The sequence below is a fragment of the Amphiura filiformis genome, chromosome 11 (genome assembly GCF_039555335.1).
Source record: "Amphiura filiformis chromosome 11, Afil_fr2py, whole genome shotgun sequence".
NCBI classification, from domain to species: Eukaryota; Metazoa; Echinodermata; class Ophiuroidea; order Amphilepidida; family Amphiuridae; genus Amphiura; species Amphiura filiformis.
The window spans coordinates 27,104,377-27,176,465 of record NC_092638.1 but is presented as its reverse complement, the minus strand read 5'-3'; the positions used below and the strand labels follow the sequence as shown (position 1 = coordinate 27,176,465).

Genomic DNA, 72,089 nt, shown 5'->3' with positions numbered 1-72,089 from the left:
ATATTTATGATTTACATTATAGAATGGATGGAATTATAACTGTCATTTTTGAGATTCGTGTCTCGCAGATCTACTCACAGAATGGTTTTTCTGAGATAAATGCGCGCGAAGCGCGCGGCAATTTGGCATTTTGATACTAAAAAATGGGGTTAATTTAGGGTCTAAATTAGACCAAAAGGAAGATGCAATCATAAGTTTTGTCACAATACATCTGTCGTCTGAGCAGGGGACGGTACTGACTTGCCACTCTGCCATACGGCTAATGTGCTGATGAACGAACAGTGGCGTAGATTTCTTTTTGACATGAGGTGGTTGGAAAAATTTCTTGAAGTATTATGTGAATCCAGCACCTTTTGGTGAGAGAATAAGTTTATGACACAAATGCGTGCGAAGCGCACAAAAATGTTGCCATATTGAAGCTAAACTCAAAATATGGTGCAGGAATAAATTCGCGCGAAGCGCGCAAAAATTGACATTTTTTTGGCTAAAATGGCCAAATATGAGGTAAAAATTGCAGTGAATCATAATCATAGTGAATAATTTAATATTAAATTTCACCTGACCCCCCTATCAGGAAATATAAAATCACATAACCCCCCTGTTTGTAAAAGTGAAAATCACATAGCCCCTCCTAAATTTTTCCCGGCCCCCCTCCCCTGTAAATAATGAGCGGTCCCTAATTGCAAGGTATCTTTTCGGAAGCTTTTACGGGATCCGAGGTCCGTTTTCTTTGCTTTTACTGCCCCATAGTAAAGTATCATATGACGGTCCTCTTTTTCTTGCACATTTATTTATAACATCCCACTTTCCCATCTATCCAGTCCTTGATATGTTTTCGCGTCTGCTCCCACGGGACCTGACGCTGTTTAGTGTTGGAATTGACTTAAACTGCCCAGTGGTCTCCTACGCAGCCAGTTTGGTTACGCTCCCTCCACACAAACATGTGTGGAGGGGGCGGAACCCAACTGGCTGCTGTGGAGATAACTGCCCAGTGGCACATTTCTAGATTGTATTTTATAATTTAAAACTATTTTTTTCCCTAAAAACCAACCAATGCTATAACACCACTCACGCTCCCAACAGAGTAATAAAATCTGTACATGTGGTAGCCCTGCCTTTTCTTTTTACAAGAACCATGATGTTACATGGACATGAATGAAGAAAGATTAAGGGCTGGGGTATTTTTATCATTTAACAGTCCTCGAAGTCCGAAAATTAATTTCCTTTTGCAGACAGGTAACACAGGTGATTAGGAAAAAATTCCAACCGGGTTTGCTAAAAATCCCCACTGCCGGTAGTAAATATGAATATTTTTTTTCCCGAGCAGCTTACAATTTTGATACCTTTTGGGAAACTTTATTTATACCTTCAATACGAATGGTCAAACTTTTCATATAATCGTCGGATATTCATCAGTGATAAATACACTTTAAGTACATAGCATTAGATTTATGAAGACTTACCTAGTTTTGGTAAAAAAAAAATTGACATGACATTCGGGCCGAATACAGCCGGAACACGATTTGTAAATATAACAGCTGAATGCTGAGATGTTTGCTCCCCGTCACTTTCACACCCAACCATTTACACATCCTGTCACACCCATTTCACAACTCATTACGGCAGCAAACACCGCTGTGGGTGGAATGCACATCAGGGGCCAAAAGTATCTCATAGCTGCTGCTCGCGTTTGTTTTGCTGTGCACATTTGTCTTTAAGAAATTGGCTAATTGTTGTTTTTGTTTTCTTTAGGCCTACAAAAATATTGGCAAAAGATGATGCTAAAAAGAACTTTGTTGGAACAACTATATTAAATAATAGGCCTATGCCTATGTTATAACAATTTAAATCAGTGACAATATTTCATTATGTAACATAGTATCTTCTCTGATATAATAATTATATTTATAGGACTATCAATAACATTAAAATAAGAAATCAGATTCAGAACTAATATCGACACATGCGTCACAGCAGAAAGGACCAAACCGTGCAAAAAACAAACAACTATTATCATAGTTGGCTCAGTGCATGATGTAGGTATCCTAGGTGAATTCAAATTTGCCATCAAATTGCATCGTTTTATATATCAAATTAAAGCCCTTGAGTAAACTAAGCCAAAACTGAAAACCTTTTTTTCATAGCACTTTCCGTAGCAAAGTTACATCTTGTCAAAGATTGACTTTCATCAAAAAGATTCAGCTAGCAAAATTCCCCAAAACGGCATTTCGGGGGTGTTTCTAGATCTTAGTCTCATGGCGATGGCAGCTTTTTTTAATGGAACTGCTATCAAAATACCTCTAAAATTCCATGTGCGACTTGATTATCACCATAAAAATCATATATTTGGGTCAAGTGAAGTATAGAAAACATATTTATGTAGGTTTCCTTCACCCACCTATTCTCGAAAAAAAATTCAAATTTCTATGTAAATATGCATTGTGTTGGGGCCCCGGTCTCGGCGAATTCGCTGACTAGTAAATGTGTTAACTAAGGTTTGCCTAGGTTACCTACATGATGGTCTCCCGTAGAACACCCATAGGCCCCAGACTAAAATTGTGTTGAAACTATAGGCATATTTTGCATTTTCACTCTACCTAGGTAGTGAACACTCTTTCAAGTGTACATTTCGCTATATTAGATATTAGGCTATGGGGCTGTAGACTTTAGTAGGGGCCTATATTGAACTAATTAAAAACATCTTGGTGTAGATTAGTCATATATATCATGATGAAGGTAAAGTTAAATCGAATTCTGGAAATAAAATTATTTGCAACTTACATGCGACAGTTGCGTCCGGTAACTCCGAACTTCATCAGGCATCTGATTGGTCACATGACAAACGACGGGGGAGCTTTTGCAAAGGGGGACTCCGCTTTCAACTGCCGCACGCCTCAGGGACCAAGCTTTGCCAAATCTTCCCCATCGTTTGTCACGTGACCAATCAGATGTCCGATGAAGTTCGGAGTTACCGGACGCAACTCTCGCATGTAAGTTACACATGTTATTTCCGGATTCGATTTAACTTTTCCTAATTTAAAATGTTTCCGGGGAAAGGGCCCTAATTTATAATTTAAAATCTATATTCATGAAAACATATCTGCAATTTCAAATTAAGTGCTGAAAGATGTTAACATAAATAAATACATAATGTTTTTATGGAACTGAAACGGGGTAATTTCCACATTATTATTTAGAAATGATCACTAACGCTTTAATTTCAGACATATTAATTATTTTTCATGAAAATGCAATGTGACATCAATGGTCTATGCAACGCATGTGTATTAAACTAACTGAAGTTATGTGCATCGTATCATTATATCCACCGCAGTTAGTCCGTGCACATCGTGCATTAGGCCTTTGGTTTATGAATATCAATTTTCTTCAGCCGAAACACATTCCAGGAGCACATTATAGGCCTACCGGACATATAATCAAACCGGAGAGCACCATCAGCATAATAGGCCTGCCACTTGTTTATTAGTACACACCTGGGACGGGTTTCAAGCAATCGATCATGCCGCTACCCGTGGTATAGAAAGGGGTGAAAAGTGCACAGGAGTGTGTAATTGAATGGGAGTGAAATTGCGAAGGTGCGAAATGTCCGCACGGTGTAAACTACGAGTTCCTTTTAGTAGCTAAAATAGAGCGTGTAGTCCAACGGGTTCACATCAAAAAACTTGGATTTATTAATTTATTTTATACTTTGAAACACCATATGCACTTTGTTGATAGTTAATATATTATTTACTGATATAATATGGTACTTCTATTTGATTTTGCATCGTACATTGCTGGATTTTCGATCCAATAGTATTAATCACTTTTGCTAAGATTATTTAAATTAAAACACTCGACAATCAGCATGTCGGTGTATAGTATAGTGGTTTAGATGCCAGCGTATTGACTTGCGAATCCTGGGTTCGATTCCCAACTGCCGCATTATTTTTCAATAACGAAAAAAAACCCAACTATACAGTGCAACAGAGCATAAATGCCCAAAACTGCAATTTTGGACAGATTGACACGTAATTTAAAATCTAGATTAAAGTGAAAGATGTCACTTACAACATTTTTTGATCAACCTCTAATCTTAAATTAGGTTGCAAAATTTGACACGTTTTCGTACATTTTCATATAATTAGCATAATAAAAAGAAATGTATGAAAAAAATGAATTTATTTTTTATCGTCAAAAATAAATATGTTATAAGAATTAAACTTACAAGAAATTTTGACTCTTGTCAAATCATACCATTCTGTCAGAGAATATCTGCATATTTGTATTAATTTTTTTAATAGATGGACATAATTGATTAATTAATAAATGTGTTTTTAATGATTTATCATAATTCCAAACATGTCAAGCAATATGTCAAATTAAAGCTAATGAAATGCTTTATAAATTGGTCAGAGCACATTTTGCAAAATGCTTTTAGTATTTTAGTAACAAAATTCCAAACATTCTATTCCATTTTTTTTGCTATACACGCACAGGGGCTGTACTTTTAAAATCCGCGCCTAATCAATAATGAGTCTTTCACTCCATTGTTAAAGTACTGTGCTCCCTGCAGCATTATGGAGTGACCAGGTCCTTGAGTGTGATGGTTTTGTAGCAGATGACAGTGTTCATTCAAGCCTATCAAGGTCAGTTATTAGCCACTTGCTGAATAGCTGGGTATTATCAGCTAACAAAGAGATGCCTTATGCAGCTACCAATCACAGTAAAGGTTTGATAACATTTTGTTAAAAACCAAAACGTGATACAAGGACAAAGCTATGCATGTTGGTACTTGATTGTTTGGATTCCTATATGTTGAAAATCCCTTATAGGAGTATTGTTTTATGTGTATTGTATATTGTTCATAAATTATATAGCTTTCAAATTTTGGGCATTTATGCTCTGTTGCACTGTAATGTAAATCAAGATGTGTGATTATTTATTAGCCCATTTTGCGTTCACTTTTAGTTTATACTCTTCTGTGGCTATTCCGTTTAAAGACAACCCTCGCATGTAAGTTACAAATGTTATTTCCAGATTCTATTTAACTTTACCTTATAATTTAAAATGTTTCCGGGGAAAGGGCCCTAATTTATAATTTAAAATCTATATTCATGAAAACATATCTGCAATTTTAAATTAAGTGCTGAAAGATTTTAACAAAAATAAATACATAATGTTTTTATGGAACTGAAACGGGGTAATTTCCACATTATTATTTAGAAATGATATCACTAACGCTTTAATTTCAGACATATTAATTATTTTGCATGAAAATGCAATGTGACATCAATGGTCTATGCAACGCATGTGTATTAAACTAGCTGAAGTTATGTGCATCGTATCATTATATCCACCGCAGTTAGTCCGTGCACATCATGCATTAGACCTTTGGTTTATGAATATCAATTTTCTTCAGTCGAAACACATTCCAGGAGCACATTATTATAGGCCTACCGGACATATAATCAAGCCGGAGAGCACCATCAGCATAATAGGCCTGCCACTTGTTTATTAGTACACACCTGGGACGGGTTTCAAGCAATCAATCATGCCGCTACCCGCGGTATAAAAAGGGGTGAAAAGTGCACAGGAGTGTGTAATTGAATGGGAGTGAAATTCTCGCTATTCGCAATAAGGGCGCCGCCAGCGGTTTGCGATGTAATCGTGATGTATCATGGGAAAATCGTGATGTATCATGGGAAAAGGTCGACATCAAGTCCGCGCAATACGAATATTACCATGCTATTACATAGGAACACGTGACAATATTTTTTAGTTTGTCAATATAACGGTATTACACGCAAATCGATAGAGAAAAAATTAATTGTGCACATTTCAAATCACATTATTAAGTATTATTGAGTATCGATTCGCGTGTAACACCTTTATTTTTGACAAACTAAAAAATATTGTCACGTGTTCCTATGTAATAGCATGGTAATATTCGTATTGCGCGGACTTGGATGTCGACCTTTTCCCATGATACATCACGATTACATCGCAAACCGCTGGCGGCGCCCTTATTGCGAATAGCGAGAATTGCGAAGGAGCCCCCCCCCCACACACACACCCCCCCGATCGATTGCAATTCTATACGAATCATTCTCCATTTTAAGCTATTTTACATCATTTTAGGTGTATAAGTTTTGTCATTTGATTGGAAGGTCAAAAATGCAACTTTAATTTACTGAATTATAAATAAGACTCACTAGTAGGCCGACTAAAATTAATATTTTATGTCAAACTTGTGTAGCCTGTAGGCAGGATGTCCAGACTCATCATGCAAATTTATAACATTCCATCAAAATAGATTTGTGTGTCTTTTTCCACAAGTTTTGTCAGATATGTACGTCCCCCTTTTAATTATGAGTTGAACAATAAGGTAAAATAATAATGTAGAACAATTTAAAACTGATTCACACAAGCAATAGTAAAATTTCACTTACGAGTGGAATTTTCGTGCCTCATCCGAGGTCACTTCTTCAGCACTGAGTTGGCGTAGTACTGGAAGACGTACCGCTACTCGGGACACGTGATCTGGGGAATGAACCCAAACCACTTGACCCGAGTAGCCTCTTGTAGGCGGCTGGTAGGGGGCGGCGTCCCTGATCTTTATTGAGGTCCGGTTCGGATGCTGCGATGTACACCGCTTCCTTAACCCCTCGCTGAAACCACCTGGAATCGCTGTCCAACACCTTGACCTCACCAGGGTCAAAGGGGTGTCTAGCAGATTTCATATGTCCTCCAACCGGCGAGGGCTCTCTTTTGTGTTCGGAAACCCTTTTTCCGAGAGCTCTTTCAGTCTCACCTATATATTGTGATGGACAGTCTTTACATTGGATTTGATAGATGGACCCCGTACGGTCCAGTGTCTTTACATTGTCCTTGGGCGACACCACCATGCTCCTGATGGTGTTCGAGGGTTTGACATGAACAGTTACACCAGCACTCCTGATTTTCCTGTTTATCGCTTCCGTCACACCTTGAACGTAGGGTAACGAGACGTGACCTTTGCAGGGGGTGTCACTCCTGCGAGGTTTGGGGTCCCGTTTCCTACTACTCGGCGCAGTCTAGGTCCATTTGGTGTATCCGCATATGGACAGTGACTTCTTGACATGATCTAGTTCTTTTTCAAGAAGAGTGCTGTCAGATGACAAAGTTTTTGCGCGGTGAGTCAGAGTTCTAATCACTTCTAGCTTGTGTTCCAATGGCTGGTGACTGGAGAAATTTAAGTACTGGTCGGTGTGGGTACTTTTGCGGTAGACACTGAAGACCAGCTTCCCGTCAGGAGCACGAGTGATGAGGGTGTCAAGCATCGCGAGTGCATTGTTCTTCAAGTTCAACCGTGAATTTGATGGATGGGTGTACAGAGTTCAGATGTTGAGTGAACGTATCTACCTCAGCTTTGTCCATAATCACCATAATGTCATCGACATAGCGTTTTATTTGGGGGGGGTTAGCACACGATTGAAGAGCTTTCTCTTCAAAGTTCTCCATGAAGAGATTCGCAATGATCGGGTTCACGGGGGAGCCCATCGCCGTACCCTCGCGTTGAACACAAAACTTGTCGTTGTAAACGAAGTAAGTGGTTTTAAGACAGGTGCTCAGTAACTTGCTGTGGGCTAAGATCAGTTCTGGACTCTAAGGTGGTGTCCGCTGTTAACAAGTCCTCAACAATCAATAAACATTCATCCACCGGAACGCACGTGAAGAGGGCTGTGACATCAAAGGACACAATGCATTCATCGGGACCGAGAGTGAATTTAGACATCTTGTTGACTAAGTCCTCACTGTTGACTAAGTCCTCACTGTTCTGCAGATGTCTTTCAGATTTACCAACAAGGGGGGACAGGATGTTGGCCACAAATTTAGCTGTGTCATACGTAATGGAACCGCGACTCGCCACTATCGACCTTAGGAAGGCCCTAGAACTTGGGTACAACAGCCGTGGTGGGGTACAGCTGTCTGTACAACTTAAAGTCAATCCACTCCTCGTCTTTGAGGACTTTGAGTTGATCCACCAAGAGATTTTTATACTTGGCAGTGGGGTCTTTCTTAATGAGTTCATACGTGTTCTTATCAGCTAAAAGTTCATTGGCTTTGTCTTGGTACGAGGTTTTGTTCATTACCACAGTAGCCCTCCCCTTGTCAGCAGGGAGGATCATGATATTATTGTCAGATTTCAAATCACGAAGCGCTGCTCTTTCCTCTTTGGAAATATTACTGTCAGGGACCTTCGCATGTTCTAGAATGTCCACACAAATGATCGAGTCTCAAACGCGACGCCTCGTCCGAATCGTGCCCTATCAATTTGGTCGCCGATTCAACACCGGTGATGAATTCGACTACCGGGATTTTGGATGGACTTACCGCGTAGTTGAGTCCCTTTTGAAGCACTGACAACTCGGATTCCGTTAGTTCTTTGTCTGACTTATTAATCACCCATCTATCTGTTACTTCCTTATGCTCCTGCTGGTTAACTGGGACAATCGGGCGGTTTTTATCGCGTGTTTTGGTTTGTTTATCACTCGATGACAAGCGAGCAAATTTGGTTTGTTGACGTGATCTGCACTTGTCCCATTCGGCTTTGTGCGCAAGGTAAAATAATGTCTTCACGTGTTATGAATATCGGCTATCATGGCTATGGTACATGTATGCCCTTGGCTAGTGTATTTGTCACATGCGCATTTGACTATTTTAAGGGGGTACTACACCCCTCGATAAATTTGTGTCTATTTTTGCATTTTTCTCAAAAACTAATAACACACTGGTAACAAAACTTACGTATAATATAGGGGCAAGGAATCCAATTACTACACTGGAATTTCAGTGACCCAAGACATGCGGTCTGTTATTTATGATAAGAAATAAGGTACCGCTAGGATGTACCTCATTTCCTATCATATACACTGAACCGCTTATCTTGAGTCACTGAAATTTCAGCGTAGTAATTGGATCCCTTGCCCCAATAATATACATAACTTTTGTTACCAGTGTGTTATTATTTTTTGAGAAAAATGCAAAAACAACCACAAATTTACCACAGGGGTGTAGTACCCCTTAATTTTGATCGTATGAATAAAGCGACGGGACACATTGTTTGTTAAAAATCACCGATTTTTTGACAAATACAGTACCTATAATAAAGGGTACCGTATAAATGTTATAAAGTACACACCGGGTAGGGTTAGGGTCTACTTAAAATCATAATTGGGTGTAAAATCATAATTAAAAAAGATACTGAGGAGGGCATCCTCAGCAAATAATGCATCATATTAATTACTTTAAGAAATTGTTGTCATTTGTGCACACACTTTCTTTTCGTAAATGTGATTTTTTTTCCTTCTGATTTAGTAAATTGAAGATGGAACCTTAAATAAGTAGTCAGGTGCAAGTCAAAGTCAGGGTTTATAATAAATGATTCAAGCAAGTGAAACCTAGACGTGGTAGCTTGATCCCATATGATCTCATATCACTTCATTTTATGGGACTAGAGTCTGAGACATGTGTACAGTGCAGGACCGCAAAAGTATACAAAAAGTCCCAAAATATCACAAATTGCGAGCATAGCGAGCAAAAAATTCAGGTTTTGTACACTTTTTGGTCACAAATGGTCCAAATTTTGGGAAGATAGTCCACTTCACAAAATTGCCCCCTTGGGAAAAAAGTCCACTTTTTCAAAATCAGCCCCCCCCCAAATTGTCCTGCGTACGGACCTGGCGCAGTGACTTCAAAGAACAAAAATCCATATTATCAGATTTGGAAGTAAACTTTTGTGTATTGTGCTTGATTGAAGCAAAATCATGGATCGAATACTTTCAATATCCAAAAATGCAAAATTACCATAAAACTTTTGTCAAGTTTTGGGCCCTTGCTACAAAAAATGTATTAAATTGCACTTTTCCCAGCAGATTATAGCCCGGATGTAGCTAACATGATACATTTATGGGACCTCTCTAAGGTAAGCTGACAATATTATTTATGCGTCCTACCCAGTCTTGTTAAGGCTTTTAGCGGGATCCTATTATATTGTCAGTCTACCTTACATGTAACTTGTTTAATTTTCAGATAAGAAGATTGAGCTCTCACATATTGCTATGGCTACTGGATTACTGCGTGTCTTGGAATGGGTGTTTTGCATCTACTTTGCAACTCATATCCCGATAACACTATTTCTTGATGGACAGCAGGGAAGTTCTGCACCTTGAGTTGACACTGCACCGGTCGAGAGGTCATCGGCAAGTTCCCTCCTAGTTTAGCCTTCAAGGCTGCTATTTTGGAGTAAAGACTGAAGACTGAACAGACTGAACGCAAAATCGGAATCAACTGAAAGTTTGGGAATAAGCTTTTTTCGTTGATATCTATTGAATAATGTCATAAAAAGAGGATGCTAGGATCACGAAATACTCCTTTAACTTCTCCCATTGGATTTGTATGCAAATCTGAATGTATGTATATCATGCGCGTTCAAGGTAATATTATGCAGATTAGGCCTCTATGTAAGTGTTTATTTCAAGCCTTTTGGCATCTTAAGCGTCTCCTCATTCAAAGCGTTTCTTCATTCAAATTGTATTTCATTTTGACTGTACAGAGATGAATAAAGGTGGGTATCTTTCTGCAGGTAGGCCTGTACCGGAGCTATAATATCTATGCAAACATTAAAAAATTATAGACATAATTTCTAGCTAGTTTCTTCTTGCTCTCCCAAAACCTGATTAGTGCTGCAGAATGGTGCCCAATACAAAAAAAATTGTTAAATTTTTGTGAAAAGTGTAAAAATTGGCACAGATGTCGGTGATCATATACTAAACATATCTTGATAGAGGGCCAAAATTATTTCGGCTTAGAATCCAAGATGGCCGCCAAAATTCAAAATGGCCGCTACAACCATAGAAATACTACATAAGTTCATGTTAACAACCTGTAGTGGTATTTTTCTGCATGTATGTAGCTGAAAACCAGCCCATGTCTGGTTGGTTATTAATTATTCAACTCAAAAAGAATCCAAAATGGCCGCTAAATTCAAAATGGCCGCCATTTCAGAGAAACAATACTTAATTTTTACGTTTACAATCTTAAATTGCGCTTAATTCTGCAAGTATATGCATCATTACTTTGAAATTGTTCATTGTTGATTCTTTGTTTATTGTCCATGTTATAGATACGATGTTGCATGTCGAAAGGGGGACTTTGTGGCAGAACACTTTTCAAGAAACTAGTGAAAATAAGCAGCAAAAAAGTAAAACAAATATAAGAATTTCCAACAGATTTTCTGTTATAAAACCTGATTGCCTTGACCAATTTCAATAAATAAGATGTCATTTAAAAGCTTATAAAATGCTCTAACAGATAAAATGATAATAATCAAAAATTAAAATCATCAGCAAACTTCCCTCCTTTTGGCAAATACCTTCCAATTGAACATAAGTTCCAGAATCCAGACAGTTGCCTGATCATCAATTTATTGGCGCTCGCAGTCCCCGTGACACGCGCAGTATGTTGTATATGCTAGTCCAGCTTTTTCACATTTGCAGCGACCAAGGCACCCTCTGTTTATGTTGCAACCACACTTGAGAAGTTCTTGGCAAGATTTGCAAGCTTCGGGTAGCGTTGTCCACAAAGATTGCCACACAGATGAATTCTTCTTTGTCCATCCCCAATCAGCCGGGTCTGGCAATTCTGGAGCTCGCAGTAACGTTTGTCCCCAGACATATGCAGCCTGATATGATGCTCTTTTAGCATGCTGGAAGAGTGCTGCTGAGGTGGGTGGAATTAATTCCATTGACCTTCCCTTCTCAGTGAAAAGTTCTCTACGACAATTGTCAACACTATCACAGCAGCTTGTTCTGTCGTACATGACAACAACGAATCGTTCAATTGTTGCCATATACTGCTTCAACTTCTGCTCTGTAGGAGGCACTCTACTAAGTGCTGCAAATGCATCTATTGCATCTGTGAAGACTTTGCTTGCTTCCCATGCTGTTTTCTTTCCTCTGTTTAGAAAATATGATGTCTGATCACACCCAGTAAAGGCATGGAACATCAGCAGAGACATAGCATTCTCTGGTCCCAATGTCTGGGCTATGGTATGAGCTGGTATGAGCCTGAGATGTTTACCGGTGCCAAATAATACCCACATTTGGGCAAATAAGGCTATGCACAAGACTATCACATCTGTGTCTACGGTAGGAACCATGACTCCCTGGTATCCAGAAACAGCAGCATCTACTGCATGTAATATCAGCCTAGTATCAGCTTCCTCATGTGTACACGGTGATAGGCGACTGATATTCTCTGCTTGGGAATTCAGCAAAACCGATTTGCCAAATGCAGAGATGACCTTCCCTTCTGTGTGAAATGTGATAGACTGTTGTGCCAGAAAAGCAAAGAGTTCCACCTTATTCTCACGGATTCTTAGGAAAGCCTGCCAGTTACCGGCTATCTTGGTGTTTGGCTGTACACGTCTCCTTGTTCCCTTTCCACGCTTCTTTCTTGTTGTTGCTTTAAGACTATCTAGAATGTATTCGTCCCAGACAATATCGTCTCTACTGGCTTTCATGAGCTGCGACCGAATATAGGGCAAGAATATGAGCGCTGAGTACTCGCTAAAAGTTTTGGCGGCAGCAGGCTTCAGTATGTTAATAACAGCAGCACCATCAAGGAGAATAGTATCAACCTCTGGGACATCTTGTGGTGGGGTGGCATATGTATCCTTGAAACATTCAACAAGATCTGCCTTTGTACCGGAGCGAAGCTCTCCAAAACGTGATAGTGACGGAGGATAACTCTGATTCTCATGACAGATAAACTCCTCAATGTTCCCATCACGAGCTTGACAAGACACGTACAACCTGGAGAACAGGGTGCATGTCTTCTTCAGGGATGCTATCTGCAGCTTCTCATTCGACTTCACTACAGATGCAAGGCAGCTGAACAGTGGACACTTGTTACGTCTCAATGTGTGAAACAGAGGCTTTGTTCTCTTGTTAAGGCGCTCTTTTACAAAGCAGGTATACTGTTCCTCTCCTAGCTTTTGGATGTTGCGAACTGTGGAGACTACTTCCTCTCCAACAATATCTCTGGTGTCAAGAACCAACAGATCATTGGAATGCTCTTCAAAGGGGTTACCCATCTCTTCTATGGTATGGCAGAGAGACTTCACTTGTTTGGCAAAGGTGACCTGCACTGACTTCGCTAGCTCATGGTGTTTGACATCAGGTCCCTTGATCTTCTTCTGCACAATACTCTCAACTGACTCTTCAAACTCACCAGCGACCATCCACCGCATTAGCTGTGATGTGTTTTCTGTGAGTCCGATAGCTCCACCGTCACCCTTTACAATACTGTTATTTATTTTGCTCATGAGCATGATCCAGAGCTATGGAAGAAAATGAATGATGGGTCTTCTTCATGACAAATTTGCCACTTCCAAATTGTTCTGCAACGGAAGGATGGACATTCTGAAGTGTCTTCATATCTCGCAGGTGTACGGGCAACCAACGGCTATAGTGCGGGTGGTCAAGGGCGAAAAACCATGGCATAAGCCGATCAAGAGCTTCAATGTAGAGCTGGAAGTTGGCTTCCCGAAGTGACCTCACAAAGCTGAAGATGACTAACTTCAATTCCAATGTGATCCACCAGTAATGGAATTGTGGGCTTTCTTGTATACGTCTGCTACGGCATGTATCAAATTCTTCTGGTATTCATCCGGTGATAAGCTTGCTGTATACTTTTTATATAATCTCTGCATTAGCATATACAAACTACAAGCTGTGACCTGGTGAGCATGTCTTGTTCTTGTCAAATGCGATGCTTTGAGGAAGGAGTCTGCTGTTCCTGGTGATGTTATATCAGATTCTACTAGTGCGCTTGTCCATCCACTTTCATCTAACCAGTCACCAGTGGTTCTAAATGCAGCCATCTCTATGTGAAGGCCTCCAAACATGATGACCATCTTGTCTTCACCGTGAGTTTCTGGCTGGTCTCCCTAGTACCTTTTAATTTTCAACTTAATGTCTCCTTTCTTAATCCTGATTTCTTCTTTCACGTTTTAGTAAGCGTTTCAATGTTATTTAAAGGCCTGTGGTCTTGTAAAGTCCATGATATGCAGGCATAAATGATAAGTTTATGTACTAAGTCTACACTTACTAATAAGCTAGGCCTAACATATTTAACCAAATTAAAAATTAAAAATACAATACAACTTGAGTATGATTACCTACACCATGTCATTGTATAAATTTAATATTCTTGTAACTCACCATTCTATCAATAGTCCATGCCAGTGCACTGCCATATAGAAACTTTGGCCTTGGCGCCTTTGCCAATACCATGTGCTTGAGGATGTTGTAAATACAGCCTGTACCCCAAAATAGCGCCACCAACAGTTCTTCAAATGACCATGGATACCCATAAGGGCCATAAAAATTATTGTTGACATGATTTTATATGACAACTTAATTAAATGATATGTTATTTGTTACTGTTTAAGTTTCATTGACTATTTTAGAATATTAACTGAAGTCAATTCATTTTATAGTGATAAATGATAGATTATCATTTTGATATGGATGTGTGACGTGGAGTATATGGGGTATGGGGTATGTGTATGGTGGGTGTAGGGGTTGTGTATGTGCATGTGGTTTATGATGGGCTGCATATGTGTTGGCATACAAATTAACATGCTACTTGTGCAAATTCCTGATATCTGATTTTTATGTATATTTCATGGTGAAAACTAGTCGATATGGCGGCCATTTTGAATAATGACAGCCATTTTAAATTAGTTAATCTGTGCATTAAATTGAAAATGTGTTACATACTACATTACCAATAAATATCTCACACATCAGACGAGAAATGGCTACTTTACCCAATTTCATGGTGATTTTTTTTATAGTTTTTGGCAATTTGGCCGCCATTTTGAAAATGGCGGCCATATTGGAAAAATATTTTTGGCCCTCCCCCTAGAATTGTTTACCAGACTAAATACTACATCTGAGCCAAATTTCACACTTTTCACAAAACTTTAAAGATGGTTTCACCATTCTGCAGCACTAGATATCTACGTCTTCCAGCTCCTATGCGTATCAACGTATGTGCCTCTTGACAAATGACGCTAGGTCTTTATCTCGACAAATATCAGCAAACATCTGAAGCCTGCGTGGAATATCTTGTTCACGGTATTTCCAACAGAGATATTCTATGCACTTCTTGGCAATGACTCCTTCGCCATACTTGCGAATCGCTTCTTTGAGGCAACCCGCAGCTTCCTGTACGAGTGCGTCGTTGGTATGCTGATTAGCAACGTCTAGCCGCAGCAGGTATGTATAAAACAGTTTTGTATAAGACCTTAAGGCTTGCTGGTCATCGTAATTGTTGATGGATAGTTTGTAGCATTCACTGGCTTCCGTATAATTACCCAGTACCAGACAACATTCTCCGCGCTTCCATTGAGTGACGGTACTGATAAATCCTGCTTCGATCTGTGTTGCGCGTGTGTAATACTCTAATGCTTTTTCTAAGCATTCCCGTTTGTTCTTCCCAACCGTACGCATGAGGATACCATCCGAGTGATCTGTCGACATAAACCGCCATATATTCCCCATCTGTCGACATTCTTCGGGTACAGCACGCATCTTGGTTGATACTTCATAATCATCATTAGCTTTAACTAGTAGATTCAGTTTCTCGGTATTATCTCTTCTTTTTGGGTAGTCGGTATGTACATACATGTTAACGTATGTGTCACCCCGCATCGAGAAAGCGTACTGATTCATCAACGAGCTATCGGCCTCAATGGAGTTGTCAAGAAGACTCAGTGCAGATACATAATCTGGTTGCGATTCAGTGAAGTCGATGTAAATCGGATGTTTGATAAACTTTGCCTTCAGAGTCAAAATCGGAGGATGGTTGGGTCTGAATTGTAGAGCCTTCTCATAGCAGGCAAGAGGTGGATTAGGTTGTGCGTAACAGGTGAGGAAGTCACGTTTATCCCTGATACATTCGGGAGGGTTGGCGTCTGCAGTTTGAGCGGCTTCACTTGCATTCCCTTCATACTTAGACCTCTTGGCAAAACAAAGAAATACCGACCCTAGCTTTACCCACACTTCTGCTTTCATGAAGTCATCTCCATGCTCTAAAACCATTTCAAAGCTTTCAATAAGTTGCTTCTCAAGATCAGGATCTATACTGGAAAAGTCCTTTATCTTTACATTTCTTTTCAATAATATAAGTTTAGCTCTCGCTGATCCTAGTTTCCAATCGGATTTTTCTTCAATTGCGACAAGTTTTTCCGCCATCTCTAGAGCATTGTCATACATCGTACTGATCGTAGACGCATTCGCGAACTCTGTCTCATACTTTTGAGCAACACCATTGCATATTGCATACCCCTGTTCAGTAAGGCATCGCGCTTTAATAACTTTAGCCTGCGGACTATCAACCGTATCCAACATTGGAATCAGTTTGTCTAATCTTTGTGTGATTTCATCCTGCCAAGTAACATTGCCGCTGCCCATGGCTGCATACACCAATTGTAAATTCGCGAGCGCGTTCACGTTATCCTCATCCTCCTCAAGCACTTTGCTCAAAATTTCAATCGCCGTTTCATATCGCTTCAACCTGGCATCGATAAATCCCATAAGATTTCTGATAGCATGGCGTTCAGGTCGATCTATCTTGTCTTGCAAATAGTTTTCAAGAACTTTATATGCGTATTTTGCTGCACCTTCAGTGTCGAAGTTTTCGGTGTTAACATCCAGGGGCAGATTTGCGAAGCCTGGTTCAACCGTTGTTGTAGTCATGATTGTCTTCTGAATGACCGTAAATTGCAGTATTGCTGTCAGAAAAGAAAAAATTGAGGAATCATAATTAGCGAACAAAATAATGATTGCCCAACTCCTTACTCTGTTACGGCCAAAATATATGATCGTGGTACGAGTGTCACGACAATACGGGTTGGTCAGTATGTAATAAGAGTGACTTGTGACGCCATATATGGATTGTTTTCATGGCATTTCTCAATGATCACATACACACTGTACTATTTAGAGAATAAAGGTATTGTTTTTAGCCCCTGGAGTGCATCTATCGTCGACGCGTCTCATATAACACGGGCGACATCATTATTTTAAGTAAAACAACGAGGCGAAGCCGAGTTGTTGTACGCCAAAAATAATGATGTCGCCCGTGTTATATGAGACGATAGATGCACGACAGCGGCTAAAAACAATACCTTTATTCTCATTCTTAAACACTTCAATTCAAATAAATATATCATACAAATTTTAATCAAATTAAACCTACATTTTGCAAGGAATTACCTAGGGCTTAGTTCAAGTTCAAGTTCAAGTTCAAGTTTATTTGTTTTCATCTCAATTTACAATAAAATTATACAAATGGAAATTAAAGATAAGGAAAACATAATGAGATAACTTATAGAAACACAATAAGAACATGAAAAGTGAAGAGATGTGGATGCCGCAAAGTGCCCCCCCTGACAAAAAATGAAAGAAAAAGTGCCCTCTGACAAAAAATGAAAGAGAAAATCAGGAGGGCAAAGGAAAAGAAAAAGGGCAAGGAGCCCCTTTTCTAGCAAAATTCAGGGCCAAAATAGTGTAAAATACAAATTTTTTCCGCGCTACGCGCGCACATTGTAACAATAAAGCCCTTTTTAGCCGGATAATGGGCGAAAATAGTGTAAAATACCATTTTTTTCGCGCTACGCGCACACATCATCCCAATAAGGCCCTTTTCCGGAAGCTCGAAGACATACAGTCTCTAAGTATTGTATGATGCAACTGCAATTTTTTTCGTCTGTGCCCCAAAATTTTTATTTTGCCCCCCCTGACCAAGAAAGCTGGCTACGCCCCTGCATGGGATGTGTGTGATTTCCACGACATGTCATCGTCTATTAGAATGCCAAGAAATTTAGTTACATTAACTTTCAATTAGCTTATCGTCAATGCAAATTTTAATAGTTGACGGGGAAAGGGGGGTATGTTTATTTTAAATAACATGAAATTGGTTTTTTTGATATTTAGAGAAAGTTTGTTTAGTTTAAACCAGTCAGATATAACATTAAGTTCTTTGTTCAACTTTGACTCCAGTGATTTTTGGTCTTTATCCGAATAAATTATATTAGTATCATCTGCAAACATGATAAAAAGGAGATTAGGGGCGCATTTAGGGAGGTCATTTATATACAAATCGATCAGTCTCGTTGTTGTTGTGCGCCTCCGATTGGTCCAAATAGCGAGTACGCGTATCGTGTTGGCGCACACGCGCTGACCCGTGTGATATCGTGTCATATCACACGGGTAAAGCTGGGTAAGAACCAATAAGATTGCAGGAACGTTCTCAAGTGTTTAAGAATGTCTTTCAAACAACACATGTAAAAATTAAATCACACGCATAGTTATGTAACAGCATTAGCATAAAATCAATGGTCTAGAGTCACCGGCTGAAAATGAGTCGGTTTTGTTAAGTGAAATAAGAGGCTGAAATGAGGTAGTGTTGTATATTTTATATTTTCTCGGGAATTAAAGTATGGAGAATGCTGTCTTTTGGAACAGTAATAGAACACAAACTTCCAGTTCATTAAACCATGTTTGTTGGGCTGCAAAGGTTTTAGTTTATTTAAAATGCGTGGTTAAATATGTTTTATTTTTGACAAAAACAAGGCTTTTCTTTCTATAAACATTTTGATATTGCCAACAATAGCAAACATGGAAATTTAAGTTTTTTGCCAGTTTTGTTGACTAATACCCAAACATTAAAACGGGAGTCTCCCTAGAAAATATTTGAAACCGTGATTAAAATATAACTGTTATTCTACTATTGTTACATTTATACAAAAAGTAGTGGTACAGAGAGAGAGAGAGAGAGAGAGAGGGGGGCCATCGTTTGAGTGAGAAATTTATTTGTAAAACTTTTCTGTTCATTTGAGGTTGAGATCATCCATAAAATTTCATATGAATATTAAAATTAAAATTTTCATAGCATTTTGTAATATTTTAGGCCCTATTTACATGGAATGTTGCCATTTTCGTGCATTTCCAGCATGTTGTATCGGTCATCCCCCCTACGCATGCACGGATTGCTGTTTGATTTGCACCAGTTATCATCAAACTGAGTACCAGCTCTCACACGTGAACAGTCATTATATTTTAATCTGTTTTATTTTGGAGATAATTAATGTCATTTGTAATAACTGGTTTTTTTTCCCATTTTTGCCATTTTTGTAGAATAATGTTCTATTAAAGCCCTAAAGTTGTTGAAGTTCCCAGACATCCCATTTCCACCCAAGTTTAATGGCAAGTCTCATATTTTACTGAAAGCAAACTGAGGACCTAGTGTTTATTCCTGCCCAAAACTAGCCATATGCACTTTGTACTTTTGCGGTTCTCGGACATTTTAAGCACGTGCCTTTGCTGTAATTTAAAAGGCCCGCCTTTTTGCGTGACTTGGCCGTGTCCGTAGTCTATTGATTGTATGCTTATGCTATTACGTAATCAAGTATACGGTATCATTTACAAATAATGTGGTTTGAAAGACAAAGGTACAGTCTTTATGTGATCATAAAGAAATAATCTCCAAATATTCAATATATGGGGTAAAAGGTCAACTCTTATTACATACTGACCCACCCCGGGGCCACTCCGGGTGGCTGGCGAGAAGGTGAATTTTGCCGCCCCTTCATTGTCAGCCCGAAAAGGTTGACCCAATAATTTTTTGATGGTTCGATAACAGTCGGCGCTAGCTAGCTTAAAACAAACAATTTTATGTATACAGCTCAACTGATCATACTTTTCCTACATTCGACATGATTCGACCTTGCATGATTTTTGAGTTGACACAGTCATGAAAATAACTATAGATACTTGACAGACCATTAGTAGCCCAGTTCTGAACCTTTTCATTGATCATTCATAACAATAGGTATCTGATGGATCAGTGAAGATAAGAAGGGATTATGATATATCCGTAACCTTGATATTATAGTACATCTCGAGGAAAAAGTGCAATGGACATGTTTTCATTTTTATGTTTCAAATATCCCGCGCATGAAAATTGAGTATTTAACCAAAAATGGAAAATGGAACAATTTATTGGAAATCTGTGTAACAGATTTTTTTGACATCTTTTTCTGCACTGTATTATACCTAAATTAAGAAATTTGATAAATATTCAAAGAAAATATAGGTCATCCAAAAAATGTTGATTTTTACACATTTTGGGGCAAAAAAGGAAAATAAGCAAAAATATCAAAATCTGTTTTAACAGCTTCATTCATCAAGTCATAACAAACGGCCTACATACTTAATTTCTAATAAAATATTGAAATTGTGAAAAATATAGGTATTTATTGATTTTCATGTTTTTTCTTGCAAATATGCTAATAATATGCAAATTATGAAATTGCAAAATAAAGTTTCTACATAGCATACATCTTTCAAGTGTGATGTTCAAAATGACAGACATCAAAAAGAGATTCGATGAAATGTAAAGGTGTAGTAACAATTTTGGCATGGACTGTCTGGTTAGGAAAAGTACGGTAAGTTGAGCTGTAGTTCCATTTGTTTCACAATTTTTAATCATTTTTGACAATTTTCCGCCTTTTTTTAAATTTAATAATTCAATTTGCCGCCCCTTCTTCATTTTTGTCGCCCCTGCTTTTACCCCGCGGGGGGGGGGGCGTGGCCCCAAAGCCCACTACATATACGCGCATGAATTGATCTGCTGATTGTCCTTTGGTAAGCATGTTTAACCATAGACTGCTATGATCTGACAAAACCACAAACCCATCCTCTGTCCCCTATAGTGGCAGGAATGTGCCTCGGTCATGTTAAGGTTTGTAGCTATTTTAAACCGTGTCTGATTTTATTTTTGTTATATTAAAACATCGTTGAACATCATTTCATACAACATACCGTTTATTCTTATATTTAAAGGCCCATTCAGTGATTTACTCATCCGGATGATCGTAAAAAATTTCAGATTTTGGTACCTTTTTCATTGTCATAGATATGTTAACATAGCCTCCTAGTGGTTCAGCCAAAAGCTGTGTATTTAAGACAAAATAATATTTACATGAATCTGTAATTAATATACTGACAGTATATAAATTAGCTACATGTATTTGAATGGGCTTCAACTTTTCTTGTTTTTGTTTTGTTCTTGATTTTTCCAAATTTTCATTTCAAAAATGACAATTTGAATGACTTATCTTTCACGTTTAAGCAATTTATATTTTCTTTACACTTGCGCTGGGATCACTGAATGGGTCTTTAATCATGCGAGATGTACAAAAATAATTATGGTGTAACTCAGTGCTGAACCTGATATCCCCCTATTAAAAAGTACTGTTTAAAACTGAAATATTGTATAATGCAAAAACGATGTAGTGTCATAAAACTGCCCCGCCCCGTGGATGATAATGCTGCGATGCAATACAATGATGACACTGAGTCACTATCATTTTTTTGTTCTTGAATCAACTTGATTGCATGAGAGGGGATTCCCATCTCTCATGCAATCTAGCTAGGAATGTTGTTGAATCATGAGAGATGATTCATGTCTCTCATGAAATAGGTTTGCATGTAAACAAAATTTAAAGAACCGATCAAATTAATTACGCAGGGCACATCTCAATTGTCATCAGATGATTTCAAATTATGACCAAATGGTATGATGTTTGTATTGAAATAGATAATTCTTGCCTAAATTAGCTTTTACATTGATGCTTTAAGAAAATGGATGTGCTTTTTTTTGGTTGTTATGCTCGCAAACATTTACATGAAATAAATCTGTAACGGGCTGTAAATGTCACATGACCCATGATAAAAGTCCGTGGTGGCACACCAACTTTTAAGGTGACACATACATAGGGCTGTAAGACCCCCTTTTCAGCATCGCTGTCACCCGAAGACCCCATGTGTTTTTAACACATGCTTTGCCACCCAAAGACGCCTTATTTTTCAGTTCCATCTCCACCCACAGAACCTTATTTTTCAATTGGAACAGCACATTCATTTTTATCACTAATTTTGTGTCAGCCCTACACCTATATTTATTTTATATTGAAGTGAGCCCCCAGACCTCGTTCGGGTTCCGATCAGGGTAATACCGTACTTAAAGCCCGATTGTTTGTACATGTACTTCATTATCCTGTAAAAAATGCCCCGACCAGCTATCTATTCACATTTCAGCTGTTATTTAGTGTTAATGCCTAGATATGCTTGACATTTAAGAAAATAAAATAAATAAACAAACAAACAAAGTAACAAACAAACAAACACACAAACAAAATATTCTTAAGTAAAAATAAAGCTATACTGACCTTGTCTCGATTGCCAATACAATTCCACGTATATGGTGCAGCAAACTATTCACAGCAGCACTGAGGATGAATACGACAGAAACAAGGAGGCGCAGCGGAAAACCCCGACGTCATTATGCCTTTCGCTGGTTTAGGTATACGATTTATTCCGTGTAAGAAAAGATACAGGGGACGATAATGACTAATATGGGCTGTTTTTCCGCTGCCAAATTTAGACATGCTCTAAGATGGAGATGAGCCCCGGAGATGAGCATAATAGGCGATTCGCGTTAAAGCCATAATGTACGATTTTATAATATGAAATTAGTTAATTTTTTCAAACCTGATTTTTTGGCATATTTGTAATGTATACACATGTCCTAACTTGCATCTAAATGGAATGATTTGCTTCACAGCGACGCCCTCAATTTGGGTTGAATTTGTACGTTTTGCATGATTGTAATGCCGGCCCAATCTTGAATTAAAATACCATGAAAGCCTAAACCTGAAATGCTTGAATTAAGGTAATACACTATTTTAAAGTGTTGCGATTTGGTAGTTCACAACATCTTGCGAATGGTAATGAGCTTTGGCAAAAATTACATTGCTCATTTCCTTGCGAGCGTGTAGAAGAATTCAAATATCACAGAAATAATTTTGTAGGTCCTGCGGTTCTTGAGTTATGTTGTAAAGAGGGCTGAAACAACAACACTTTTGTAAAATGTACATAACTCATTAACAACAATAAATTAAGCAAGTTTTCAAATTATATAGTTTGTAGAATGAACTTTTGCAAAACATCAATGTGTTATTTGCCAATAATTTATTGATCTAGAGACTGAAAATCGATTTTTATGGTTGCTTCGACCAACAACACCTCGTCTACCCTTACGTATTTATATTAAAACCGGTTTTCTTTGCTAAACCCTTACTATGACTATCCATACATCACACAACATACACACAACAAATATAGCATTTTGGTGTCGGTTTATTGCTGCCAAACGAGAAGCACACACTGTGCCATGCTATACAGAACTAGGATATCATGCCTACGCTAATACAATAGGGCAGCCTACCACAGGAATCAACGTGATAACTAGGGGGCTGCGCAACCTCAAAAAACTTGAACACAATTTTTATTTCTTATTTTTATTTTTGTTGAACAAGAAAAATCTGAGGGCATAGTACTTGGCTCCTGCCTAGGCTATCCCATGCCAACGTGGTGTTGATTCCTTCCTTCCCGCTATAAACAGTCTTAATCGACCAAAATCCCACCCGAGACTAAAACTGGCTTTAATAAAAATATTTACTAATGATTCTAAACAATCATGCTTCTGAGAAGAAGCAACTTGACACACACTACTTAAATTCAACTGCGCAACAGAATAGAACGTGTTGCCGTGATAGAAACCGAACCTGAAGTGAGGTTACTCACGCACTCTCCCACACAGGAATAGTCATACTATTACGTAACGCAAAGAACATCAATATATTCTTATTCGGGGGCACTCAACCGAATATATTTTCATTTATTTGTTAAACCCTTACTATGACTATCCATACATCACACAACATACACACAACAAATATAGCATTTTGGTGTCGGTTTATTGCTGCCAAACGAGAAGCACACACTGTGCCATGCTATGAAGTCCAAAGTCAGGGCTGCTGGCAAAAAATGTCATAATCGTGGAAGTCAAATCCACCGTGCATTCCAACAGTTGGAACCACATCAGAGTCGTCACTCTTTACTAAACTTTACATATGAGCCAAAAATGCCAATCTGGTTAGTCTCTTTGATTAATACTTAGATTAACCCAAATCAAATTTGTGAAAATGGAATGGGCCTATTATTAAATTAAGAAATGTCCATATTGCAATCCTCGAATCGCCATGCTTCACAGTAACATCTGCAAGTCTTCCGCACATACATATCTGCAAAAAAATACACAAATCTGTGAGAAACTTAATGTCGTAAATGCAAATTTTGCGACTTTGAGTCTACAATCCTTACCATGCAAAAAACACAACCCAACTCATGAATTATTGGGATGAGAACTCCTAATCCCTCCGAGTGATGAAGATAATAAAATCAAATTTCAAAATCTTCAGATCGGAATTGTCATGACTGAAATTATTGTCAGAAATAAGAAATTCAGCTCGATCAATCATACTACCTGATATGACACTATGACCAATATTATCTTGACAAACTATATAACACTGCGCCTTATTACTTGTCTATATGACACTTTGCCATAATACCACGTATACTGAATGAAGACCAGTCTTCTGCCTTATGTGGACCATATGCCATGCTAAGAGCTCAGAACTGACAAACCAAAAGTTTGCATAAGGGAACTTCTATTAAATATAGAAGATTCTTAACAAGAAATAATAAAACGACATATTAGCAATGTACACTATTAACGAACAGTTGTAGCTCTAATTGCAAAGTATGACAACTTCTAGGATATCAATTAATGACAATCCTGGATAATGACCCGATCTTAACATTTTTGACGAACCATATACCAACCTGCTTGAAATTTTGAAATGAATATCAATCTTTGCTCCTTAATCCTTTAAAAAAAGTCCTTTCTCTGACGCTATTATGCGCAAAACGTAACTCCCTTAGGCACTAAATCATTGACATAGACTACTGTATGACAACCAATCATATTACACGACTTATATAGCATTGATCCATTATATCATCTTGAATGAATTTATATGACAAGTGGGTCACAATACCTGCCTTATAAAGCACATTGTCATAATAACCCGTCATACTGTATGACTACCGGCCTCCTGCCTTATCTCGGACTAGATGCCACTAACAAGAGTAGGCCTACATGACAGGATCTATGTCTCTAACTTACCTTGCCATCTGAATGACGATTAGCCATATAGAGCTCGTCTTGATTGTGAACACACCATTATTGATATCAATATCTTAGCATAATAGAATTGAAGTCATAACCTTAATATTATCTGGACTACGACACTATAATAATCTCAGACAAGAATACCAAATGATCGAGAATCCATCTGCCTTACATGGCACTAGGCCTAAGCCACAACCATTAGTCTTTTCTGCCACTACAATATCTTGCTATATCGAATAACGACCAGCCAAAGAGCCACTCCTGTTTACCGTTAGGGCCTACCATTATTATGATCAATATCTTACCATAGTAACTGAGAAGTCATGGCCAGGATATCTGCACTGGGCCACTAATATCTTACCAAATGACCGCAATCTGCTTTAAATGAAAGTATAAGCCACTAGCATCTTATGATACTAAATAACAACCATTCATACCTGTCTAGTATTATAGCATTTAGCCATTAAAATAATGCCATATTAAAATCTATCTTTTCTGTCAGTTTAAACCATTATTAAATATCTTACCAAAGAAAAAGAAAAGAGCCGAAATATCGGACTTAATTGCACTATCCAAGGACAACCAGTCACAATATTGTTGCATAGGACTATATCACAATATCATTCAAAAATGTGTAAATCTATTTTACAAAATGACAACCCGTCCTAAATGACACTATGCTACTAATATAATGGCTTAATAGTCTGCACCACTATATAAACTCATATCAAGTGACCACCGGTCATAGAGCCCAACTGTTAATTTATTTTATAAGAATTTTGGTTACAGTAAAATTGCACTGTGTGTCTTCTTTGACAATTATGCTGAAAACCAACCCAAAAACGAGGATCAGAAGTCATACAATCAGTATAAACCGCTTATACTTCACATAGGCCTACCTGTTATTTCTGTTTTCTGATAACGACCTGCTGTCTGAGAGCATAGATATAATATGATTACTAAAAACTCATCAACTGATTGAGCTTATCTCGGTATCCAATAGTGATTGGATAACAACATCGGCTGTCTGACATGTCTGACAGCAATAATTTTGCCGAAAACCATGACAAAACACTGATCCAAACTGTTTGGGAAAATCTGCCGTCCGACATCATTACTATTGCCATTAGACCATGACAAAACACCCCGGCAAAACACTCATCCAAACTGTGTGGATAAACCTGCTGCCTAAGAACATTACTTTTGCCATTAGGCCATTACCAAACACCCTACCAAACTGGCTGTAAGGAAAACTTGCTGTCTGACAGCATTACTATTGCCATTATGCCATGACAAAATACTCGTCCAAACTGTTTGGGTAAACCTGCTGCTCGAGAGCATTTACACTTCCGCCTTTATACAATGACCAAACACCCTTCCAAACTGTTTGGGAAAATCTACCGTCCGACATCATTACTATTGCCATTAGACCATGACAAAACACCCCGGCAAAACACTCATCCAAACTGTGTGGATAAACCTGCTGCCTAAGAACATTACTTTTGCCATTAGGCCATTACCAAACACCCTACCAAACTGGCTGGAAGGAAAACTTGCTGTCTGACAGCATTACTATTGCCATTATGCCATGACAAAATACTCGTCCAAACTGTTTGGGTAAACCTGCTGCTCGAGAGCATTTACACTTCCGCCTTTATACAATGACCAAACACCCTTCCAAACTGTTTTGAAAAACTTGCTTTCTGACAGCATAGTAAAAAAACAACAACTTTACAGATCTACTCACCAGAAACAAGACAGCAATATTTATCATTATATTCGTGTCAATACATTATGTAGATTGTATGCCAGCTAATGTGGCTTACCTGTTAACACCGGGCTGTTAACTAATCCGAGGAATACACCTCTGCCTATTTCTTTGTTTTACAAATTTAGCATTGACCCTTCTACGAGGCTGAAACATAATTTCCAATGAAATATTGCATTTCCTGAATTACCAGGATTCCTGTAACTCTAGTATAATCACCGGGACATATTTAAGTCCATTTGGTACCGAATACCACTAGGGGCAAATCAAAGTCCCTGAACAACCAATTTTTATCGGATGGACTATCACCGTAGGAATTAAGCTTATTGGTGATGCTAACAATTTTTACTTTATTTGAATATGATGACCATCATGATCAAAAGAGAACACATCTATACCGTCTAAATCTAGAATCCAACTTAAAGGACCCAAGCGTGTCTCCACACAGATCGACCGTTAAAACAAACAAACAAACAAACAAAACTTGGAATTTTATTATAAAAACTAGGAACATGGTCTAAGGTATGCGATCCTTATTGAAAAAATGTTTGACTCATCAAAACACTAATTAGATTCTGAAACTCATCGCATTCTAGCACAAAATAATAAAAACAATATCTAACAGATCGGGTATAAAAAAACTACCGCCTACACTTCTAAAATCTACTACTGTGATATTTTTCGAAGTCCTAAAACAATCATTTCTTTGGTTAACTCACCTCTTAATATTGGATTCCACTTAGAATTTGATCAATCCAGATTAAAACGTATTTAATAAATTATTGATCTCTACAAGAGTGACTGAAATGATTGATGCAAAAACACATCAGTGATTATGTAAATTATAATCATTCACTTAACTTGCTCAGTCCCCGGAACATTGTTCCGTCTTTGCTTCGTTAGCTTCGTAATCAATACTCGGTGATAAAGATCACGCTGTTAATTCCACCATCTCATTCTTCATTGTGTACAAACGGCTATCTGTCGTCTTGTAAGTTGTATACTGTATGGAAGATAAAAACCAACAATCATGAATGAAAATCAGAACTCTTAAATGCATTATTGATGCTGATGTGAGACCTACCTGGCATCTCAGTGGTGAATGCGAATAGTACATGCAATTTTTCCCGAACAGCGCCGGGCAAACCTATATTATTACAGAATATTACCGACTTCTTATCCCTTCTCGCCTTATCTTGACTTTCTTGTTACTACACATCGCCTGTTATGTCGATTAACGTACAGATCATCATGCATCTTGTTTGTTAGCTTTTGTTAACCTATTTCTTGAGATTTTTGTAACTAATGATATATACCTACTCCTTGAAATCTGATCGAAAATAAACCTAAATTAACCATAGGAATGCAAGTAGTTGCTCCATAACAACTGCTCTCCAACTACTGTCAAGCCATAATAGCTCATAATAACGGTTTAAATAATACAGATACACCAGTAATTACTGCTATTAAAATAATTACAAAACTATGATCCCAATTTAATATACTGGGATATCGAACTACTTAACTTAATCACGTGGAATCGGAGCGTCTTCTTCCAGCCGCTTCTGAGTAGGCCTACACTGATGAACCAAGAAACTCATCGCAATGTTCAGGAAAAACACTATAAATATAGCGCTAGCTCTGTGGATGTACACCTTGCGTACTTGCAAAATACAGAAATGCTGCACATTTAATGAAATATACAGATGATATCGCCATAAAAACAGTCAACTATGGAAAACCTTTGTAGTGTAAATCAGCGGGAAAAACAACTGCGCAACAGAATAGAACGTGTTGCCGTGATAGAAACCGAACCTGAAGTGAGGTTACTCACGCACTCTCCCACACAGGAATAGTCATACTATTACGTAACGCAAAGAACATCAATATATTCTTATTCGGGGGCTCTCAACCGAATATATTTTCATTTATTCACAGTTCAACGATCGAGTGGTGGCTAAAAGCTGCTAAACACATCGCGTGTATTGGGGGGGTGCATGTGTATGTGTATTGAATCATCAGATCATTCAATCAGTAACGTATTATTAACTGAGTGCATGATCGGTAATCGATATTCGTCTTACGTCTTGGCGTATAAACTGTGTGCATGTCGCAGTTTTTTGCAGTACGTCTTACGTCTTGTTTGTTCGTCCTAGATGTGTCAAGTTACGCCAATATTTATGATAATAATACGATCGGCGAGCATTGTAAAGCGCTGGAATGAAATAGCAATTTTCTTCGTTTTAATATACCTCATTTGTTTAGCTCAAAAGTAAAAGGGGACAATGTGATCAGTGACAACTAACATTTAAATAGGAATCTATTCTTTATGCAAATCACACATTATGGCTTTAAACAGTACTTAGGTGCGCGCGTAGCATATTCATCCTGAAACCCATTCCGTTTCAGTACGTATTGTGTACAAGATGTGATGTGTAAAATATGATAATTGATCTTTTAATACAAATATTTAAAATATATATAAAAAAATCAACTCTTGAACACAAGTGTAACTGTAAGTTTTGAACTTTAACTCTTGAGGCATATTATAGTCAACCTGATTAGTACCCCGGGTGATTTAAGTCGGGTACTTTCAGGGGATGCTTATTCATGTATTACAATAGACTATGCCATAGTCCAGTTTTGATAAATAAAAATACGTTATTAATCATGATGAACGCATTCAGTTGAACTCGAAATTATACTGATATTTATTACATCAAAATACTAGTATAAAATGGTTATGAAAAGTTTATATAATTATATTTGTGACAGAAAAAGTAAAGTATACGTAGGCTTATATTATTGAATGCAACATATCATAATGGCATGGCATAACTATAATGGCACTTCAATACTGAACAATTCTAATTTTAGAATCTGCCCGTTTATTACGAGTTAAAAATGGACTATGGACTTGGGAAGCTAACAAACAGTGAGTACGGTGACTGAAAAGATGATCAGTTGTGAAAATCTATCAATTGTGCACATATTAATTAAATCGGAGTTTTAAAGCTTAAATGCAATATCCAGAGTATGCACAATCCCGGGGCACAATCATGACAATGGGTAAGTGGACTACGGAGTAGTCTAGTATTACAATGAAATGGAGGTCAAAATGGGGGAAGTAACACACATTATTTTATACCTAGGCTACTATATAAGAATTGCTCAGCTGCAATTCCATATTAAAGGGCATGAAATAAAGTACGCATTTCCAACATTGTGCTATATCACCATTCGCTAAAAACATGTTTTTGCTTATGACCACAAAACTTGATTGGGAATTACTGAAGCGACCACATACAGACTGGCATGTATGTTACAACATAATGCTCACGTTGCGTTGCCGAGAATGAGCTACGGCATGCTACGACATTATGCACGCTATGACTCACACTTGTTTCCATGACACAAAAATCTCTTTGCCATTTGACATTTGAAGACCTGAGCGCAAGAAGACCGTAAGTCCACTTGGCCCCTCAACATGTATACACTAAATTTGCGTATAGTGTCGTATAGTTTGGTAATGTTTTATACATGTTCAGGGGCCAAATCAAATCTTTCACAGCCTTTCATGATGTTTTCACCCTGGAACATGTATTAAACATTATAAAACCCTAAGAAAGTACACGTAACTTTAGTGTATACATGTTGAGGGTCCAAGTGGACTTACGGTCTTCTTGCGCTCAGGTCTTCATTTGGAGATATTGCTTTATGAATGTGAACGTTGTGAGCATAACGACCAAAAAGTAGAGCTGCATGTAAAAGCTAATTTAGGCAATAATTGTGTATTTAAATACAAACATCAATTTGCATCATACAATTTGGTCATAATTTGAAATCAATTGTGATGTGCCCTGAATAATTTAATTTGATCCTTAAGTTTGTTTGCATGCAAAGACATATTTCATGAGAGACGTGAATCATCTCTAATGATTCAAGAACAATTCAGCCAGCCAGATTGCATGAGGGATGGGAATCCTCTCTCATGCAATCAAGTTGATGCAAGAACAATTCTGATTTTGGGAAGTTCCCACATGACCCAATGTTATCATTGTTTTGCAACATTATCACCCCGATAGATAGGGTACAGGGCGTTAGTCCGACACGCCGCTAGTCCGACACGCCGCTAGTCCGACACGCCGCTAGTCCGACAACAGAAATTCCCTATACTTAGAGGTGCGTCAGTCCGAAAATGAAAAGCACGGCGCTAGTCCGAAAAAAAGCATGCGCTAGTCCGAAAATGAAAACCACTGCAACAGTCCGACACGCCGCTAGTCCGAAATTTAATTACGCCGCTAGTCCGACAAAAATTCGGACTAGCGGCGTGGTTTATAATTTTTAAAAACACGCCGCTAGTCCGAATCTGAAAAGCACTTTTTCAGTCCGACACGCCGCTAGTCCGAATCTGAAATACACTGCGCTAGTCCGAATCTGGAAAATACTCCTTCAGTCCGACACTGCGCTAGTCCGAATCTGAAAACACGGCTCTAGTCCGAAACTGAAAACCATAGCGCTAGTCCGAAACTGAAAAGCCATGCGCTAGTCCGAAATTGAAAACGACTGCGCTAGTCCGAATCTGTGGAACACTGCGCTGGTCCGAATATTCGGACTGCGCAGTGTTTCTGGTTCGACTAGCGCAGTGGTTTTCAATTTCGACTAGCGCAGTGTTTCACAAATTCGGACTAGCGCAGTGGTTTTCAATTTCGGACTAGCGCCGTGCTATTTAGACTTAAGCATATGATTAACTGTCTCTAAGCTTCAGTTTAATGCAGGTATTTGCATGCTTTTTTTAATGTATTTATTACTTAATTCGTTTTTATCTTTTAGGGTGGACAAACTATGGCACAAGTCAAGGTAGCACGAGTTACCATGTTTTTGCAAGCTAATGTAAAACTATGAGGGCAAATCTTTTTAACGTATATCAAAATATTTAAGATAAGGGGGGGGGGGGTGGGTGGGTGTTTGTCGAGAAATAAATTTTGCTGGTATATCATGACCGGGTTTACCCTTTGCTGGCCCCTGCGCAACATGATTGTCACCCATCTTCAGTGACGTACCGTGGCCGCTCCTACCCCGGGGTAGTCCGAGGTGCTCTGACGATAACACTCCGATCGCCAGGCAATCCACGTTATAACGTGGGACAACGCAACCGCTACGTGAACGAGCTAACCCCGGGGGGCTGAAGGAAATTCAATTTAGCCGCCCCTTCCTCAACAGCCCGAAAAGGTTGACCCAATTTTTTTTTCGGTGGAATTGAAAAAGTGAAGAGCAAAAAAAAGCAACACATTTTGATGTATAGTACCATTTTTTCAAAATATTTCAATTTTTTTCCGCCTTTTTTCTTTACTAATTCTTTTTGCCGCCCTTCTTCTTCCACCGCCTCTTCGTTTTGGCCGCCCCTGCTTTAACCCCGGGGGGCTCGTGCCCCCAAAGCCCCAAAAAAAATACGCGCATGCATCTTCGGATAGAAGACTTCCCTCCCCCACACTGTAATCCAAGCTGTCCTCAGAACTCCTTCACCAGAAAAACGCACAAAATTTTGATACAAATGTGCGAAAATGTGCTATTTCAGTGCTAAAATCAAAGAGGGATGTACCGGAGTCACCGAGCCAGTGGGCAAAGTTCCCTAATCATCCCACTCATCTGCTACTAAAAGAACATTACTGGGACAAATGCGCAAGTGCAATTTCGATGCTAAAATGAACACAATTGTCCTATATAATAATAATCTTTCTTTATTGAGGGTAATTCCACTTCAGTGTCAAGCACTGCTTTCCAAGCAGGCCCTCATACAATTATAAAATACTGTAATACATATTGATACATAGTAAATTTACATCTTACACATGGTAAATCAATAACATAATAAATAGTATTGAACTCATATGGCAAAGATTATACAAAATACAAGCTAAAGCTAAAATGTCCTTATAAAAAGGTATATCGCTCATGTATGACTTTGATGACTGTTACTTACGATAAATACAAGTTTGTACTTTTGTCTTTCAAAACAAATATGCATTAGCGATTTTGAATACTTGATTATGTAATGACATTAGCATAAACACAATGGCGTATGGACTGATTTATGGTTAAAAGTAGTCAAGAAAATCTCACGCCAAATTAGAGGTATTGTTACATAATTCAAAATATTTCGAGAATAAAAGTATGGAATCTGGCGCGATTTTACAACTTTGTAGACCTATAACATAGGGTTGATGCTATACTATTTTTAGACCTATACCATTTGTATTAACAATAAAGGAATCATGTTGAATATCTTCGATTTTGAGCAGGGTTTTTTCACCTGTTGTTCTTTACATAATAAGAGATAGCAAGATTAATCGAAGATCTTTCTATATGCTGGCTGCTCCGATTAAAGAATAAAATTTGTTCATCCTAACAACCACCTTAGTAAACGATCCCAAACGCTCTTGTAACATATATTAAATGCGCCCTCTGTTGTTGTATCTATGTCAGTTTTGAAACCAACAATACACAAATTTACAAATAGCACATTTGAGATAAGGTGAATATATTTTTGCTATCTTCACACTTTGGGGATCTGCCCAGAGGTGAACTACAGAAGTGAAAATCTATTCACGTCCCTAATAATCGTCTTCTTGAAAATCTATCTTGTGTTTGTGAGCTGCGAGTGGGCTTTGAAGCGCATGATCGAGGGACGGTCAATAAGTTTGTTGAACAAAGTACAAATTACTTGAATTAACACCCGCTAAATTCTTTGCATCTCACTTTACTTTTTAGCATGATCATTGCATAACTTAATGAACCTGTCCCTACTACACTCATAGAAATGACTTGTTCGCCTTGTTGGCGCAATTCAAAAGGAGTAAGTTTGGACAACTCAAAAATAGTGTAAAAGTTGTCAAAACAAAATTCATTTTAGTTATCCGAACTTAAAAAATGCTGAAAAAGCTCAAAAAGCTCCGTCAACTAATCAACTTTGTTGGCATTACTTAAAAAGTTGATGTAAGTCGTTGCGTCAACTTTTTAAGTAATGCCAACTTCTGAATTCAAGTTCAGGGAACTTAGAAAAAAAAACAATGTTCAAAGAACCAAGTAGTTGAGATATTGTAACTCAACATGTAAGTTGATGTAACTCCTTCATATTAAGTTACTGGTACTTATTGTTTTGAGTTATTCCAATTTGGTACTTTGTTACTTTTTCTGCACAATTAGCAGTATTCAAATGATTATTTTTGTAATCAGTGCAACATTTTGTATACTATCTTAGTTTCATTTTCTGAGTTGTAACAACTCAATAAAGTAAGTGCAAATGAGTGCGACCAACATAATGATATCGAGTCAGCGTTACTCAAAATTGTACGCGTTGGCATTACTCGGAAAGTTGACGCAACGACTTACATCAACTTAACTGAGTAATGCCAACAAACAATTTCTATGAGTGTACCCTTGAAAACTTGAGAACTTTCTGCCAGTAAACTGAGAGTTTGCTGATTGTTCCATAAGCAAATCTGCACTGTAAAGGCTCACCAACATCAACAATGATCACAATAAATTAAAAAATTAAGGGTAATGCATTATCCTTTACACTCAAATAATGTATCCGAGGCAGTAAATAAGGCGACGAAAAAAGAAAACCCTGTTCTACGGGCAGTGCCGCCGACAAGGAAGGATAACCGGGTGCGTTACCCCCGGGGCCCGGGGTCATAGGGGGCCCGTAAGAAGTGAAGAAAACATACTTTACTATGGGGCAGTAAAAGCAAAGAAAAGGGACCTCACGGCCCGTAAAAGGTAATGAAAAAATACCTTGTAATTAAAGCATATTTTCTTTGCTTTTTCTATACGGGCCAACAAAGGTCTCTTTTCTTGTTATTAGGCCTAAGGTATCTAGCTCTTCTTTGCTTTTTACGGGCCCTCCGAGGTCTCTTTTTTCTTTTTATGGGTCCATTAAGGTATCTTTCTTTGCTTATTAAGTTTTTTTACATACTCACTAAGGTCTCTTTCCTTTCCTTTACGGGCCTATGGTATCTTTTCTTTGCTCTTCACGGGCCCACTTCCATACTGTCTCTTTTCTTTGCCTTTACGGATCCATTATAAGGTGTGTTTTCTTTGCTCTTTTACGGCCCATAAAAAGCAAACAAAAGTAGCGGGCCCGTAAAAACAAAGAAAGGAGACGTGCATTTAAGAAAAACCAAGGTATCCTTTGAAGCACACACTCTAATAAGTAAGTTTCACTTGAATTTACTGTTTGCTTTTGCCAAAATGATCATCCTTGATATAATGAAATCTTCGAGAAATCGGAGGAGTGCAGCAGCTTAATCGTGGGAACACAAAATACAATTTTTCGCGCGCTTCGCGTGCATTGTGCCCTATTATTTGATCATTTACCTTAAAATGGGCAATTTTCCAGCGCTTCGCACGGAGTTTGTTTCAATAAGTTCAATATGGAAGCAAAAGTCGCTAATTCGAATTGCAAATTTTCACGCGCTTCGCACGTATTTGACCAGGTCAACGGTTCATACTTGGATCATTTTAGCTTCAAATTGGCTTAAAATTAGCAAATTTTTGTTTGCACTTTGCGTGGAAGTTATTAAGGGAGCAAAATGAAACTTTCAAATTGCAAATTTGTGCGCGCTTAACTCGCATTTGTGTCCTTCAATGTTCATACTTGATTATCACGATTATTGGCAGCTAAACATGCTTCTTTCGCTCCGCTTCAACATATGTTCAAGGATTTTACACCAACCTCCTTCCCCATGTCACAAAGAAATTTACACCAACCCACACGTTCAAATTGCAAATTCTTTACAGATGGTAAAAAAAGCCCGACCGACCCAACTTCAAAGGTCCCGTAGTTTTCGTCGCCTGATTTGGCGCACAGCCGAACCCATTATTTAAACGTATAATGCTGCACCATTTATTTCTATTCTATTAACACAAAATTGTGCGATTTAAAGAGAAAATATCACGTTTTGCCCAAATATTTGAAGCAAATAATATACTGCATCGCGCTTGGGGACATTCGGTGAGCGCAAAATGTACACCATATGGGGTCATTAGGTGAGAGACGGACCGTTTGGATCTAAATGGGGGGGGGCATTGGGTGAGAATAAATTATGACCTTTTTTAAAATGGGGTCTTTGGATGAGAGCCAAATGAAGCCTCGAAAATTGAATTTCTAGTTCTAAATGGCTTTGTTATATCCAAAGAAGTAACAAAATCAGTGATAGATGACTTGTTAATGTTCAAATGGAAATCTTTGGGTGACAGATCGAAAGGAAAAATATGGGGCCTTTGAGTGACAGAGCATGTTCTCATAAAGATATGGGGTCCTTGGGTTACAGCCCTACATACGCGTCACCTCCAAATTGGGAGTTCCCCTTGGTCCTTAAGAAGTCGAGAAACCAAAATACTCTCAAACAAACTGAGGACTAGTATAGTACATGTGAACTACTTCATGAGGTCATTTTGAGGTCCCCACTTTTATAAGGTCTTTTTCTCTCTCTCTCTCCTTGCCAAACCGTAGAAGTGGGGACATGGCCAAAATTCGGGTCCCCAGAACACGCTAACCATACGTCCTAGCATTATTTTGATGCCACTAGTCGATAGAGCGGCCCCTATTTCTGTTTGACATACGCCCACATAATTAATTCTGTGCATACGCCACTCTTACCCCCGATATATGCTTCCTTAAAAAGTGAGACACCAACAGGGGCTATTTTAACGTGCCTCCTGGCACGTTTGTGCAGTGAGATTAAAAAACTGTGCAGTGACAATTAAAAATCCGTGCTTAAAATATTCATATGCCATCAGAGATTTTATACTATGAGATAAGACACTCTTTACAAACTGCCTATACCATGCTATACCGCAGTTGAAGACAGGCAATTCGCAAGCGTCGTCGCCGGCCAAATCTTACTACGATCGTGTAATGAGAAGAGACCATAGAGTCCTACATAGAGGTCTGAGGAAGAGAGGGTCCGAATTCTAATTTATTAATTTATTAATTTATCGGAAAATCACATTTTTGTACCGCTCACAAAACAAAGAGTATAAGTCCGCCCACCGCTGTCAATCATTAATAAAACAAGCTCTGGCAATGACATAATCTTAATTATAAATGCGGAAATCACAATTGTACATGTACTGTCTGCTGTACTCCTGTCTTCCAACAAGTGCCGGAGTGTCGCGGTCCTGATGCCATTCGAAAAACTCATTTTTTTGCTATAGCCCTTATCATATGATCACTTTCAGGTGAAAAATGCGCGCTGCGCGCACTTAACACTTCATCACCCCTTTTCTCATGTTTCTTGAAATACTGAGACAAAATCAGGGTTTTTGCCTTTCCTCAATAGGGGATCTAAGGCGGATCACTTGACCACTCTCGTTTGAGCTCGCAACATTGATCATGCCAGTCAGTAAAAATAGTCTTTATACCTATAATAAGTGAACAAAGCGCCTGAATGCAGTTTTATTTGTGGGGGGATTCAATTTCAGGGTTAATTTTAAATGAAAGTGGGAGATTTTGTGTACTCATTTTGTCGGTGATTTTTTTTCTATGTTGTGTTGATTCAAGTACAAGGGCTTGAATCAAGGCTACCATTTCTCCGTGAGCATGTCGTGAATTTATTGTGAAATGAAATTTTAAACTTCTCTCTTCGCCTTCATTGTGAAAATCTTATTCTGTTATGATATGTTGATGCTGATAGATTCAAATCATTCTTCATCAAATTTCTAAATTAACAATTTGTATATATCAGTGTGTTCTTTGTGTATGTGGAGGGGGTGTATGGGAGTTTACTCCCCCATGAAAAATGCATTCCCTAACACCCTATATTGTAGGGCTATTTTACCTTAATTTAGGGCTAAATTAGATTGAAATAATTGAAAAAATTATCACAATAGCACAGGACCAAAATGATGCCTAACAGGGTTTTTTCCCCACAGACAACTGACCATAATATGCCACTGAACATGTAAAATACTTGGATCCCCAAAAGAACTTTTACGTGACCGCATTGTGGATTTATGTGTAATATGCCTAACTGTTTCACTGTAGTGTATTTATTATAGGCTATTTGTAGGTTTATTATGTTAAATTTGGTGTCAAAATAATTGAACGAGTTTTCTCAATGCAAAGATAATGTGTTTCCGGTAGGTAGAACCAGAATCTGCCGGTTACCAAGAAAGCAATGTTGAGCAAATTGTGTTATTGAGGGGATTTTTAATTTGAAAGTGCTTTCATAAAGTTATAAAATATCTTGCTTATATTGTTCGACTGGTTCCAAGGAATAAAATGGGGAAATGGCCACGTTTCTATAGGATACCTAATTAATGAGGTATAGGTCAAAGGATACAATGAAATTGTCAAGGGTCAAAAATGATGGTCCATATCAAATAAAAATAAAAATCAATTTATTCGTCATCTAATTCTAGAAACATATTGGCGTAGATCCCGGTGGATTACCAATATAGCAACTACCAATAGGGGGATGGTCCATACAATCATCCTATACCCATGGGCGTCAATCCCGGGGGGACAGGGAAACGTGTGCCACCCTCTCCGCCCACCTTTCGGCAATATGACCCATTTTTTGTTTTTTCAGCCACTTTTTAACTATTTTGTCCGGTTGTCCCCCCACATTTCAAGCCGGATTGGCGCTAATTATCCAACCCTATGTTGGCACCTGTATGTGGGTTTCTGACCAAATTAATCTCATATTTGTCCATTTTAACCTAAAAGGTGCAGCGTCTTATTTTGTCGCCAAAAAGTCCAGGATTCACTACACTTTAAGAATTCTTTTACAACCCCATCCCCTCCCATGTCCTAAATAAATATACGCCACTGTTCAACAACCTTACATTATATAGTTATTAGGTGAGGTTTGATACAGATTATAACTAGTAGAGTAGTTTGTATCTGATACGGACCCGGACTCCGAAACTAGGTGTAATCCGTATCACCCGAAACCGAACCTAATAACAGCTTTATCATACCGTTCAAATAATCTCACACAACGAGGAAAACTATTCACGGATGTATTTCTTGGCCTTAACACATGAACCCATGCCCCTCTCTGTTAGACTTGCTAATGTCATTTTGGCATTTTCGGCCCATTTAGTATATTAATGATCCCTTTTTTGCATATGAATGGGTCCTTTTTTAATAATTTCTTAATTTTAGGAGCGGATTATAGGTACTATTTGAAATTTTTGCCCCTCCCCCGTCCCCAAACTGGCTGGTCCACCTATGCCTCCAATGATTAAAATAAGTCTACATGAGGTCACAAATGTGGCACCAAAATGAGTGATTTGAACGTGTGGTAAAATCTCAGAAACTTAAGAGGCCAATTGATCACACCCCACCCACCCACCTACTTCGATGCCCACTGCGACAAAAGTAAACGTGCAGTGACTTTTTTCTTCTAAAATAGCCCCTGGAGACCAAAATGCTCTCACAAAAACTGGGGACTATATAGTGCTTTTGACCCACATAATGGGGTCATTTTGGGGGGTCCCCACTTTTTAAAAATCCCTCTCAACTCCACTTGGGCTAGCAACAATCCTGATTAGGAAAAAACATGTTCAGATGTTATGTCTCAAAGCCCATGGCAGTTGGAAAAACGAATGCGAAATGAGGTGTGTTTTTTTTCAGATTTTTATTTTCTAAGAACTTTTATATAAACTAAATTTTCAATTCAGATACCATTTTCGAGTGTTCAAAAGTACACAGCATAAAATTGCGGTTGATTTACACAATACAAATATCAATTGTGTTAAACCTAAAGACCAATTCAGTGATCCCATCAGCGCATGTGTAAAAAAATAAAATTGTTTATAAATTGCTTAAAAGTGAAGGATAAGTCATTTGGTATTTTTGAAATGACAAATTTGGCAAAAAACGATAAAAAACAGCAGTACTGACGAAGTTGAAGCCCCATTTAAATACATGTAGCTAATTTAGATACCGTCAGTATCTTACAGATTCGTTAAATACACAGCTTGCGGCTGAACCACTCGCAGGCTATGTTAGCACATCTATGACAATGACAAAGATACCAAAAATCTGAATTTTAATGATTTTTGCGATCGTCCGGATGAGCAAATCACTGAATGGGCCTTTAACAGTGCGAGTATCGAGCCAAATAACTTTTTTTCATGTCCGCTGCGCCGGTCACGTCACCAACATTACTAACATCGTTTGCGACTGAGTGTTGAGACTAGTGGATGTCCCTGAATTATGATACTGTCACGTGACTCGGCACGTCAAGGGTACATAACACAAAATAGCTATTTTTAGGTCTTAAAAAGTATTTTGTTATCTTTTTCACTATATTTTGAATTAATTTAAAGAAATTTTGATTTATTTCCTTTTATACAGGATGTCGATTTCAAACACAAGCATGATATATAGCCGACAATTGCCATTCGTCATTTTGATGCACATGAACGCATAATGGTTGCTGATTTGCCATTTTCATGAAGATATTAATTGATGTTAAGAGTAAACGTTTTTTGAACATCTTTTACAAGTGCAGAACTTCAAAATTGAAACATTCTCAGTACGTGCAGAATATTTAAAAAAAAGACGAGAAATGTCAATTACCGTTCAGTTATGTTCTATGCCGTTTTGTCCAAAAAGCAAACGAATGGTTATTTGAAATTAAATATTAATATAAATTAAACTTTGAATGTTATATCAATTTACAATACTGAACAGTGGTATAAATAAATAAAGCAAACTAGAAACTTAAAAATAACTTAAATCTAATTATTTTTATGCAATTTTATTAAAATTGAAGGTCCAAACTTGAAAAAAATTAGTTAAAAAAGAACAATGAAATTGAAAGGTTTCAAACTTGTATCAAAATCGGAACTTTTATTAGCTCCAAAAATCAGAAATCTGCTCTTGTATGCATTGTATGAATTTAACTCTGTGTGGTGTGTGGCTCAATCAATTCATTCAGTCATTCATTCATCTTTATTTCATTCAAATATAAAATATAACAGCACAACAATTAAACACATACACTGAATGAGGAGGTTCTCGGAAGGCCGGATGGCCTGTATTAAGAACCCCCTGTCCTAACAACAACAAAAAGTTTCAAAATAACAACAACAACAAAATATACCGCAAAATGTCAATACACAACCCACCCCCTCATTTACCCTAACAAAAACCAAAAAAAAAAAAGCCTGTTTTGTTATCAAGAATATGCAAAAAAAAAATTACCGTTATAAATTCAATACTACATTAAATATATTACAGATAATACGATACACAATTAAATTACTTTAAGCCGTACAAGGAAATTAGATAAAATACTAAATGTAATTAAGAATAATATTATCTTTCACTTTGGTTTTGAAATGCTTGATCGTCTTTATATTCTTTATAATTATGTTTCTCAAGTGAATTCCACTTAATTGGGCCCGCTGTTTTTAAGGTTTTATGAGCGAAATTCGTTTTAGATTTAGGAACCTGGTAATCTTCATTATTTCTCGTGTGGTACTTGTGCAGAGTACTCTGCCTTACAAAATACTTTTGAAATGCTTCTGGAAGTTGATTTGTAAAATGTTTATACATAAAAGTACTTAATTCGAGATCATAGGTATCGTAGACATCATTAAGTACTTATAGTTCTGAAAGAGAGGAGCGGAATGACTTAGGTAATGACTATATATACAATTCGAAGTGCCCTCTTTTGCAGCTTGAAAAGTTTATCTAAGTATGTTTTACAAGTGCTGCCCATGCTATAATACCGTAATTAACATAAGGAAGTATCAGTGTACAATATAATGAATATAGAATATGCTCAGGTACGAAATGTTTAATTTTGTTAATGATTCCTATACCCTTAGACATGTTTTTTGCAATGTTATCGATATGATTTTTCCATGTCAGGTTCTCGTCAATAGTTACTCCAAGAAATTTTGTATTTTTAACTCTTTCCAAATTCGTGTTATCCAATTCTATAGATACAATTCGCTACTTGCACGGTTCCGCCATTATGCACTATGTGCGGGGAGAGCCTCGAACTGGCAGCATACATGAAAGGAAGAATTATGTAACCTTACACAGAACGTTATGACTAGTTCAATTCCCATTCATGTATGCTGCCAGTTCGAGGCTCTCCCCGCACATAGTGCATAATGGCGGAACCGTGCAAGTAGCGAATGAGAGAGTGCAAGCTTCAATTATCCTGGATTATGACTCTTTTCATTAAATGGAATGGAAGATATCTCTAGAGGTGAATTTTATTAATTCAGTTTATTTTTGATCCAGCGCCTGATCATGCTGATGGTGCGTTTACATTTCCATGTGATTTCGTCTGTACAAATGTAATTATTGACCTCGTGATGATGCTGTGCCCCCCCCCCCACAAAAAAGAAATCATGCGTACTGGCCTGGTTTCATATATCTTGCCTGTTGTTAAAGCCATAATGTATGATTTGCTTCACAGCGACGCCCTCAATTTTACTCGGATTTCCACTTTTTGCACACTGCAAAAACAAGTGTTTTTATTTAAACACCATATTGTGTTTATTAGAGCAACACTTAATAAACACATAATTCATGTTAATGGTTCTAACACTAATGTTAATGGTTCTAACACTAATGGTTCTAACACTAATGTTCATAAATTAACACTTGGTGTTATATTACAAACACTAATGTTTTATAGTTATAATGCCCAGTGGTGTACTAAAATACCACGTAAAAGACTATATCCTGAAGTGCTTTAATAACAATAAAATTTAACTATTTAGATTAAAACCGGGGAGACCCGGTTTTATTCAGAGTTCACCGATCGAGTGCTTGCTAACATGTCCCGTGGATGTCACGTCAGCTTATATGTACATACGTCGAGCGCGATGCTCCGTGCAGTATTACATGTAGTACATGCAAATTTTGTAGGCGCTGGAATGAAATCTCAATTTTCTTCGTATACCTCATTTGTTTGGCTTGAAATTAAAAGGGGATAATGTGATCAGTGAAAACAAAAATTTAATTAGGGATTCAATCATGTTTCACCGTTGTTCATCACCGTTTAACAACGATGCGGCCGCGTCGTCTGCGTGGTTTACTTCGCGAGGGCAGCTTTAGCTGCCCGAGCGAAGCTAACCACGCAGACGCGCTGACGCGAGTTGTTAAACGGTGATGAACAACGGTGAAACATGATTGAATCCTTTCAACAACGAAAAGAAGCTAAAGATCGTATAATTCACGATTATTTCACGAGGAAATGTCAGTTAATCATTGTCACTAAGCCTTACAAAAACTTCGATGATTTCTCTGTTAATATCATCAATAAAACTACAGAATAAAACGGCAAAATGTAGCCGCTATCTGAAAATACTGAATTCAACTTGTAAGCTTGCATACGCACAAATGTTCCAGGCATGACGAATTTTACGCGCTCTCGCGTAACGCGTAGTCTCGCTCGCGTTCGCGTATACGCTACAGTAAAAGTGTGGATTCATCACGGATTAACAACGGTTGGCTCCTGTACAAAGGTATAGGAGGAGTTGTTGAAATAGGAATCTATTCTTTATGCTTATTATTACTTTAAATCTTGTTTGAAACAAATACCATGTGTTTGTTGATTTTTCACCAAGTAAAATGTACTGTAGGCCAGTGATTTGTATATGTTTTGAGACTAGTAAAAAAAATCTTAGTCCGAATTTGAAAAGCACTTCGCTAGTCCGAATCTGAAAAGCACTTCGCTAGTCCGAATTTAAAAAACACTGCGCTAGTCCGAATCTGAGAAACACTGCGCTAGTCCGAATTTCGGACTAGCGCAGTGTTTTTCATATTCGGACTAGCGCAGTGTTTTTTTTTAATTCGGACTAGCGCAGTGTCGGACTGAAGGAGTGTTTTCCCGATTCGGACTAGCGCCGTGTTTTTCAGTTTCGGACTAGCGCAGTGTTTTTCATATTCGGACTAGCGGAGTGTCGGACTGAAAAAGTGTTTTTCAGATTCGGACTAGCGGTGTGTCGGACTAGCGCATTGCATTTCACATTCGGACTAGCGGCGTGTCGGACTGGCAGAGTGTATTTTAAATTCGGACTAGCGGAGTGTCGGACTAAAAAGTGTTTTCAGATTCGGACTAGCGGCGTGTCGGACTAGCGGCGTGTCGGACTAGCGGCGTGTCGGACTGAGCGGTGCACCCCGATAGATAATGCCCGATTTAGGGACAAACACCTGTTTTTATATTATCATCCAAATTCCTCAATTTTTAAAGTATGGAAAAGAAACAATAAGAATATTTCAAGATAACGGTGAATGCAAAAATGTTATGGGCAAATATAAATGGAAATCATCTAGTTAACTTCAAATATAGAACATTTGTCGGAATAATGAAAATAATTCTTACTATTTTTTAACACGGTTAATAAAATGCATACGAAATAAAAATTCAATAGAAAACACAAATACGTAGGAAATAGGTCATTCAATGGAATACATTAAAAATATGTAATTCAGTAGAATACATAAGAAATTAAAAATTTAGCAAAGTGATGAAAACAGTCCTCATTAATTTCCTAATTTTTAATGGAATACATAAGAAATAGGTTATTCAATAGAATACATAAGAAATTGAAAACTTAGCAAAGTGATGAAAACGATCCTCATTAATTTTCTAATTTTTTAATGAAAGTTTTTAATGGAATACATAAGAAATAGGTTATTCGATAGAAAACATAATAAATAGTTTATTCAATAGAATACATAAGAAATTGAAAATTTAGCAAAGTGATAAAAACTAACCTCGTAAATTTCCCATTTTTAAAATCTAAAATCTAAAGTTAGTTACTTGTCTAATCAAATACAAAAGAAATTAGGTTATTCAATATAATACATAAGGAACTTAAAATTTAGGAAAGTGATGAAAAAGATACTCTTTAATTTCTTAATTTCTTAAGGGATCTAAAATGAGCGTTTATTGCGTTTCGACAGTATTTTTGTGGGACATGAGAGCACCTCAGACCTATCGAATTGCATTCTGAATACGAAGCATGTCTTTCTGATATCAAATAATTTTCATTTTTGAAAATCACAATATAATACAAATTTTATGACAAATTATAAAAATTTGATATTTTTCAAATTTTGATATATAACAGTCCTCGAAGTAAATTATATAAATCTAATGACATATTCTTAAAGTGTATGTAGCAAGGAGGAAAAGCCGACGGTCAATTGAAAATTTTGATCTTTCATATTGAAGATATGGATTTTTTCCCAAAAGACCTAATTTTTTTGGTGTTTTGGAAAAAAATCCATATCTTCAATACGAAAGGTCAAAATTTTCAATTGATCGTCGGCTTTTCATCCCACCTACATACTTTAAGTATAAATCATCAGATTTATAAAGTTTACTTCAAGTACTGTTAAATATCAAAATATCAATTTTAATGATTTGCCATAAAATGTGTATTAAATTGCGAATTTCAAAAAATCAAAATTATTTGATATCAGAATGACATTCTTCGTATTCAGAATGCAATTTGATATGTCTGATGTGCTCTAATGTCCCACAATAAATACTGTCCAAACGTTCATACCCCAGCCCTTAATACAATACAAAAGAAATAGGTTATTAAATAGAATACATAAGAAATTAAAATTTACCAAAGTAATGAAAACGATCTTCATTAATTTCCTAATTTTTTATACAATACAAAAGAAATAGGTTATTCAATTAAATACATAAGAAATTTACAATTTTAGCAAAGTGATGAAAAAGATCCTCTTTAATTTCCTATTTTTAAATATAATACAAAAGAAATTAGGTTATTCAATAGAAAACATAAGAAATAAGTTATTCAATAGAATACATAAGAAAAGCAAAGTGATGAAAACTAACATCGTAAATGTCCTACTTTTTAAATACAATACAAAAGAAATAGGTTATTCAATAGAAAACATATGAAATGGGTAATTCAAAAGAATATATAAGAAATTGAAAATTTAGCAAAGTGATGAAAACGATCCTGATGAGATATGAATATCTTATATCTGAGAACTTTGGTTAAAACATGCTTTTTTCATGATTTTTATATATTCTTTTGCCAAAAATGCCCTTTTTAACGCTATTTTTTTAATTGAAAATTTACTTATTTGACAAGAAATGTATGTCAATGTAAATGAGCTGGATATTTGAATTGAAAAAGTCAGTGACACTGAAACTGCCAGTGGATTATTTCTTTGACCCAGTTTTTGACTTACGCCTTCCAGAAAACCATAGGCCATTTTAGCATGAAATACATATTATTTGGATTTTCCCAATTTTATACATGTAAATGCATAGGTCTACAGCAGGAAGGCCGCTAACTCCTATTAATTAAGAGTTAGAGAGGCCACATAGTGATTTTGAAGTTTTCATCCAATATTTTTGGACTAAGCTTCTTATGGTGTTAAAGTGTATCTACACACTCTGATTTTTTCACTTTACCTGGGTGGCATTTCTGAAATGTGATGTGGGATAAGATATTTTGGTTGAAAAATGCAGTTTTTGTGATTTTTTACCTTTTTTACCATGACAACAAGTTGCAATAGAACGAGTGACAAACTCTAATGAGCTGTGACATCATCACCCAATTTACATCTCGCCGTGATTTAATAGTGCATTTACTATGCAAATAACCACTTTCCTTGCTCCACAGTGTATCGGGAACTAACCCTTTATTATGCTAAATAGCTTTCCAAATTTTACGTGTTGAAGGCCACACTCTCTATACTGCAGTAAACATCAAAAGAGAAGTTACATATTATCCGTGTCAAAAATTACACCGAATTTCTAGCGCACTCGTGTATAATATTTGTGTAATGGTTTGCCAAATATGGACATTATACTAGTGGTAGGCCAATATTGCATGGTACGTGAATACACGGGTAAATGGGAAATGTCCTCCAACTTTTTCTAATGCTAAAAATGTCAATTATTAAAATAATAACTTTGAAAGTAAATAAAGTATGAACTTCATATTTAATGTGGACAATACATGTCACATGTGTATTCAATATTTGTTAACAAAAAAATTACATCTTTATATTTTGACAAAATATTTGAGGGAAAATGCATTATTTCCGTGATTTTGTTTAATTTTAACATAAAAAAGGTAAATTTTACATGGTAAAGCATGGGATAAAATTTAAAGTTTAACATATTTGAAATAAAATGTATTGATATGAATGTGTACATCAAAAAAAGTGAATCATGGTAACAATAATAAATAATAAATAAGCATTTATAATGCGCCATTTATCTAGAAAATTAAATCTAATCCAAGGCGCAAAACAAGAAACACATACAAGTAAACATGAAAACAGAGTTAACAAAAAAAAGTATAGATGATTAAAACAAATCAGCTATCCAAATTGTTAGCTCAATACAATTTCATACAAAATACAATCAACATGAAACCAAAGAATCCTTAATACGTGTAAAACAAAAATATAGAGAGCAGTATAAAAGCATGATGAATCAAACACTGACATTATACGCAGCATTGAATAAGAAAGTCTTGAGACCAGATTTGAACTGATCAACAGAAATTGATTGTCTCAGATTATAGGGAAGCGAGTTCCAAAGTTTTGGTGCAACAGTAGAAAAAGCACGGTCTCCCAGAGAATAATTAGATCGTGGAATTTTTAATAGACATTTGTCTGACGATCTAAGAGTGTGTATGGAACAAGAAGTAACTTCCAAAAAGCAAAGGTTTTTGACCTATGACTTCTTGAAAATCAAAGCTCAGTATAAAATGCTTGTTTTTGGCTCAAACATGGTAATTTTTAGGCAAAAATGCTCATTTTAAAAAGTTTTTATTGCAACTAATGTTATTTATATGAACTAGTACCACAATTTTAGGATAGTTGCAGCAGCCACAGGTTGGTCAGTTACCATAACAACCACATTTCCCGCCATTTTCCAGAAGATTTTGATGGCAAAACTGCCAAAAACGATCATTTTATGTTGACCTTCGATTTCATAAGAGGTCATAGGTCAAAAACCTTTGGTTTCAGGAAGTTGTCATTTTTTGATGTGCCCATTCATATCAATGCATTGGTATACTTTTTATTTCAAAACATATTTTTTTAATTCCATTTTTTTTACCATGCAAAAATTAACTTTTTTTGGTTCATACTACATTTTCTTTCAAAGTTATCTGTTTTAATAATTGGCATTTTTGGTAAAAAATGGGACAAAATCACAAAAACTGCATTTTTCAACCCAAATATCTTAGCTCACGTCATTTTCAGGAATGCCAGCCGGGTAAATAAGAAAGATGAGACTCTTATGATTAATTTTAACCTGGCTGGCACCTTTGTCTAAAAATGATGCACGAAAATCTGAACTAGAGCAGATAGACCGATGTGGCCTCTCTACTAATAGGAGGTACGACAAGTATAGTGCTATCAACATGATTAAGAGTAGTAAGAAGCGAATAATGACCACTGTACAATGACGAATAAAGGTGGGCATCTTTCTGCAGGTATACCGGAGCTATAATAGGGTATGCAAACATTAAAAAAATTATAGACATAATTTCTAGCTAGTTTCTTCTCGCTCTCCCAAAACCTGATATCTACATCTTCCAGCTCCTATGCGTATCAACGTATGTGCCTCTTGACAAATGACGCTAGGTTGACCTCTCCTTTATCTCGACAAATATCAGCAAACATCTGAAGCCTGTGTGAAATGCTTCGGTCACGGTATTTCCAACAGAGATATTCTATGCACTTCTTTGCAATGACTCCTTCGCCTAACTTGCGAATCGCTTCTTTGAGGCAACCAGCAGCTTCCTGTACGAGTGCTTCGTTGGCATGCTGATTAACAACGTCTAGTCGCAGCAGGTATGTATAAATCAGTCTTGAATAAGATTGCAAGATATACTGGGAGTCAGGATTGACATGAGTAATGTATAATTTGTAGCATTCAGCGGCCTCTGCGTAATTATTCAGTACCAGACAGCATTCTCCGCGCTTCCATTGAGTGAAGATGTTGACAAATCCTGATGACGACTCGATCTGGGTTGCCATCGTGTAGTACTCTAATGCTTTTTCCAAGCATTCCCGTTTGTTCTTCCCAACCGTATCCATGAGGATACGATCTGAGTGATCTGTCGACATAAACCGCCATATATTCCCCATCTGGCGATATTCTTCGGGTACAGCATGCATATTGGTGGATACTTCATAATCATCATTAGCTTTAACTAGAAGATTCAGTTTCTCGGCATTATCTCTTCTTTTTCGGTAGTCGGTATGTACATACATGTTAACGTATGTGTCACCCCGCATCGAGAAAGCATACCGATTCGTCAACGAGCTATCGGCCTCAATGGAGTTGTCAAGAAGACTCAGTGCATATTCATAACCTGGTGGCGATTCAGTGAAGTCGATGTAAATCGGATGTTTGATATACTTTGCCTTACTAGTCAAAAATGGAGGATGGTTGGGTCTGAAATGTAGCGCCTTCTCATAGCAGGCAACAAGTGGATTAGGCTGTGCGTAACAGGTGAGGAAGTCACGTTTATCCCTGATACATTCGGGAGGATTGGCGTCTGCAGTTTGAGTGGCTTTACTTGCATTCCCTTCATACTTAAACCTTTTGGCAAAGTACAGAAACATTGACCCTAGCTGACCCCACACTTCTGCTTTCATGATGTCATCTCCATGCTCTAGAATCATTTCAAAGCTTTCAATAAGTTGCTTCTCAAGATCAGGATCTATACTGGAAAAATCATGTTTCTTTACCTTTGTGAACAATAGTTTATGTTTAACTCTCGTTGATCCTAGTTTCCAATCGGCTTTCTCTTCGATTGAGACCAGATCTCCCGCCATCCTTAGAGCCGTGTCGTACATCGTAGACGCTTTTAAGTATTGTGCGTCATACTCGTGAGTAACACCCATGAACACTGCATACCCCTGTTCAGTAAGGCACCGCGCATTTATAACTTTAGCCTGCGGACTATCAACCGTATCCAACATTGGTCTCAGGTCAGCTAATCTTTGCGCGATTTCATCCTGCCGAGTAACATTACCGCTACCCATGACTGCATACACCCACTGCAAATTTGCGAGCGAGTTCACGTTATCCTCATCCTCCTGAAGCACTTCGCTCAAAATTTCAATCGCCTTTTCATATCGCTTCAACCTGGCATCGATAAATCCCATAAGATTTCTGATTGCGTGGCGTTCAGGTCGATCTATCTTGTCTTTCAGATAGTTTTCAAGGACTTTATATGCGTATTTTGCTACATCTTCAGTGTCGAAATTTTCGGTGTTAACATCCAGGGGCAGATTTGCGAAGCCTGGTTCAATCGTTGTTGTAGTCATGATTGTCTTCTGAATTACCGTATTGCTGTCAGAAAAGGAAAAAACGGAGAAGTTATAATTAGCAAAGCATTTGGGGAATTCACTCCCTACGAATATTTATTGCCCAACTCCTTATGTTCTGTTATACGACCAAATATGATCGTGGCACGAGTGTCACGACAATATTATACAGTGACGTAGCCAGCCGATACCAGGTGGTTGGTGTTGGCACAAATTTGCAAATATACCTGGGATACAAGTATTTTTATGTTTTAATTTCTATGGAATTTTGGGTAAAAATCATCAGCTAAATTTCTGCAAACGGTCAAATTTGTTCATTATCGGTTGTAGAATTATAAATTCATTTTGGTTATAATGCTCTTTAAAGGCACAAAATAGGTTTGTCTGAGACCCTAAACGCAAGGCAACATGAGATTCACCTGATGTGTAGATAATGTGCATTTCAAGTTGTTAACCATTGTCTACAAATGTTTTATGGACTCAACAACATCTCCATCATTCATCACTGAACTCATTCAGCATTACATTCCCAGTAGAAGTGGATTACGCTCTGCCCAGGACACCAGGCTTCTCATTGTTCCGCATACACGCACTCTAACTGGTGATAAAGCATTCTTTGTAGCAGGACCTTTTCTTTGGAACAAACTCCCTCGCCATATCCGCCACTCTCCAACGCTGGCAAGCTTCCGGTCTAATCTAAAGACTCATTTATTTGGTATTTGATTTGTTGTTTGTTCTTGTATGTTTTTTTTTCTTCTTTATTTTCTTTTGTAAAGCGCTGTGATACATGGTTTTCTTTGTAAGAGCGCTATTTAAGTGCATGCAGAGTATAGTATAGTATAGTATAGTATAGTATAGTATAGTATAGTATAGTATAGTATAATGTGACACAAGGTCATTAAACAGTATTTCAAGCAAGATGAATATCATCAAATTTGATGGGTAACCATTATTTGGATAAAGCCTGTATATCAGGCCTTCCCAAACTTTTTCCCGTGATCCAAATTTCATGAGAAAAGCATAATAAAAATGCTGTTCCCCAAAAGTTATATTTCCAAGGGTCGCAATTACCAAATCGCCCTGTTGACTTTACCGTGTCAAATGTGCGCGAAGCGCGCCATATGTTGCAATTTTAATTCTAAAATGGGTCAAAATATGGTTACACGACCAATACGATGGCACTGTAATGCACGGAGATGGGTTTTTTTCAGCATTCCTTTTTGAAGAGGCCAAGACCCCCAAAAGTGTCGCGACCCATAGTTTGGAAACTGCTGCTGTATATGCATGAACACTAGAGGTGACATTGTATTTTTAGTAAACAATATACGGTATACAGAGAAAATGGTAAGGTGAAATATTAACTGAAGAAGGGGAGCAACGAAATTTTAATCGAGTTTGATTCGAGCCGGCGACCTCTGGATTACGAGTTCAGTGATCTGACACATTGTATGCGCTAGACTCACAATCCAGAAGTCACTGGTTCAAATCCAGCTTCAGCCAAATTTTCTTGACCCCTAGAAATGTTGAAATTTCAGTTCATCAAGCCCATATTCTGCTCGAAAATCAGTTCTTAGTTCCCGAAGTTCGGCGCTCCGCGCTGCACACCCCTACCAAAATTTAATTTTAAGTTGAGTCCCCACTGCACTTGCTCTCTTGTACGTTTTAGTAATCCAGTTTGATAAAGTCATTGGTGATATATGTCATTGTATATGGAATCGTCCACAATCCATTTGGTGTCACTTTGACTTTATCACAATACCGTAGAAACCCGTCTACAAGGAATAGTAGCGACTGTGATGATAGTAAATTTCACGCTAGCGCCCTCCACAATATTATATCATTATGGAATTTGAGCAAATCATTTACCGACACAAGCAGGTATACAATGTATTATTTTATCTTTATTTCGCATCTCACGAGCATAGCTCACTTGGCAAGGCATAAGACTTTGGTTCTTTAGATCGGAAGATGGTGAGTTCGAGCCTCATCACGGTCACACAAACTTTTATAAACAAAATATTGTTCAAACTTTTCATTTATATTTTCTTGCATTTTCTAAAGACTCCTTTCGTGATCATTTTTTTTTTCATATTTAGTTTAATTTATTCTATTGTTTTTCTTTTATTGTTTCTTTTCTTTGTCTTTTTTTTCTTGTTTAATTTTATTTTTTCTTTATTTTTCTTTGATTCATATAATATTGGCAGGATAAGGAGAGGAGGGAACTAAAGACCCATTCAGTGATTTGCTCATCCGGACGATCGTAAAAATCATCAAAATTCACCTTTGTCATTGTCATAGATGTGGTAACATAGCCTGCTAGTGGTTCAGCAGAAAACCGTGTGACACATAATATACATTCGGCTACATTTTATTATACGATAAATACGAATTTATTAAACATGGTAACAAATATTCTCTAGCAGATCGGTTATACGATGGAACTGGTAGGCATAGGCAATTATTCCATGGCATAGGCCTATTATAAATTCGGGATATTAAATATCTTCCTGACGAGACAGATCTGCGCATGTGGTCAAAGACGATTCCTTACTAGCCACAGACGGTCCGCTGGAATAGTTGAACATGAACCATTCGCTATAATGGCTGTTGGTCGGACCTCTCATCTCTCCACATCGATTGTGACCTATAATCCCCGACATTGCCCTTATGAACTCACATCCTCCTGTTTTATTCAATACGCTGGCGAAGTTACGTAATAATCGGATTAACTACCATAGCAATAGGTGAAAACGATTTTTGAATATACCTCGTTACACTGATACGTTCAGGCGGTACCTCTTCATTGAACCATATCATGCTGCACCTGTAAGATTAGTATCTTTGAAAAGACCAGTATTGTATTCAATCTATGATTGCAGACATACACAGTACAGGTGATGAGTGTAACCTGCTTGTAGCGCAGCGCGATATGTTCAAAATTGTTTTCACCAATTGCTATGGTAATTAATCCGATTAATTACGTAACTTCACCAGCGTATAATGGCCGAATAAATTCTGACCATAACTTGGCTTGTTGTATTCGTCTATACTACAATTCGCTGTCGAAGTGACGTAATAATCGCAATAACTACCATCAAGCAGATTGCACTAATCACCCGCGTATGTCACCAAACATAGATTGAATACCACTCTTTTCATAAATACTAATCTTACATGGCGAGTGATTAGCATTTCTTTGACAACTATGGTTCAATGCATAGGTGCCACGTGAACGATGAAGTGCAGGGCTATATATTCGAAATTGTATTCATCAATTGCTATGGTAGTTAATCCGATTAATTACGTCACATCGACAGCGAATAGCCTATGAGTATGGGTTCAAGTGGAACAAAAAGTAGTGTATGCTAGCTATGGTAATTAATCATGTTAGTGTTTACATCACTACTTCGGTAGAGAAGTGTGCCTTCTCTACCAACGCCTGTGATATAACAGGTGCAAGCGAAACAAAATTGAATGACCAGAATAGTTTCCTTTGTCAGATGAATTGATTGAAGTTTTTGAAGACACTCTATTCTTGATGGGACAATAGATTCAAATATGGAATAATTATTATTCCTCATCTATTTTTTTTTATTGAAAAAACTGCAATTGTGGCAACAGACCAATATTTATTTTGATTTCATCACAAATCTTTCATTCTGGCGAGGGGTAGAAGATGCATATATTAAGTTCGTAAAAAGGACCAAGAGTATTAACTAAATTGAACACCCCTGCAGTAAGTTGGAACAGGTTCTTGTATACAACATTAAAATGCTTAGATTAGATTTGCTTCATATATTTTCCAGCACGATGAAAGTGTTCTTGTGCGGGCTTCTTGCGGTCGGAATGCGTCATTATGGCAACAGCGGGCTAGTCGTAGGGAAGGTACAACCCCACGATGAGAACGCAGTTGCCATTGTCGACCGTTCTGGCCGCAAGAAAGCTAGTCTAAAAAAGAAACGCGGCCACGGTGGTGGCCGGTCTTTTTGATGACACACTTATACACATAAGTAGAAACAAAATCGTGCTTAAGCCAAAAACGCACCTACCTACCATTCCTCAAGAATTGGGATGGCACAAAGGTGCAACATAGGTTTTATTGCAAAGACGAGGACAGACAAGTAGTTACAACACATCTGTCTAACCGTGGGTTTCGCTATTATTTTATTTTACTAGTTTCTATAAGAAAAAATTACTAAAAAAACTATAAAAAAAACTAAAAAAAAAAAACACCAAAAAAAAAAAAAACACCAAAAAAAAAACACCTAAAATTAAAAGTAGAAAGGTAGATTTGAAGAAATGTATTTTCTTACGAGTGATGTGGCTTTGTGATGCGATTTGATTAACAATATCGCATTGATTCGTTTCGGTTTATTCAAGCGTATCATTTAGGATACTCGGTGAAGGTGGTTTTATGCTCTCACTTTCACGCTTAACGCTCAGCGAGGTGTACCAGTAGATCTCCTATATGAATGTTGTGTTGTGTATTATGTTTAAGCATGCAGCGGCAGCGCGTAATAAAATATTTTATTCGCGTTTAAGCGAAGCGCATTTAGCGAATAAAGATAAAAAGAACATGTCAAAAAGTTAAAAATTAAACGAGAATGAAAAAACGGAACCGGTGCCCGGACCATGCTCTCTTCAGTTCCAAAGTCTGACGCTCTATCAATTGAGCTATACGATCCTGATATACGAAACAGTCGTTATTATGTCAATACAATTGATTGGTGTTACAACATACTTAGATGGAATGCATAGCCACCCAGTGCCAGTATATATTTGCTCAAACTCCAAATACAAAAAGCAACCAATTTTATTGAGGGCGTTTCTTAGGTATATCCTTGTAGACAGGGGGGGTGGGACGTTGAGTTTTCGATACTAGATTTGGGATTTTGAGGTTGCAAATGGCGCGAAACTTTGTGTTAAAACCAATGATGACATATCCGCTAAGATCGATTACGATGCCCAATTTCCGTCATCAATATCATTTAAACTACCGAACGCACCTCCACAAGTTTTGGAATATAGCTAGAAAACGTTATTTTAAGCAACTTTTTTTTTTCACCTCAGAGGTGGAGCGAAGAAATTTTGAGATAAAAGCATTTGAAATTTGAGATTTCGCGGGGTTTTGGGGGATTTTTAGTTTAAAATTTGCCGTTACATTAATCTCTTCAACAGACTCAAAAGCAGTCGGTTGTGTGGGAAGAGGTTATAGTAGCGTACTGGATGCACTGTTTCATAGATGGACAAGTACATTGTAGCTCGTCGCCACTCGCCGGTTATTTCCTGGTGATACGAAGCAGCAGCATGGAGAAGTCAGCTCTTCTGTTTACAAACAAACTAATAGCTCTGTTTACAAACGTGATGACAACCTGAGCATAATATACTTGATGGTGAGTGTGCGGAGTATTAAATTGGAATAGTAATTTCACTGAGTCGCTTTCTCGAGCTCACTGTTTTCGTAGGGTCACGGACACTGCCACTGGCTGCACTGATGCAGAAAGCTTATAATTATTGCGAGCGAGCACACTGATCAGTGCATGATGTCCCGCATGATGTACGTGTCTCTAGTCCACAATAATTATCCATCTCATGATCTATTATAATTTATAAACTGTCACTGTAAACTGTGTAACCCTGACCATGCTGACCCTGGCCATGGTAATTGCCGTAATTGTAATTTCACTAAACTTTTAACCCTTCGTAACTCATTACCGTTCGACGCGTTCACGTTCGTAAAGTTACGAATACCCAATACTAGATGTAACTTAAGGGTACTGTTCGTAAGTAAGTTTAGTGAAATGGAACTTACGACTCGTCACAAGTTACGAATAATTTTGAGACTTACGAAAGCTTTGTATAAAAGCTTAGTCAAGTTAATGAAATGGACACCTTGGTCAAACTGTAAACCCAGGGGTTGGGGCGGCGCTGGGGGCACTTAACACAAATGACCATACAAGTATGTTCCCCCGGAAAGACCCCCTATTTTGGATTTTGCAGCTCTGAAAGACCCCTATAAGTGACCAAACTAGAGCTCCAAAAGACCCTTGATTTTGATAATTTCAGCTCTAGAAGGTTTTGTCAGGCAATTTTCAGCCAGAAAGCCGGACCCTTGATTTTGACTGTTCGCAGCTCCAAAAGTGCCCATTTTGCTTGTTTGCAGCTCCAAAAGACCCCCCTTTTACCGGGGCAGCTCCCAAAGACCCACCACTTCAAAATTCCAGGGAACATACCCACCAAATTTTGTTGATGTGCCCCCCGGCCGTAACCCTGCCTATCCCTACTACCCCTGCTAACTAGTGACGTACTTGACGCTTTAATGTTTTTTGTAATTGTAGTAGGCCTACAGCTTTTAAATGCATGTATGTAAACACGGCAGTAATTTGAGCCAACTCATCCGATTTAAATTTGAATAAACATTACTGGAGTTTGCACAGATCACTCTCTCGAGGAAGTCAAATGGACTATTATGCCTCGCCGACTTCGGGGGGGGCATTTTTGAATGCCGAGCCCTGACCATGTCTCGGCCCCATACAACATGGAATTTCCCCAATCGCTTTCCATGGACTTCCAACATGTGATCGTCTTGGTGCCTAGCAGGAAGTTGCAGAATTGCCTGGCTGTCCTGCCTACTGCCAATATGAACTATATGAGATAACTGATTATCTCAGAATAATTGATTATCTCAGATTCTCAGGATAATTTATTATCTCAATTTATATTGCAAATAGGGACATTGACAGGACAGGACTTGAGATAATTGTTGAGATAATTTGAGAAAATACATTATCTCAAGATGTTTTATCTGGAGATGATAAATTATCTTGATAGTAAATTATAAATTATCTTGAGATCATTATCTTGAGATAATCAATTATCTTCAGATGATCAATTACCCTGAGATAATAAATTACCTTGAGACAATTATCTCAAGATAAATATATGGAAATAATAAATTATCTCAAGATAAATATCTCCATAATCTTTTTGTCCAGAGATAAATCCCGGGAAGATAAATATCTTGAGATAATAAATAATCTTGTCATGATAATAAATTATCGTGAAAAAATACATTATCTCAAGATGTTATTTATCTGGAGATCATAATCTTGATTAGTAAATTATCTTGATAATCTCTAGATGATTAATTTACCCTGAGATAATCAATTATCCTGAGATAATTAATCATTCTGAGATAATCCATTAACCTGAGACAATTATCTTTAGATAAATGGAAATAATGAATTGCTGTATCTCAAGATAAATATCTCCATAAAAACCTCTCTCTATATATCTTTTTGTCCAGAGATAAATATCTCATGATGATAAATTATCTTGAGATAATTGATAAGTCACTCAAAAAATACATTATCTCTAAATCTTTTTATCTGGAGATTAATATGTTGAGATAATCTTGAGATAAATTATCTTGAAATAATAAGTTATAAGATGACTTATCTCAAAGTAATTTATTATTTCAAGACTCTAATTTGTTATCTTTTATAGATAAGTGTCTCAAGAAATTATCTTGAGATAAGTTTTATTAATAAATCTCAAGATAACAAATTATCTCAAGAGAATACATCATCTCAAAACATTTTTTCTGGAACTAATAAATTATATAAAATCATCTCAAGATAAATATATGGTGATGATAAATAGCTCTTATGATAAATTATCTCAATATATATTTTTGAAGTTAAATATATGGAGATAATAGTAATAATGTCAAGATGATAATGTATTATCTCAACAATTGATCATCCAGAGGCTATTTAAAGCAAGTACATGTAAAAAGCTTTTCTTTTTAATTTAAAATTATTGTTATTATTGTCTTCTGTTTTTTACAGGAAGCATGCATGATGGTTTGGAAAATGGACCTTGTGATGGCTATACCATGGACATAGGAAACCATTGATTTTTGAATCAACAGCAGGAACTATTCTTGGTGGTTATTCAATGGAGCTCAATGGATTTTCCAACCTACGGATTTGGCGCAAACTTCTCACATAGCACTATAACATGATTAGTCGTTTGGATTTAAGTACCAGCATTCAGCAGTTGGGGAAAAAATCAGCATAGTTGAATGAAATACTTAATTGTTAGTAGTTAATGGCATTATGTCAAAGTCTGGCTAACTTTGCGACTAATTTATGAGACATTGCCAGGGACATTGCACTGTTTCACTGTTTGATGAACTCCAATAATAAACAAAAGGTTAGATCTGCACAATAATTATTTGTGAACAAAAATATTTACGGAAATGATTGTGCTCCTGGAGAACAAAACTATGGTAAAGAGCTCCAGAATTACTCCAATAATTACATAAGCAACTGAATAATGCACCAACTGCCTGCCAAGATTATAATACAGGACATTGATATGATACAGGGTCTTTGAAAGAGCTGTGCAGTCAGAAAATTTAATATATAATGGCACAACAAATATGATCAGAATAGAGTATGATGTTGCGTGGTATTAAGGGGGTACTACACCCCTCGATAAATTTGTGTCTATTTTGCATTTTTCTCACAAACTAATAACACAGTGATAACAAAAGTTATGTATATTATAGGGCAAGGTATCCAATTACTACACTGGAATTTCAGTGACCCAAGACAAGCGGTTTGTTATTTATGATAAGAAATAAGGTACCACTAGGATGTACCTCGTTTCCTATCATATACTAAACCGCTTGTCCTGAGTCACTGAAATTTCAGTGTAGTAATTGGATTCCTTGCCCCAATAATATACATAACTTTTGTTACCAGTGTGTTATTATTTTTGAGAAAAATGCGAAAATAGTCACAAATTACCACATGGGTGTAGTACCCCTTAAAGCATCTGCCAAATTTTTTTTTTAATTTTGAAAATTGACCCACATGGTCTGGATAACAATTTGAAAATTGCACCTCAATAGGTGTATAGTGTATAGTTTCTTGCATTCACAGCAGTTATAAAGCTATAAAATTTACCATTCTGAAATTAAAGAGGAAACCCAGCCAGAGCAGTCCTTCTGGGATGAACCAAACCTGCCTGGTTATCAAATTAGTTAGTGACAATTTACAAGTGACTTAACTAATGCATATTTATACTATGCCAGGGTCATTTGTTTGGCAATATTTTCTTAACATGATCAAAGACATTTCACTCCCTGGAGGTTTGATTCACCCCGGAAGAACTACTCTGGCTGGGCTTCCTCTTTAAGGTGGTACGTACTACACCCCTGATAAATTTTGTGACTAATTTTGCATTTTTCTCAAAAATAACTACACACTGGTAATAAAAGTTATGTATATTATAGAGGCAAGGAATCCAATTACTTCACTGCAATTTCAGTGATTCAAGACAGGTGGTTCATTATATAAATGGGGTACATTCTAGCGGTACCTCTTTTCTTATCATAAATAACGTACCACTTGTCTTGAGTCACTGAAATTCAGTATAGTATCTGGATTCCTTGCCCTATAATATACATAACTTTTGTTACCAGTGTATTATTATTTATAGTCACAAATTTATCAAGGGGTGTAGAACCACCTGCAAAAATAAAAACCTAGTAAAAATTTCCAGCTATGCAGTAATGGTGATGGTGCTCTTGGAGCATATGATCACAGTGAATCCATGTTGCAACCATGTAGCATCATAGGGCACGGGGGCACATGCCCCCCCCCCCCATCGATTGCAAAGTTTAGAAAATCCAATTGGAAAATTGCCGGAAAATGGATTGTGCCCCCTCAATCACTATCAGACACAGATGCTTTAATTACCCCCCAATATGATGACCTATGCTATGCCACTGATTACTTCTATTTGATCATTGATGGTGCGTAACATTTAACCTTGGTCCTTTTGGCTCAAACACATAAAACTGGAATGAAAGCCCCAAGTAGGTCAAATTATGCATCTCTTGACTGGAATTTTCAAATTTCGCAAGGTTGTCAACCATTAATGATTTTTTGGTAGGCAAATCCAGTAAAATAGTACTCACTTTCTGAGCTTTCGATGACCGGTTATGTCATCTTGATCACAGATGTCCAGGCTCCAAACCTGGACATCTGTGATCAAGATGACATAACCGGTCATCGAAAGCTCAGAAAGTGAGTACTATTTTACTGGATTTGCCTACCAAAAAATCATTAATCGTTTGAAACAATCCTACAAATGAAACTCTTTAATGTTGTCAACCAACCATACTTCCATACAGCAATAATCAGCAAAGAAAAAATGGCAAACCATCTTCTCTGCAACTGAACTATGCGGAGTCTGATACCATTGTTTATATGATATTTACCCATCTTACATGTATTTCTATTCCTACTCACATGCAACACTGAAATAAATTCAAGCAAAGCAAATGATTATGCTTTTTAATTTATTATTCTTTTCATTTTTACACATACAAAGTCATGATTGTTAACATCATCTGCCAGTGATTGTGTTAAAAGTTACCAAATTTGCCTTCAATAATGTAAAGTAAATCTTCAGATACCATGTAAAGAGGTTTAATAAAATGTTATTTTTATATGGCATGGTTCTACTAAGTCTTGAGATTGTAGTCATTCTTCTCTCATCTTTAATGTCCATTTGCATTTTTCCCCATTTTTTTGGCAATAGCTTGTGTTCATGGTGATCATAATTCAAAATCTTCATTTCATGAAGAACTAGCTCAGTTTGCTGATAGCAAGGCCATATATTGCCACATGACTGAGTTAGCTGGGAGTGTTTCAAAATACTTGCATTTCCTTGACAATAATGATATAAAATTGGATGGTTTGAACCCAATACGCAAATTTATTGGTCGAGCTATGAGTTTTAAAATATTGGAGGAGACGAAGTCAAGTCCAATATTTTTTAACTCATAGCGAGACCAATAAATTTTGTATTGGGTGAAAAAATATCCAATGTTATCATTATGTTTTCAGAATCTTTTTGGTCAAAACATGACTTTTGGTAAAAAATGTGGTTTTTGGTCAAAATGTGATTTTTGGTCAAAATGTGATTTTTGGTCAAAAATGAGTTTTGGTCAAAAAATTGTGGAAAACAATTTTGGGGGGAAAAGTGAGCCTATCCAACACAGTCCAAGTTTTGAGTCCAAGTGTTGATTATATTGGACTCTTTAACTCTGTACAAAGTATAGGAAGGAAGATTCTGAGAACATAATAGAAATAAATTGAGTGTATGGGCAGAATGGGGTTAGTTGCACCTTTGAGTCAAAAGAGTTCAGTGTGGGGCACTAATTGGGGGATGGAGGACTACTTAGGTTAAATCATGATATGACTGCTCTTGTGTTTTTTAACCAAGAACAAATTTGTTTATTTCCCAGGGGTCACTCCCATTGTGGCATGTACACCATCCGCGATAATAAAAATGCGTAAGGGTAGTTTTTTGTGGGTAGGCACGATACGTGTGTATCGTGTTTAAGGTGTTAAAAACATGAAAAATTGGAAAAAAGGGTAGCAAAATTGTAAGTATATGTTTAGGGTGTGAAAACAGGCGTGTGATATCTGTTTAGGGTATCGTTTTAGCCAAGGGTTAAATCCTTGTTTAGGGTGCATTTCAAAAGTTGATTATTGCGGGAGGTGTACAGGCCACAATGGGAGTGACCCCCGGCAGGTTTATTTTAATAACCAGTCGGTCCGGGCAGACGCAAGCTCGGGCCCTGATAGGGCCAGGCTCAAACAAAAGGCTCAACCCAAAGCCTAAAAGCTTACAATGATGTTCTCAGCTGTCTATCCAATCTATCACTACAAGATTCCTATTTTGGCCATCTGCAGACTGGTACACACAAAGTACCTACACAGTACCAATTATGCCACTGCACAGGATCCACCAGCAGTGGTACTGCACTGGTTCTAAACTGGTACTCACCTGGTACTGCACCGTACCAGCCAAGTACATGTACCTCCGACTAATTCAGCGATGGTGTACCTGTGCAGGCAGCCCAATATGAATCAGGTAGTGTAACTGAGCTTCATAATATTAATCCTAAAACACTTGTTGTCACAGTCCACTGCTTAGATTTAATTTCTAAATTGGAATGTAAAATCTAAAAGTTACTTGTCGATTGCTTGTTGCCACAAATGGCACTGTAGTACACCACTACACAGACTCGCAGAGGACTGATTATTGCAACTTTTCGATCTCAAATATGGTTCCTGACTACCAGTTGCCTGAGTTATCAGTTTCCAGGGCTTGGTCAATCTTTTGCCTTACCACACACACCAACCTATAAATTTAAAAAGAAATAGAATAAAATATTGTTTCACATCGAACAAGTTTTTACTGCAAATTGAAAATGATACGTGGGATACAATGATATTCTGGGAGACAAATTACTGCTGGTGGCAAACATTAGCAAAATGGTGCAAGTGATTATGAAAATGCCACTGTTAGCAACAACATTTCAAATTCATTTCAAAGCAGTTTGAGGTACCGGTACTCACGCTTTCTTACATGTAGCTCCAACTTCCACTGACATTCTCCGCACAAGGTGTGAGGCGTACACCACAGCCACAAGAGGTCACACAGAAAAAATAAATTATCAACAAATTCACAACTACTTTCCTCACATGAAGTTAAATTAAAGAAATCTTTTTTTCTTACATCAGTGTAAATTTTGAGCACATTTGAAGGTGTAAGGTGACCAAAACTGTGACTGAAACTATAGTCTCTTCCCGGAGACTGGCTTAATCACAAATGAATGAGCAAGGGTTTGCCGTAATAAATACAATGTACATTTGCCTACCACATCACAGTTACTTGGCATGGGACAATTACATATTTAGCATTTTAAATCAAAAAATGATGATTTAAAATTGTATTTAAATATAATGCAGGTTTTTCACAACATCCTTAACCCTGCAGTCACATGGCTGCTCACTACAAAAGGGTTGAAATGTTAGCAATACAGCAGGCTTTTTTGGGTTGGATTATTTAATGAGTTTGTGTCCCTAAGTATGTGTAGTAAACTAAAGATCAGTGGCTAAAATACAATGTACATGGCAAATTCCGTTCTATTCAAAAACTAACTTTGCTGAAACTGCAGCCCATTCATGGTGGATGATCATGGATCTACATTAGGGACTGTTCACAAACACTTGTTGGGGGGGGGCTCTGAAAAAATTGACCACAAATTTTCCCGGGAAAATTGAGTATATGGGGTTGACCCATAATTTTCATGTCAAAAAGGGGGCCCTGAAATTTTTGAGATCTGAAAAAGGGGCCCGAAAAATTTTCACGATGAAATTTTTTTGCATCAGGGCCCCCAACAAGTGTTTGTGAACGGTTCCTTAATCGATTTTACTGTATGATACATGTACGAGGGGGTATCCAAAAGTTTTGACATCACCCAGAAGTGAAAGAGCTATACTGATAAAATTTTGTCAGTGTAATCACTGGTCCTTATGTACATTATGGTTCAAAAATGGTCTCATAAGTATGTTTACTTTCTTTCCAGGTGGTGCTAGATGGGCAGTAGGCGCATTACCTTTTCATGATAAGATCCTCCACTTTCTTGAGTTTCTTCACTGTGGCCGCGCCATCCATAAGTGATGGACGTCCACTTCTTGGCTAATCTGTGAGGGACATGTAGCCAGTTTGGAAATTCCTTTTTCAAAAAGCAACAGTGCAATACGTTCCTCAATTTTCACCATCTTGCAGGTTATGCGCCTAGCTACTGCCCACCTAGTGCCATCTGGATAGAAAGTAAACTTATACTTATGAGACCATTTCTGAACCATAATGTACATAAGGACCAGTGATTACACTGACATAATTTCATCAAAATAGCTCTTTCACTTCTGGGTGATGTCAAAAACTTTTGGATACCCCCTCGTACAATGTACATGTCAAACATCATAGACTTACTTGCAAACTCATTTTGTGTGGCATGGTGGTGCAGGGCTCTAGCCTTCTCCTGTCTTTTTCTCCTGATGACATGAAGAAAGAAATGCAAATTTAAATATCAAAATTTGAGGAAAATTGAGGTACATAATACATTAGATGCATGCATAAACTCCTCTAGTTGATTAATTTCACAAAAGTGAGGTTGAGCTTTACCCAAGGAAAATCTAGTACTTGGACGTAAAAAACAAGCAAACACAAACAGAGAAATTCCCAATGATTACACAGACAGTACAAGTACCCACACAGATTTGGTGCCCTAATTTGTATTTACGAACTACACTGTATTGGTAAGCACCGGAAAAATGTATGATTTTTGAGAGCAAATTTTGCGCATCAATTTCACAAAATTCCTGATTTGTGTGATTTATCCATAATATTACCCAAATGTGTGCATTTTCCGCAAAAAGTTCAAATTTGCATTTTTTAAAATTAAATTACACGGCGCAAAGTTGAATTCGTTAAAATTAAGTCCTATGAGCAGTGGCGTACCGTGGCCGCCCCTACCCCGGGGGCTGAAGAAAATTCAATTTTGCCGCCCCTTCCTCAGCAGCCCGAAAAGGTTGCCCCAATTTTTTTACGGTCGTTTGAAAAAGTGAAGAACAAAAAAAAAAGGATTTCTAGGCGCTAGCGCCCCAAAAGCAACACATTTTTATATATAGTACAATTTTTTCAAAATTTCCGCCCCTTTTTCTTTACTAATTCTTTTTGCCGCCCCTTCTTCTTCCGCTGCCCCTTCGATTTGGCCACCCCCTGCTTTGACTCCGGGGGGCTGGCGCCCCCAAAGCCCCCCAAAATATGCGCATGATGAGGGCGGTCGACTGCATATCCGTCAGTACACGCTTTTCAATACGGAATAAATGCTAACCTCATCGTGACATCATCCAAGCAGCAAAGTTCATTTCCCATGGAAAAAGCATGTAGGCCTATTGACGGATATGCAGTTTACCATTCTGCTATGGTCTATTTTCTATACCGGTACTTTTTTCTGCATGGATTGTATTACAGATCACCATGGGTTCTTTCAATTTTGTGAAAACTTATGTTTTTTTTTGGAAAATGAATACTTTAAAAATGGGTGTCTTGGAAAAATCTTAACATTTGTGGCCAAACCTAAAATTCGCGATTATACCCAAAATATGTGAATGTTAGCGTTTCACATACATGTACATTGTACATATCTTTTCAGATTGATTTTTTTTAATACATACCCTTTTCTTTCTTCCTTTGTGTGCTGCTTTGCTTGTAGCTCGATCTTCCCCGTCAAAAACAACTATGGGCGTAACATTTTGCCTAACCAACACATCTACTGCTTAGCAGAAATCATTGACATACCGGGGTACCTGTAAGAACCATAATTGCATAAAAGTGATGTAAAATTGGTTGATATACAACTTGTCCCTATCCCAACCCACCCCTTGACCAATAGCGTATCTGTGGCAGGGGTCACTCTGCACCCCCCCATGGCTTTGACCAGGAAGGAAAACCTGAAAAATTATGCTAAATCAGCCTATTTTACACCTCTGCCTGAGAAAATCTACCCTGTGACCGGGTAAATCTACCGCACACCAGGATTTTGCCCGCTCTGACAAGTGACCCCAATACATGGTACACCACGTACTGCCCTTGACAATATAGTCTACCCGTCCTTTGACAATATATATAGTCAACTACCTTAGCTTTATTCCCTCCAGCAAGCAAGGGACAGGTTGGTCACTGGTCAGTGACGAGTTGCCTTCAAAAAATGTGGTGCAGGTTGACGCAAGGACAGGTTGGCATAGGAACGGCTTGTCATGTATTCTTAAAAATTAACTTCATTCATGTGACCAGGTAACATTAAAACCAATCAACGGTACAGGATGCTTTTTGGTCACGCAGCTATAAAAAGACAATTTTCATGGTTTAGAATAGGAGATTAATGAAAAATAAGCCCTTAATCCTTTCCTTCATCACCGAATACAAGTCACACACTTAAAATGATTTCTTAATATATGAATAGTATTGTAAATAATTGTGGTTCTTGAGAAATATGTCAATTACGAAGATGTTGCGTTTCAACTCTTTTCACATCATAATTACAGAACCACAAGATCCACAAAATTGTAACTGGATTCAGCACCACACCCGATTTAAAATGATCATAACAAATTTCACTACATGTAGATGGTATACCATCTACATTACATAGTATTTAAATTAATAAGCTTAAGCTTAACTTACGTGGATCAATTCCAGGTTGTGCAGTGTACCTGCGTCAATGCCTGCACTTCACTGCCCAAATCCGCGGCAGAAACCCTGGCAGAAACTTTATTTTCTATATTCTTGAATTTTGGGAGTAAAGATTTAATTCCCATTGTCACGATTCGATTGTAACCGTGTGTTTGAAGCTGTCAACTCCGGGATTGTTATTTACGATCAGCTGATTGAATATCACAGGCTGTTTTTAACGGCTGATATCGCTAATTGTTCAAAATGCGCATGCGCTAGACATGCGCATAAAACAAATCGTGTTCCCGTGGTGTTGCCGTCGGGATTGCCCTGGAATTGCCAGAGAAGTATGACCCACCCCCCCTGCTTGTAGACGGGGTTTTACGGTAGTGTATTATTGCTTTGTAAAAATTGACAATGCGCGAGCTCATGCATGATAATAAACTTGAAATAGGTGGGAGAAAATTGACTAAATAGTTACATATTTCATTGGTTATATTTTGTCTTTTGCTAACAGTAATCTCCAATGTCCATCACTTTGTCAATATTTGAACACATTACAAATGTACCGTACTATAAATTGGCTCAGCTGTATTTCAATTTTTGGTAATTTTAACATTTCCTCTGGAATCCAGTTTATGTTCAATTTTAAATAGCATATTTTTCATCATTTTCGAGAAAAAAACCCGAAACTTCATTCTAACTCGAAGCATGGTATATAAATAACAGCATTTTATTATGCTGTGGGTCGCGCCGTATTTTTGTTATGAAATTTGGATCATCATGATCATGGCGAAAACATTGGGAAACCTTGGATAGGCCCATGACACCTGTAGAAATATGCGACATCAGGCCTATTCATGCGCGTATTGGGGGGGGGGGGGCTTTGGGGGCGCCAGCCCCCCGGGGCCAAAGTGGGGGGCGGCAAAAACGAAGGCGCGGCGGAAGAAGGGGCGGCAAAAAGAAGGGGCGGCAAAAAGAAGAAGGCCGGCAAAAAGAATTAGTACAGAAAAAAGGGCGAACAAATTTTAAGAACTGTGAAAAAATGGTACTAGGAGCGGCCACGGTACGCCACTGATTTTAGTGTTAGTAGTTGCGTTTTTTTCTGACAAGAATGTATAATCAATTATATAAAAAGCTAAATATTCAACTTACAAACAATGTGTTTGAAATGAAGTCCGTGTTATCACTTTTGAGTAGATACCTGCTGATTGCATCGACTGGTCGCATGTGTCCAAATGCTCCTACTCGAAAGATGCCGTCTGAAGCGTATGTGGTAAGAACACTCTGCTTTAAGTTTGAAAATGCAAATGTAACATCCAAATCTGGGCGTAGACTCTTTTATATAAACTCCTTGGCAATATTATTACCTGATAAATTAAACTCACGATTAATTTATTTATTTGCATGCAATCTTTACAAAGTTATCTCATTTTTCAGCAGAGTAAATAGTGTATGTTTACATTTTGAACACAAAGGTATAAGATCAATATGGACCATGATATAAGGGAATAAACCAAAAGTTTGATGACGTTCTATCAACGATTGTCATTTCGCTAGGGGAAGGGGTAAAAAAGTCCTGAGTACGATTGTAAAAAACCAAAAAAAACAAAAACAAAAAAACAAAAACAAAAAACAAAAAACAAAAAACAAAAAACAAAAACAAAACAAAAAACAAAACAAAAACAAACAAAAACAAAAACAAAAACAAAAACAAAAACAAAAACAAAAACAAAAAAAACAAAAAACAAAAAAACCGGTTAGCATGGTTAAAATATCGCTCAAAGTTCATCTTTTGCGTTGGAATTTTCAAAAAGTTCACACACTGTAAAAATATTTTACCCAACACTGAGTAAAAGTAAGAAGGTCACAGCTCAACAGTTGAGTAAAAAGTACTCAACATTGAGCTCATTATAGGTCACAACTCAACTGTTGAGTAAAAAATTACTCAACATTGAGTAATTTTTACTCATTTGTTGAGTTGTGACCTATATGAGCTCAATGTTGAGTAATTTTTTACTCAACTGTTGAGCTGTGACCTTTTTACTCAGTGTTGAGTAAAATATTTTTTACAGTGCACTTTCTTTTCAGATGAAGGGAGGTGTCACCCTTTCCCTACGAAAGCATTATCCTCTATAATAAGGCGTTGTCGAACTTTCGGCAGTGTTTCGGTTTGTTCCCTAAGGCCGGCTCTACATGGTGTGTCAATATTTTGCACATTCACAGATTTCACTATAATTGATCATGTTGATAAGCGGGGTTAATTCAGAATAACATTGCGAAATATGAATTTCCTCAAGCATAGGTATAAGTGTGTATTAAGTTATTTAACATTTAAGTGATTTAACATCGAGATATTTTGCAGCCAGTTAAAATTTAGATATAACTTCACTAAGTTGATCGCATACTCTTACTAAGATTGTATCTTTATTTTGGAACTAAGTTGGAATTTTCAAGTGATACAATCCTGTATTTTAAATGGTAAGAAATCGACAATACCAACATAACAGACAATATCATCAGTACATTAAGGGGTGGGGTATGAACGTTTGGACAGTATTTATTTCGGGACATTAGAGCACATCAGACATATCGAATTGCATTCTGAATACGAAGAATGTCCTTCTGATATCAAATAATTTTGATTTTTGAAATTCGCAATGTAATACACATTTTATGGCAAATCATTAAAATTGATATTTTTGATATTTAACAGTACTCGAAGTAAACTTTATAAATCTGATGATTTATACTTAATGTGTATGTAGGTGGGATGAAAAGCCGACGATCAATTGAAAATTTTGACCTTTCGTATTGAAGATATTGATTTTTTCCCAAAACACCAAAAAAAATTAGGTCTTTTTGGGAAAAAAGTCTATATCTTCAATATAAAAGGTCAACATTTTCAATTGATCGTCGGCTTTTCCTCCCAGCTACATACACTTTAAAATATATCATTAGATTTATAAAATTTACTTCGAGGACTGTTATATATCAAAATTTGAAAAATATCAAATTTTATTAATTTGTCATAAATTTTGTATTTAATCGTAAATTTCAAAAAATGAAAATTATTTGATATCAGAAAGACATGCTTCGTATTTAGAATGCAATTCGATACGTCTGAGGTGCTCTCATGTCCCACAAAAAATACTGTCGAAACGCCATAAACGCTCATTCTAGATCCCTTAAGGTATCTGAAATGAGCGTTTTGAGTGTTTCGACAGTATTTTTTGTGGGATATGAGAGCACATCAGACATATCGAATTGCATTCTGAATACGAAGAATGTCTTTCTGATATCAAATAATTTTTAATTTTTGAAATTCACGATATAATACAAATTTTATGACAAATTATTAAAATTTGATATTTTTCACATTTTGATATATAACAGTCCTCGAAGTAGATTTTTATAAATCTAATGATATATTCTTCAAAAAGACCTAATTGTTTTTGGTGTTTTGGGAAAAAAATCCATATCTTCAATACGAAAGGTCAAAATTTCCAATTAATCGTCGGCTTTTCATCCCACCTACATACACTTAAAGTATAAATCATCAGATTTATAAAGTTTACTTCGAGTACTGTTAAATATCAAAAATATCAATTTTTAATCATTTGCCATAAAATGTGTATTACATTGCGAATTTCAAAAATCAAAATTATTTGATATCAGAAGGACATTCTTCGTATTCAGAATGCAATTCGATATGTCTGATGTGCTCTAATGTCCCACAATAAATACTGTCCAAACGTTCATACCCCATCCATAACAAGAGATTAATATCAAATAATTTTATACTTTGGATTGTATTTTGACTGAAATAATCAATTAGTCCGATACAATATTTGTAATAGTTGTCTCGGATCAAATTGGCAATTTACAAATCATGTGAATCCTTTTGTGTTAACACTTTAGACGTCTATTAGAGCGAACGCCTTACGAAAACCAACAAATACGATGGAATCTACATTTCTTCCTCAAATATTTATGAATACTAATGAATACTAATCATTAGCACACGTACAGACAAAGATCAGCGTGCTGTTCAAAATACAAAGCAAACAATAAAAAAAAAAGAATGATATGATGAGAGAACAAGAGATGAACAGTTATGGGAACAAGTGAGTCTTAAGCTTCATATTGAAAGTGTTGACTGATGGTACTGATCTAATATGAATAGGAAGGCTGTTCAAAATGAGAGGTCCAGAATGTGATTATGCTCTGTCACCAGCTAAGTGAGAACGTAATGTCATCTAATTATATGCCATTTAATATATCTAAACGTTAACGTATCGGTGTTATTGGTAGAGTCAAGAATAATCTTCCACCTATAATATTTTTCACGCGGAAGTGACAGTGGCGTCAACGCGTTAGTTTTTTTTTCTCGCTTGCATCTATGCGGTGTCTTTAAGCGCGTGCGTACATACACGTCCGCTATAGGTACTTGAAGCTGCGCCTAATGAAATGCGCACTAACGTCACTGCCACATCAGAGAAAAAAATGTATAGTACTGTAAACATGTTATTCATCAGGATCAATAAAACAGATAATTGAAAGATTCTTGTAAGCAAATCCAGTATTTTGGAAAGATGTTACGTACCTCAATGACAGTTTCGTGCTAAGACTTAACACTTTCTCAAATTGACTGACCAATTCCTGCACCTTGACGGCTGCTTCCGGTTGGAGCTGACGTTGGTGACGCTGTTAGGAGATGGTCGTAGATTTGCGGTAGAAAGTAGTTCCTTTCAAAGAAAGCATATACCAGATCTCAAAGACAGACATCCATTACAGGGGTGGACAACAAGTCCGCAATAACAGATCATGTCGCAGAGGAAATCATGTGATTGGATGGGAAGAATCACAAATCAAAGACAGAGAACAGAACAGAAAGAGAAGACATATAAAAGAAGCCACCTGGATAAGAAAGACGGGGGCCAAAACACTCAACAGAGACGATCTTTCAATTATATGTTACATGCTCACTAAAGCTCACTCATTTTGACTATTGTAGTTCTATATGGAATAATTTCAATGCTAATATCATGAGTTCCAGGTCTTGCAAAACAAGCTTGATCGTAAGCTTCTCCATGTCGACATCAGAACTCCGATTGGCAAAATGATGGAAAACCGGTACCCGAATAGTAAAACTTAACTCTAGATGAGATAAACAATCACAAATTGTCACTTTCTAGTGTCTGAAACAAATGGCTCCATCCTGACCCTCATCTAACTTTACTTTTACTCTTTCAACTCATGACAAATGTACTCGAAGTCAAACTCACAATCCCCTGATTGTTTCTGCATGGACTATTTTTTAAGGATAGAAGAACTTTCCATTACTGAGATACGATACTGTGGAATAATCTTCCATTGAACATTCGCTCAAACATTAATGGTCATGAGTGTGTATGAGTTCAAAAATGTTGTCTGGATAACTAGACACCAAAATTATTTTAATTGGACAATCTTAACCATATAAGTAAAAAGTGCGTTGACCTTTGTCACATTTCTACCCGTAGCGTCGTAACTAAAGGTCGTAGATAGGGCAAACTATACCTTTTTGGATTCCCGGTGACCAGACGAGTAATTTGGTATACCTTTAAAAAAAGAATTGGAATATTTTATAATTTTGACCCCTCTTTGACA

General features: G+C 37.2%; 2 protein-coding genes and 2 long non-coding RNA genes across 4 annotated transcripts; all 4 read right to left on the bottom strand.

Annotated features, from left to right (window-relative positions):
- Positions 1 to 15,069: 15,069 nt before the first annotated feature.
- On the bottom strand, positions 15,070 to 22,545 carry LOC140164647 (tetratricopeptide repeat protein 22-like). The gene is made up of 2 exons (XM_072187992.1): positions 22,349 to 22,545; positions 15,070 to 16,846 (listed from the first exon to the last, which is right to left on the bottom strand). The coding sequence occupies exon 2, from the start codon at positions 16,809 to 16,811 to the stop codon at positions 15,096 to 15,098; it is 1,716 nt and encodes a 571-aa protein (XP_072044093.1). The 5' UTR covers positions 16,812 to 16,846; positions 22,349 to 22,545; the 3' UTR covers positions 15,070 to 15,095.
- Positions 22,546 to 23,463: 918 nt separating this feature from the next.
- On the bottom strand, positions 23,464 to 28,134 carry LOC140164654 (uncharacterized). Its single transcript, XR_011860551.1, has 2 exons — positions 27,706 to 28,134; positions 23,464 to 24,265 (listed from the first exon to the last, which is right to left on the bottom strand). It is a non-coding gene; the product is annotated as an uncharacterized lncRNA (long non-coding RNA).
- A 20,462-nt stretch (positions 28,135 to 48,596) lies between these two features.
- Positions 48,597 to 50,340, bottom strand: LOC140163609 (tetratricopeptide repeat protein 22-like). The gene has a single exon (XM_072186923.1). It carries the CDS (start codon positions 50,322 to 50,324, stop codon positions 48,597 to 48,599), a length of 1,728 nt encoding a protein of 575 aa, XP_072043024.1. The 5' UTR covers positions 50,325 to 50,340.
- Positions 50,341 to 60,661: 10,321 nt separating this feature from the next.
- LOC140164653 (uncharacterized) lies at positions 60,662 to 65,603 on the bottom strand. The gene is made up of 3 exons (XR_011860550.1): positions 65,441 to 65,603; positions 64,194 to 64,255; positions 60,662 to 62,553 (listed from the first exon to the last, which is right to left on the bottom strand). It is a non-coding gene; the product is annotated as an uncharacterized lncRNA (long non-coding RNA).
- Positions 65,604 to 72,089: the final 6,486 nt, after the last annotated feature.

What these genes read in the sequence shown, in the direction of transcription:
- LOC140164647 (XM_072187992.1), bottom strand. Translation starts at nt 16,811, where the DNA reads ATGACTACAACAACGGTTGAACCAGGCTTCGCAAATCTGCCCCTGGAT.
- LOC140163609 (XM_072186923.1), bottom strand. Translation starts at nt 50,324, where the DNA reads ATGACTACAACAACGATTGAACCAGGCTTCGCAAATCTGCCCCTGGAT.